This window comes from Bos mutus, chromosome 19 (assembly GCF_027580195.1).
Source record: "Bos mutus isolate GX-2022 chromosome 19, NWIPB_WYAK_1.1, whole genome shotgun sequence".
NCBI lineage: Eukaryota > Metazoa > Chordata > Mammalia > Artiodactyla > Bovidae > Bos > Bos mutus.
In genome coordinates, this window is record NC_091635.1 from 27251668 (window position 1) to 27304893 (window position 53226).

The 53226-nt window shown below is 44.6% G+C and overlaps 1 protein-coding gene across 1 annotated transcript; it reads left to right on the plus strand.

The window, feature by feature from the left end:
* The first annotated feature begins 13215 nt into the window (after positions 1-13215).
* Positions 13216-52999, plus strand: WIPF2 (WAS/WASL interacting protein family member 2). Its single transcript, XM_070389806.1, is given in 10 exon segments — positions 13216-13351; positions 17691-17920; positions 33731-33862; positions 37418-37550; positions 38243-38359; positions 38702-39043; positions 39046-39357; positions 47031-47237; positions 48709-48810; positions 49049-52999. Coding segments are annotated over 8 exon segments (1317 nt in total). The 5' UTR covers positions 13216-13351; positions 17691-17920; positions 33731-33799; the 3' UTR covers positions 49090-52999.
* Positions 53000-53226: the final 227 nt, after the last annotated feature.

Consider the following 53226-nt stretch of genomic DNA (forward strand, 5'->3'; position numbering starts at 1 on the left):
CAAGAGAAATATCAATATCCTCAGATATGCAGATGACACCCCCTTATGGCAGAAAGTGAAGAGGAACTAAACAGCCTCTTGATGAAAGTGAAAGGGGAGAGTGAAAAAGCTGACTTAAAATTCAACATTCAGAAAACTAAGATCATGGCATCCAGTTCCATCACTTCATGGCAAATAGAAGGGAAACAATGGAAACAGTGACAGACTTTATTTTCTTGGGTGCCAAGATCACTGCAGAGGATGACTGCAGCCATGAAATTAAAAGACCCTGGTTCCTTGGAAGAAAAGCTATGACAAACCTAGACAGCATATTAAAAACAGAAATGTCACTTTGCCATCAAAGGTCCACATAGTCAAAACTATAGGTTTTCCAGTAGTCATGTATGGATGTGAGAGTTGGACCGTAAAGAAAGCTGAGTGCCAAAGAATTGATGCTTTTGAACTGTGGTGTTGGAAAAGACTCTTGAGAGTCTTGTGCTGCAAGGAGAACAACCAGTCCATCCTAAAGAAAATCAGTCCTGAATATTCATCGGAAGGACTGATGCTGAAGCTGAAGCTGAAGCTCCAATACTTTGGCCACCTGACACAAAGAGCCAAGTCATTAGAAGAGACCCTGATGCGAGGAAAGATTGAATGCGGGAGAAGGGGGCAACAGAGGACGAGATGGTTGGATGGCATTGCCGATTCGATGGACACGAGTTTGAGCAAGCTCCAGGAGATGGTGGAGGACAGGGAAGCCTGGCGTGCTGGAGTCCATGGGGTTGCAAAGAGTCGGACACGACTGAGTGACTGAACAACAACAATAACCAGGGACTGAACCCCCCCCCGCCTACATTGGAAGAGTGGAGTCTTAACTGCTGGACCACCAGGGAGGTCCCTCAACTCTCCATTTTTATAAACACTTTCCTTGAGCTGACATGTCCATTCTAGCTACTTTCCCCCTTCACTTCTTGTTTCTTGTTCTAGGCCAAACTTCCTGAAGGAGGTAGATTGTCTCTACCTCCTCATGTCCCATTTTTTTTTAAAGAAAAACTTATTTACTTATTTAATTTGTTTGGCTACATTGGGTCTTATTTGTGGTACTTGAGACCTTTGTTGCATCATGGGGGATCTTTCATTGCGACAGGAAGTCTCTCTAGTTGTGGAGCGTGGGTTCATTTGCGGCGTGCAACTTTAGTTGCCTCGAAGCATGTCGGATCTTAGTTCCCTGACAAGAGATAGAACCCGAGTCCCCTGCATTGCAAGGAGGATTCTTTTTTTTAATAATTTTTATTTTATTTATTTTTATTTGTGGCTGTGATAGGTCTTCATTACTGTGCAGGCTTTTTCTCTAGTTGCAGTGTGAGCGCTTCTCATTTCAGTGGCTTCTCTTGTGGAGCATGGGCTTCAGAAGTTGCAGCACGTGGGCTCAGTTCTCAGGCCCTAGAGCACAGGGTCTGGAGAAGGCAATGGCACCCCACTCCAGTACTCTCGCCTGGAAAATCCCATGGACGGAGGAGCCTGGTAGGCTGCAGACCATGGGGTCTCAAAGAGTTGGATACAACTGAGCGACTTCACTTTCACTTTTCCCTTTCATGCATTGGAGAAGGAAATGGCAACCCACTCCAGTGTTCTTGCCTGGAGAATCCCAGGGACGGGGGAGCCTGGTGGGCCGCCGTCTATGGGGTCGCACAGAGTCGGACACGACTGAAGCGACTTAGCCACAGAGCACAGGGTCAACAGTTGTGGCGCATGGGCTTAGTTGCTCCGAGGCATGTGGGATCTTCCCGGACCAGGGACTGAACCCGTGTCTCCTGCATTAGCAGCCGGATTCTTTACCACTGAGCCACCAGGGAAGCATGCAAGGAGGATTCTTAACCAATGAACCACCAGGGAAGTCCCCATTCATTCCTATTTTATTTTGTCTTGTTTCTTCAACTTTTCATCAAGAAAGATTTCAGACACAGAAAAGTTGAATGATTAGTACAATGAACTTTCTAGACTCTATAATTAACATTTTGTTAAATTTGCTTTTGTTCTCTCTCTATGCACACGCGCACACACACACACTTTTTCTTTTGCCAAGCTACTTGAAAGTAAGTAGCAAATGTTAATATCACTTCATTCCTAAAAGCTTTAGTAAGAATCTTCTAAGAATAAGGACATTGCCTTACATGTCCACCACACCATTATCTCACCTAAGAAAATCAACAGTAGTTCCATGATATCAGCTAATATTCAGTCTATATTTTTTCCCAGGTTGTGTCAAAAATATCTTTAAGGGACTTCCGTGGTGGTCCAGTGGTTGAGTCCACCCGCCAATGCAGGGGACATGAGTTTGATCCCTGGTCTGGGAAGATTCCACTCGCTGCAAGGCAACTAAGCCTGCAAGCTGCAAATACTGAGTTCTTGTGCCAAAACTGCTGAGCCTGTGGGCCTAGAGTCTGTGCTCCCCAACAAGAGAAGCTACTGCAATGAGAAGCCCGTGCACAGCAATGAAGAGTAGCCCCGCTCACCACAACTAGTGAAAACCTGCAGGCAGCAACGAAGACCCGGCACAGCCAAACATAAATAAATAAATACATAAAAATTTATAAAAATAAATCTTTAAAAAAGTTTAGGGGAAAAAATCCTGATGTAATCAAGGTCCATGCATTGCATCTGGCTGTTAGATCTCATTAGCCTCTTAATCTAGAATGGCTTCTTTTTTAGATGACATTGACTTTTCAGTCTAGACAGATATCTTGTAAATGCATGAATTGTTTGATTGTTTCCCCAACGCTCTTGTTTACTTGTACCTTCATCCCCTCCGTAGAGTCTAAGCTACTGGTTCTGTCTAGAGAGGAGTGTCCAATACAAATATAATGTGAGCCATGTTGGTAATTAAAATTTTTCTAGTACTCACATTAAAGAAGTAAGAAGAAACAGATAAGTTAATTGTAATATTTTATTTAACTCACTGTATCCAAAATAATGTCATTTCAGCTTGTAATCAATATAAACGTATTAATGAGACATTTTACTTTCCTTTTTTTGTATTAAGTCTTTGAAACTTGGTGTGCAGTTTTACTTGCAACATATGTGGATTCAGACTAATCACTTTAAAATTTATTTTTAATTGAAGTATAGTTGATTTACAGTGTTGTGTCAATTTCTGCTGTACACCAAAGTGACTCAGTTATACGTATATATATACATTTTAAAAATATTCTTTTCCATTTTGGTTTATCCCAGAAGAGTGAATATAGTTCCCTGTGCTATATAGTAGGACTTTATTGCTTATCCATTCTCAATACAATAGTCTACTAACCCCAAACTCCCAGTCCATCCCTCCCTGACCCTAACCTCCCCTGGCAACCACAAGCCTGTTCTCTACGTCTGTGCAGACTAAATCACAATTTAATTGATCAACGCTACCAGTGACTATCGGCTCCTAGATTGGACCGTATAGTTCTAGTGGTTTTCTGGAGCTTAAATATTCTAGGGAAGAATACTTTATAGGTGATGTTGTTAATAGCATTATACCAGGAGGCAAATAGTGTCCATCTGGCCCCTGTTAGTGGTGGCTGAGGTTGACTCTGTGGTTAAAGAGACGCTGCCAGGTTTCTCCATTAAAAAGATACCGTTCCCCCACTGCCCCCGCTTTGCAGTTAGTATGCAGTGATTTTTGCATCTGGCAAATATCCTGGGTATCCCAACCATTCACTCTTGTTCAAAAGTTATTTTTAAATGTATTGTGTAACATTTCATTCATACAAAAAGTTTAAAGACAAATATAATGAACACCGGTCTCCACTCAGTTTAAGAAATGAAATCTTACCCTACACCTGAGATCCCTGGTACCCTACCCCAGTCACATCCTTTTCCTTTCTCCCCAGAGGCCACTACTTTTCTGAGCGTGGTATCATTTTCATGCATTTCTGTAAACTTTCATTACATATGTATACATCTCAAAACAGCATAGTGTTTTGCATTTAGGGGGAAGTAGCAGTTTCACTGAGATGTAATTCACAGCCACTATTTAAAGTATGTAGTTGTGCAACCATCACCACAATCAATTTTAGAACATTTTATTTTATGATTTTTTAAAATTTCATTTTGTATGGGAGTATAGTTAAAACATTTTCATCACCCCCAAAAGAAACTCTTTATATAAGAATGTTTATAGCAGCATTATTAGCAATAGTCAAAAAGTAGAAGCAACACAATTCCATCAGCTGATGAACGGGTAAACTAAAATGTGGTATATTCATAAAATGAAATGTTACTCGGCCATAAAAAAGGAATGACATGCTAACACATGCTGCACCATGGGTACCTTGAAAATGTGCTAAGTGAAAGAAGCCAGACACAAAAGGTCACATTCTCTGTGGTTCCATTGATATGAAATTTCCAGCATAGGCAGTTTCATAGAGACAGAGAGTGGATTAGTGGTTGCCAGGGGCTGGGAAGAGGGCGGGAGTGGGAGACACTGCTAACGTGTAGAGTTCCTTTTGGGGTGATGAAAATGTTCTGAAATTAGATGTTAGTGATGGGTGTACAACATTGTGATTACACTAAGCCCCACTCAAATGTACACTTTCAAGAGGTAACAATGGCTTCGTGTTGTGGGAACCTCATTCACTTGATTTGTAGACACATCACCCAAACTCTATTTCCATCTTCATATGGTATTCTCCCTGTGAGTGTCTCTGAACACTCTTCTTATAAGGACACCAGTCATTAGTTTTAGGGCCCACCCTAATCCAGGATGACTTCAATTAAAAAATTTTTTTTCAAGTATTTATTTTGACTTCATCTTAGCTGTGGCACATGGGCTTAGTTGCAGTATGTCAGATCTTAGTTCCCCAACCAGGAATTGAACCTGGCTCCCTGCACTGGGAGCTTGGAGTCTTATCCACTGGACCACTACGGATGTCCCTGGGACGACTTCATGTTAATCTAGCATGGCCTCAACTGATTCCATCTGCAAAGACTTTATTTCCAAAAAAGGTCAAATTCTGGGTAGTCGTGGATTGTGGCGGAATGCTAGTCATCAGCCTACTGCCAGGCCCTTTGCCCATTTTTTTTTTTAAGATTTTTGTTTTGATGTGGACAATTTTTAAAGTCTTTATTGAACTTGTTACAATATTGCTTCTGCTTTATGTTTTGATTTTTTGGCTGCCAATCATGTAGGATCTTAGCTCTCTGACCAGGGATAGAACTTGCACCCCCTGCATTGGAAGGTGAAGTATTAACCACTGGATCACCAGGGAAGTCCCTCCTTTGCCCATTTAAAAGTTGGGTTATTTGTCTTTTTATCAGTAAGTTTAAGAGTTTTTATATTAACATATTTTTAAACTTGATTTAAATACTGTCCTACCAGATACAATGTTCAGCAACTTTCTCCCCTCAGTGTTAAGCTTGTGAGATTCTCAGGTCAATGTGTGTGTAAATTCTAGTTTGGTTTTGTTGCTCTACGTGTCCTGGGCTTCCCGGTGGCACAGTGGTAAAGAAGCTGCCTGCCAGTGCAGGAAACACAAGAGGTGTGGGTTTGATCCCTGGGTGGGGAAGATCCCCTGGAGTACGAGATGGCAATCCACTCCAGTATTCTCACCTGGAAAATTCCACAGGCAGAGGAGCCTGGTGGACTATATAGTCCATGGGGTTAGATACGACTCAGTGACTAAACAACAATGTCCTTTTCTTCTTCAAAATGTGTCATTCTTCTACCCAGTACCTCTGACTTCTGCCCTCATTACTTACTGAAACTGTTCTTGTCAAGGTCACTGACTCCCATTTTACCAAATCCAAGTGATGCTTATCTTACCATCCTCTCCTGGCGTTCGATGTGTCTCATGGTCCTTCCCTCCTGAACACTCATTGCTACTTCTGGCCACTACACTCTCAGGATTTCCCTCTGTCCTATCCTTCTTAGCCTCCCTTGCTGGCTTTCTCCCTCAGCTGGGTCCTTGCATGAGGAGTTCCTTGGTTCTGTCCTAAGCCCTCTTCTCTCCCTTCCATACATCTGGGCTTAGACTTCATCAGTCTATCTCTGAGCATCTGCTGCTGCATAACACACTATTCCAAACTTAGTGGCTTATGAGACTTCCCTGGTGGTCCAGCAGCTAAGATTCTGAGCTCCCAATGTAGGAGGTTAGGTTCAATTCCTGGTTGAGGAACGAGATTCCACATGCTGCAACTAAAGATTTCACATGCTGGGGCTCCCCTGGTGGCTCACTCATTCAACTGCCAACGCAGGGGACATGGGTTCGGTCCCTGGTCTGGGAAGATCCCTTAAGCCACAGAGCAACTAAGCCCATGCACCACAACTACTGAGCCTGTGCTCTAGGGCCGGGGAGCCACAACCACTGAAGCCCGTGTGCCCTAGAGCTCATGCTCTGCAACAAGAGAAGCCACCGCAACGAGAAGTAGGCGCGCCGCGACTACAGACAGCCTCCGCTCACTGCATAGAGAAAACTCCAAGCAGCAGCAAAGACCCAGCACGGCCAAAACAAACAAATAAATAAAGTTTATTTTAAAAAAAGCTCCCTCATGCCACAGTGAAGATCAAAGATACTAAGTGCCATGACTAAAACCTGGCACAGCCAAATAAATAAATAAATGTTTTTTAAAAAACAAAAACTTAATGACTTAAAAGCCATTTTAAACTTATGACCCTCCAGTTAATGGAGACTCAGCTGGGTAGTTCTGCTGTCCCTCTTGGGGTGTCTCAGTCAGCTGCAGTCAGAAGGTGACTGGAGCTGGAATGTCCAAGATGGCTGGCTTACGCATCTCATACGCAGTGGGTACAGCTGGAAGGCTAGGATGGCTAGTCCTCTCTCTCCATGTGGAGGCCTCCCCCTCCGGGTGGTCTCTACAACAGAATAACTGATTTCTCACATGGGAGTGTTAGGGTGGACACACAAGACTGGAGGCTGCCAGGTCTTCCTAAAAGCTTAATTATGGGCCTGGTACAGCATTCCTTCTTCTGTATTAAAGGGAGTCACAGGCCAGCCCTGATTGAGTGAACACGTGGAGTCCTGGGTCATTAGGGGCTGTCCTGGAGACTAGCTAAACCAGTTTGTGAGTCCCAGCTTGCTAGGATTGCTCTTGTAAATTCCAGACATAAACATCCCGTGGCCTAAAGAACCTCTTTTCCCTCCCTCACCCACCTAGTCTCCCTAATCTTTTGTCCTTGCCCCAACCCCTCTTCTTCCTCCTCAACTCTCTGGCTAAGTATTGGCATCACTTGCACAAAAGAGCTCAAGCCAGGGACTTGGGAATCATCTTTGAGTTCTCCCCGTCTTCAACCATCACATTCCACTTCATAAATATCTCTAGAATTACATCTTACTATCTCTACCACTGATACCCTCATAGTGATCACAGGTACAGTTAGTGAGTGTTTCCAAGTGCAGACATGGTTCAGGAGCATTCCATTTAGTCTCACTCTCCACGATCACCACCCCCCCACCCCCCCAATCCCCAGTTTTTGTTGCAGCACACAGGAACTTCTTTTGTTGTGGAACATGGGCTCTAGAGCCCGAGGATTCAGTACTTGCAGCACGTAGGATCTCTAGTTGTGGTGAATTGGCTCACTTGCCCCACGGCATGTTCCCTAACCAGGGATCTAACCTGTGTCCCCTGCATTGGAAGGCAGATTCTTAACCACTGAACCACCAGGGAAGTCCCTTCATTTAGTCTTATCTCACTTTGTAGATGGGAAGCCTAAGGCTGGTAGAAGTTGAGTAACTTGTCCAAAGCCTCACCCTATTCAGTAGTGGGGAGAACTAAGATTCGAGGCCTTGAGCTCTGCAGACAAGCAGCCCTGTCTTCAAGGTCTTTGTGCCCAATTGTGTCCAGCTGCCACTCAATGCAGGCATCCATCGTCTCTCACTGAGACGTCTACAACATTCTTGCTTTTAGCCCGGCCCCCTCTAATTTATCCTTTACTATGCTGCAGTTCTCCAAAGCGTCCCTGGTGGCTCAGATGGTAAAGAATCCGCCTGCAACGTGGAAGACCTGGGTTTGATCCTTGGGTTGGGAAGATCCCCTGGAGGAGGGCATGGGAACCCACTCCAGTATTCTTGCCTTGAGAATCCCATGGACAGAGGAGCCTGGAGGACTGCAGTCCATGGGGTCGTAAAGAGTCAGACACGACTGAGCAACTAAGCACAGCACATGCTGCAGTTAGTCAGAGGGCTCTTTCTAGAAGGCAAAGTGGGTTATGGCACTGCTCAACTCAAACCTTGTAATGGTTTTCCTCTTGCCCTCGGGATAAAATCTAACTTTTCATGAGAGATAATAAAGTCCTTCACAAACTGGTCCCTGGCAACTTGACAGTGTAGCATAGAGCAGTGGTTCTCTATAGCAGCATCTTGGAAATCTTGGGTGGCTAATTTTTTGTTTGTTTTTGTTTGTTTGTTTTTTGCTGCACCACACAACTTGTGGGATCTTAGTTCTCTGCCTGGGGATAGAACCATGGCCCTGAACAGTGAGAACACAGAGTCCTAACCACTGAATCTCCAAGGAATTCCCTATGATGACTTTTTTTATCACAATGTTTGTGCTATGGTATTTGGTGAACAGGGTTAGGGATGCTAGATTTTGGCAATACAAGGAACCATTCTGCACAACCAAAAATTATCCATGTGATTTTCAATGTCCTACTGAACCTTCTATGCGAAAAATCTATTAATTATCATCTGAGCCTGGAATCTATCTTCATTAACCCTACACCAAGGGAGGAAGTGTGTGCTAAGTGGCTTCAGTTGTGTCTGACTCTTTGTGACCCCACAGACTGTAGCCCACCAGGCTTCTCTGTTCATTGAATTCTCCAAGCAAGAATAGTGAAGTGGAATATTGAAGAATACTTGCCATACCCTCCTCCAGGGGCTCTTCCCCACCCAGGGATCAAACCCGGGTCTCCTGCATTGCAGGCAGATTCTTTACCGTCTGAGCCTCCAGGGTAGCCCCTCAAGGGAGGAAGGGACAGGTTTATTTCTGGTTCACCTTAACTATGAGGATGTAGTCCTTTGGCATCCCATCTATATGAAGGATTGAAAGTGAAAGTGGCTCAGTCACGTCCGACTCTTTGTGACGCCATGGACTACACAGTCCATGGAATTCTCCAGGCCAGAATACTGGAGTGGGTAGCCTATCCTTCTCCAGCAAATCTTCCTGACCCAGGAATTGAACCGGGGTCTCCCGCCTTGCAGGTGGATTCTTTACCAACTGAGCTATCAGGGAGAATCTCCTGTTAAAATCCCTGCTGAAGAGTTCCTGGGATGCTCTCTTTCCCCACAAGACACTGACAAAAGCTCAAGCTCATGTAGTTAGGCAAGTGTCCCCTGACCAAGAACCTGCTTCAGTGTTCCTCTTACCTCTTTTCATGTCCCCTGCCTTCACTTTGGAGAAGGCAATGGCACCCCACTCCAGTACTCTTGCCTGGAAAAATCCCATGGACAGAGGAGCCTGGTAGGCTGCAGTCCATGGGGTCGCTAGGAGTCGGACACGACTGAGCGACTTCACTTTCACTTTTCACTTTCATGCACTGGAGAAGGAAATGGCAACCCACTCCAGTGTTCTTGCCTGGAGAATCCCAGGGATGGGGGAGCCTGGTGGGCTGCCGTCTATGGGGTCGCACAGAGTCAGACACAACTGAAGTGACTTAGCTTAGCTTAGCTTAGCCTTCACTTAGTTTGCTCCCCACATTCCTCAGTTTTTCATCAAAGCATTTAAGAGTTAAAAAATATTTTATCTAGGATTTTTAGTTGTTTTTAGGGAGAAGGTCTTCAAGGTACTCAGTCTGTCATATTGTCAGAACAGGACCTCCCAGGTGGCTCAGTGGTAAAGAATCCGCCTGCCAACGCACCAGTGCAGAAGCTGAAGGAGACTAGAGTTCAGTTCCTGGGTGGGGAAGATCCCCCAGAGGAGGAAATGGCAACCCACTTAAATATTCTTGCCTGGGAAATCTCACAGACAGTGGAGCCTGGCAGGCTGCAGTCCACGGGGTCTCAAAGAGTTGGACAGGACCGAAGTGAAGATTCCACATGCCGCAACTAAGAAATCTTACATGCTGCAATGAAAATCGAAGATACCACGTGCCATGACTGAGACCTGTCGAAGCTTAAGTAAGTAAACATAAAAGAGTATAACTACTCTGTTGTTTTGTGTTGTTCGGAACTTTAACAAGAGTTGTTCACTATTTGGGAAAATCACCTTGTAAATGGCAGCACTGTCCAACACAACACCCTTAGGTCAATCTGCATTTGTTGCTGTCACATTCTCAGTGATTCTAAATATCGGTGCAAGCATCTAACTACTTCACTATGCATCTTCCAGTGTTGTGATACGTGAGTGTTAACAGACTGAAATGCCTTCCTCTTATTTCTTTTTTATAGTCAGGGCTTTATATTGATTTTTTAAAAAGATTTATTTATTTTACTTTTGGTCTGTGCTGGGTCTTCCTTGCAGTAACTCGGGCTTTTCATTGCAGTGGCTTTTCTTGTGAGCACAGGCTCTAGGCATTCGAGCTTCAGTAGTTGCGGCTCATGGGCTCCATAATTGAAGCTCTCAGGCTCTAGAATGTGGGTTCAGTAGTTGTGGTACATAGGGTTAGCTGCCCAATGGCATGTAGAATCTTTCCGAATCCATGTGCCCTGCATTGGCAGGCAGATTCTTAACCACTGGACCACCTGGGAAGCCCTGATTTGTTTTTTGAAATCATGTTGTTTTTTTTTAAATCAGGTTAAATTGTTAATTTCACTTGAGGATAGTAAAGTTGAATTATATTTGTTATAATAAAAGGACACTGGGACCTGGGAGTGTGCGGGGTCATTTGGTATGCAGAGACTCTGGAGATACTTCTACTACTTTATAGGTATGCGTCTTCAGGCAAGACGGTTAACTTTCCTGTGTCTCAGTTTCTTTATCTGTAAAATGGAGGTAATAATACCTACCTCAGAAAGTTATCCTGAGGATAAATGAGTTACGACATGTGATGTTATAATTGACAGTGCCTGGCACATGGCAAGTATTGATAAATTCAGATGTTATGACTACTTTTTGGATCAAATTCCTTGCCTCTCCTATAAGTTCTAGCTCTAACTACCTGGAAATGCTTTCAGTTTTTTTAATGGGCCGTGCTTCTTGTTTTGTGTACATTCTTCCTGCGCCCTGAATGCTGTTCCCTTCTGTCTGCACCTGGCCAATTCCTACTTACCCATCGGGCATTACTTAGGTAAAAATTACTTTCTTTATGAAGCCTACACCTATTTCTCCAAGCCTAGTTGAGATGTTCCTGCATTGCACCCAGTGGCTGCTCTTATCATGGAGTGATGTACTAGAGAATGGTGGGCTTACATTAGCTGTGGTATACGGGCAAAGCCTGAAAAATGCAGAAAAGAGCAGAGATGAACAGAGGCCTTGAGGAAGCACCTGGTGCACTGCACTAGAAAGCAGGTCTGCACAGTGTGTAGTGAGCGGGGAGGGGACAGAGTAGGGATGAGGCTGAAGAGCTGGGAGTGTCAATCTACAATGTACCTTGCCCAGTCACTCCGCCTTCAGGCATACAGGATTACAAACCTTACGTAATCTTTATCTTTGCACCTACTGATCCCTATGACTGGAATGTGTTCCCTGCCTTCTCTGATTAGTAATAAAACTCTGCTCCTCCTCCAAGGCTGAATTCAAAACCATTTATGAAACCTTCTCCCATTCTCTAGCAGGGAGTAATCACTCCCTTGTCTGAGGTCCCTCTGCCCATATGTCCCCATGGCACTAATCATATGCCTACTTGTATCTCAGCCAGCTGTTTACACGCCAGTCTGCCCACCATCCAGTGAGTCCCCTGAGGGCAGAGGCGGTCTTAGTCACCTCTGTAGCCATCTTCTGCTGCCTAGCCCAGTGCCTGGCCCACATCAGGTACTCAGTGAATGTTGTGACATTTACTTGACTAGTGGGTGGTGCCCAGCACTTCTCATGGCAGAACAGAAGGAAAACAAAAATAATAACAACCTACAGTTCATCACGTGCTTTCTCATTCATCTCATTAGCTTTCCAACAACCCTATGAAACAGTTGGTGGTTTAGTCGCTAAGTTGTATCCAACTCTTGCGACCCATGGACAGTAGCCTGCCAGTCTCCTGTGTCCATGGGATTCTCCAGGCAAGAATACTGGAATGGGTTGCCATTTCCTTCTCCAGGGGCTCTTCCCGACCCAGGGATCCAACCTGGGTCTCCTGCATTGCAGGCAGATTCTTTACCAACAGAGCTACGAGGGAAGTCCCTGTGAAACAGTCGAGGCAGGAACTATTAGACCCATTTTACAGATAGCGTAGTTGAGGCCCAAGGGCACACGGTAAGAAATGAGAACTAAGTCCCAATTCTGTCTCCCTACTTCCGATTCAGCGTAAATAAAGGTGATGGAGAGACCCAAAGAACATTTTGAGGCAATGAGTTTGCAATGGAAAAGCATTTTTGTGGGTGGACTAGGGAGGAATACTTAGCTGGGACAGAGCTAACAGCAGGCAAGCCAGGGAGGGCACAGGATTCCTTTCCCCACTCCCCCGACCCCCCCTCCCTCCCCCGACCCAAACAGCAGGAAGTCTGCAGCACCAACCCCCAGCCATGGAAACTGGGGAAGCCCAAGCCCGGGAAAGTGAAGACGGATGTTCACAGGTGTTCGGGTTAAGCAGCTAAGATGACGGTAACGGGTGACTAGTTAGCAGGGCCTGCCTCCCCGTTGCCATGACAACCGGAGCTTGATTACTGAGCCCTTTCAAGGTTTGTCTGGGGCGGGTTCTTCGTTAACTCGAAATTAGGAAAGGACATTTATGGTGTGTGTGTGCGCGTGAGCACGCGGAAAAAAGATGAAAAAGATATTCGAAACTGTGTTCAGCTCAGTGATTCTTCAGCAACATGTTAGAATCACTGCGCAGTTTTAAAAGTTCCGATGCCTAGCCACACACAAGATCAATTAAATCAGAATCTCTGGGTGTGGAATTCAGGTATCACTATTTAGTCAACTCTTCCCAGGTTATTCTAATTGCAACCAAAGTGGCAAACCCTGCTCTTCAGCGGCTAAGCAACGTTCTTGCGACCTTCCCAAGATGGCGGCCACTGACAGCTTCCGCCTTTACGTAAACCGGCAAGGGGCGGGCTCTCCAGGTGCGCATGCGTGTAGCGTCTCTTCGCCCTCTGCTCCCTCCTCCTTTCTCCCCCTCCTCCATTTTGTTCGCGGACGCTGGGGACGGTGGGAGCAGATCCATTTCCGGGTTGGCAAAAGGGGCGGCGGCGGCGAGAAGGGGAGCTTGCCGCGGGGCAAGCAGGACTGGACGGAGCCAGAGCCGAGGTGGCGGAGGAGTAGCTCCTGGAGCCGCTGCGGCCAGGTCGGGAAGAGTGGGTCCAGGAAGGGTGGGTCCGTCGCTGAAATGACCTGCGGATCTGAATGGGAGGGCGAGCCGGGGGAGGGGGGACTGGGGCGGGGCTGTAAGGGAGAGAGGGGACTTTGGAGGAGGGGCCTGTGGGGAAGAGGGGTCCTGGGGGCGGGACCTAAGGGGAGGGGGATTGGAGGCTGGATCTAAAGAACCTGGAGAAGAGGGGGCGTGGGGAATCTAAGTAGGGAGGAGTGGTCGGGAATCGGTGTGGGGCGAGCGCTAACTGTGAGATGCGAAGGAAGGTTGTTGAGAGACAGGAAATAAGGGATCCTGAAGGGCTGGGTGAGGTGAGTAAGACGGCGACTGGGGTGAGGAACGAGGTAACCGTGCGCAAAAAGGGAGATGGGGAGGGAGGACCTGTTGGGAACAGGTAATTAACAGGATGCTCCGGATGAGGAGGCCGCTGTAATATTTGGGGATTGATGAGTGAAAACCACTGGTTATGGGGTAACTGAGGAAATCGCTTACATTAGAGGGAATCTGAGAACGTTAGTTGAGAAGAAAGCAGAATTGAGTTTAAGGTTGGATTGATAAATGTTGAAGTTCGCGAGGGAGCGCGATCTGCAGTTGAGGACTCAGGTTGGAATGATGTGAAGTCTTAATTCTGGCCTCCGCCACCTCCCTAGGATCCACCTTCCTTTTCACTCTGTTATCTTTGCCCTGTGTTTGTTTCTGAATGACTTACTGCATGTTTTGGGTGACTTTTTCTTTCTTCTACACATGACAGGAGAACCTCAGGGAATAAGGACGGTTCTAGTCCTGTGGATTTACTAAGTAACTTCGAGGCAGATCAGTTTTTGTCCTCCCCCCCCCCCCGCCCCCACACACCACCACCACATTGGAGATGTTGGTTTGATCCCTTTCTGCATCTAAAAGATTGTGTTAAGCAAATGGGATCTTTAAAGTGGTTGCAAAGAAGTGGTTCCTGAAAATAAGACTGAGATACTGATGTTTAGAAGATACGTCGCTCCCAGTTTCTTCCTCTCAACCTTGTCCATTTTTTTTGTGCCTTGTGCCTGGGAAGAGTTGGTTTGGATTTGATACATGTCCAATTTCTAAACTTTTCTTATTGTCAACTTTTAGTAGCCAGAAATTTCATATTGTTGTGTTACGCTGTATTGGCTGCCGTCAAGATGGGGATGGGGAAGTTAGAATTGGAAATGAAAGAGGTTGGTTGATGGAGAGAACTGATGGAGAATGCGGGAGAATGCAGTATTTTATTTTCTAGCTACCAGAGTATTTTACTCCTGACAAACACTTGCTTCGTGAACTCTTTGAGAATTCACTAAAAAATAGTTGTAGGTCATTGAGCCTTTTGCCATGGTTCAGTCACTTCGGCCCTTTTTGCCAGTTGCTGGGGACCAGTGTGCTCATGGACAATTTTGGCTTCTTCTTAATCCTTTAACATCTTGACTGTTCTAGGTTTTCCTTTGGGTGTAATACTCTAAACACTTGGTGCATAGGCGAACTTGTTTAGCTTAGACGTGTTCCTGAAAGTCTTGGCATTTCTGAAGTCTGACGTGGATTTGCTTAAGAGGGGGCAGTTTCTAACTCGGCTTCACACTTGGTATCAGAGTAGTGTTTATCTTAGTTGGTACTGATTAGTTAGGTGATGTTAGCACAGAGACGAAATGCAGGGGAAAGTGGAAGGTGTTGAGAACTGTGGGGTTTTCAGGTTTTACTGATGGCTTTTAAGAGGGAAGAGACGAGTTTTGTTCCTTTTGGTGGGTGTTCTTTCTTGATTTCTTAGGCTCTTTGATATATTATTTTTTTTTAATTGTGTATTATTTTATTTTTGGCTGCACATGGGTTTTCTGTAGGTGCTGCGAGCAGGGGCTGCTTTCGGTTGCGGAGCGAGGGCCTCTCGTTCTGGAGGCTCTTGCGGCGGGCTTTAAGGTCGTGTGGGCTTCGGCAGTTTCAGCTCTCCGCCTTAGTTTGGCGCGGGGTCTTAGTTGCCCTGTGGCATGTGAAATCTTCCCAGACCAGGGATTGAACCCGTGTTTCCTGCATTGCATGGTGGATTCTTTACCACTGTACCGCCAGGGAAGTCTGTCTTGGGCTCTTTGGGAGAGTAACCTGGTGTACTTGAATCTTTGTTCCTTTTGCTCTGAATTAATTCTGAAAATCATGGGCTGCTGGTTCAGGTTGTTTCAGCAACTCAACCCCAGGAAGGACTGCAAGGTATGAAGTACATAGGGATGGTCCCTATGTACTTAGAGTTTTCAACTTCACAGTGGTGTGTAAGGGATATGCATTCAGTAGAAGCTGTGCTTTGAATGTTTAATTTTGATCTTTTCCTGAGCTATCAGTATTTGGCTCTCATGATGCTGAGCAGAGGCAGACAGCCGCAGCTCGCAGTCAGGCGATATGCACTTATAACCATCCTGTGCCCATACAACTTTTCCGTTTTTCACTTTTAGTACAGTGTTCAGTAAATGACATGAGCTATTCAGTCAGTTCAGTTCAGTGGGTCAGTCGTGTCCAACTCTTTGCGACCCCATGGCCTGCAGCATGCCAGGCTTCCAGGTCCATCACCAGCTCCCGGAACTTGCTCAAACTCATGTCCATCCAGTCAGTGATGCCATCCAATCATCTCATCCTCTGTTGTCCCCTTCTCCTCCTGCCCTCAGTCTTTCCCAGCATCAGGGTCTTTTCTAATGAGTCAGTTCTTCCCATCAGGTGGCCAAAGTATTGGAGCTTCAGCATCAGTCCTTCCAATGAATATTCAGAATTGATTTCCTTTAGGATTGACTGGTTTGATCTCCTTGCAGTCCAAGGGACTCTCAAGAGTCTTCTCCAACACCACAATTCCAAAAGCATCAGTTCTTCGGCGCTCAGCTTTCTTTATGGTCCAACTCTCACATCCATACGTGATTACTGGAAAAACCAGGGCTATTTTGTATTTTATTGTAAAATAGGCTTTGTGTTAGATGATTTTGCCCAACTGTAGGCTAATGTACGTGTTCTGAGCATGTTTAAAGTAGGCTAGGCTAAGGTAAGCTATGATGTCCTGTAGGTTAGGTGTATTAAATGTATTTTCGACTTAATGGTATTTTCAGTTTATGATGGGCTTATCAGGATGTAACCTGTCTGTACACTTACTTGAGGGTTAAAAACTTGCTTAATATTTTGCTGTCATTTAAGCCTACAGTGTGTCTTTTTGGTTTGTTTTTAGGAAGGTTTGGAAATAAGCTGTGGAGGCTCTGGGCGGACTTTTAGTGTAGCCTGCTTCTTCCACATAATGGTTTTCCGTTTTTCCTATCCTGCCATGTGTTTCTGTTGCTCTGCTGGAACCAGTCCCAAGTGGAAAACAGCAAATTGCACATTTTTTCCCCCTCCTTTTTAGTCTCTGGTGGATGTCTTGTTTGTGTCACAGTTTGATACCACCAAATTGAAAGAATTCTTTACTGCTTCAGAGGGAGAGGGTGACAGAAGCTGAGCTGGGTTTCCTGGGCTAGAGAATGGACTCTGTCAAAGCAGAGAATAGTTGCAGAAACACAAACCGGGACCTTGAAGCTGTGACTAACATTTTGGCAACATGCTTCCCTGTGCCAAATAACTTCTTTTCTTCCTGAGTGTGATTGTTGATCTCCTTCTCAAAGTAGGCTCTTGTTGCTACTGTTCTGCACACAGCTCCCGAGCAGAAGTTGGCAGAGTTCCGGTTGACTGTCTCTTGGGGGATGTGGCCTGGATTAGAGTAGATGGGGTGTTCCATGTCAAAGTGAGGTTCATTGGCAGATCCTGAGAGCCTCTCTGCAAGGAAATGGAGGCGGTACTCTTTACTGAATGTTCTTACACTCCTTTATGTTTCTTCTAAATTCAAATCTGTTTCTTATTCATCTGGTGACTAAATGCAGAATCATTGCCTTTGCCTAGCTTTCAAAGTCCAAGGCGTTGAGGGGAAGAGAGTGTTTCCGACTTTTTGTCCCCTCACTCTCATTCCCAGGCCTTTGAGCCTAGGGAGCCACAGACTAAACTTATGAGCACTTTTTGGTATTATTATTAAAGGTATTTAAAAATACTGGATAGAGCTTTATGGAGAAAAGCAATGTTAGTAGGGAAAGAAGGCATTTGCTAATACCTGTGTCAGTCTTAGCTCTCTTAAGATTTTGGCTGATGCCTGTGGAGGCAAATAGGTTATCAAATAGGGAAGCCAGGAATTAGCTTCTCACTTGCCATTTAGGCTTGGCAAAGTTGTAACAATTTAGTATGACCATCCTAAATACTTAATTCTACTTGTAAATGCTCTTTTCAGTGTGTTCTGCTTAGTGGATGCACTTTTGTTTTTCAGGAGATGATTATTTGAAGATAACTGTGTTTCCATTAGGTCTTGGAATGGATTATGAAGATCATTTCTCGCAGTATATGGCAGTGGCCCCGTAACATTGCAGAGAACCTCAAGACAAGTTTTGGCGGCCCTGGATTCACCTTTCTCCTCCCTTCATTAGCCCAGAGGATTCTGTTCCTGATATGCAGGTTCAGATCCAGAGGTTTTGACCCTGGTCCAGGGCTTTGATTGTGGTAACAAATATGATTATTGGAGTTGTGTTTAATCTAGTCTCGAGTCTTTCTTTCCTGAAGAGTGTCTTGAAGTGAGGCAAATCTGTATAAACAAGGAACATGTGTAGATTTCCTCACCATTAAAAACAATTTTGCGGGGGGTCTGTGCTGGGTGTTTGTTGCTGCGCGCGGGCTTTCTTGACTTGCCGCAAGCAGGGGCTGCTCTTTGTTGGGGGCACAGGCTTCTCATTGCAGTGGCTTCTCTTGTTGTGGCGTGGGCTCTAGAGCGTGGGCTCAGCAGTTGCGGCTCCTGGGGGCTCTAGAGCACAGGCCCTATGGTTGTGGTGCACGGGCTGTTTCTGCAGCGTGGAATCTTCCCAGACCAGGGAGTTAATCCTTGTCCCCTCCATTGGTGGGCAGATTCCTATCCACTGTACCACCAGGGATGTCCTCCTCCCCATTTAATAATTGGTTTTCAAAAATTTTTTAGCTTCTTAAACTTCATGGATTTATATTAAGCTCCATTTAGATTGAGGCCCCTGAAAGTAATTTGTTTTTAGTTGGTATTTATGATAATATTTCCATACGAATTCATCAGCCTGCTCTCTGTGCTCATAGAAAGCCTGAATCAAGTAGTCTCTTTCTTTTTCCCCCCCAATAAACCCTCTGACTGTGAAACAGTCTCCATATGTCCATATTGGAACATTTGGTATTTTTTAAAAAAGGAATTTTCTAAAGGGGTACAGTGAATTATGGGACATGCTGTCTGAGACGTGTGGAGAGTGAGTTTTCCTTCTTTCCACTTCCACCTTCCCAGTGCTCAGATGTAGGCAGGGTGTTTGTCATTAAAGATCCAGGTATGAGATTAAACTCTTGCTGTCACTGTCTTACAAGGACAGGACTTTAAAGAAAATAATAATAAATCTCTATTTAAGAAAATAATAATAAAAAGATTATTTTCTTAAATAGATAATGTGCTCACATGGCCCAGAATGTGAAAGGTAAAAAAGGGTATGCATTGAGCAGTCTGCCCTCTACCCTTGTCTGCTCTTCGTTCTGGTTTGTCTTCCCAGAGTCAGCTAATAGTATCCATTTCTTGAGATCATTTTTTTCTTTTTTTAGTCTCATTTATTTATTTTTGGCTGCACCGGGTCTGTGCTGCACGTGGGCTTTTTCTTAGCTGCAGTGCTTGGGATTCATCTTCCAGTGGTTTCTTTTATTGGGGAGAATGGCCTCTAGGATGCTCAGGCTTCAGGAGTTGTGGCGCATGGGCTTAGTTGTCCAGAGGCATGTGGGATCTTCCCAGACCAGGGAAGGAGCCCATATCCCTTGCATTGGCAGGCAGATTCTTAACCCACTGGACCACCAGGTAAGTCCTCTTGACATCCTTTCCAGAGATAATGTGTACAAAGTAAATATATATGTGTCTTGCATTTTTTAAAATGAGTGTCACACACTAATTCTATGTACAGTTTTTAAAAAACTTACTTTGGCAATCAGTCATTCTATATGAACAGTAAAGAGAGTAACACCTGCCCTATCCAGGTAGATATTTAATGTTTCCAGTCTTTTGCTGTTACAAACTATGCTCCAGAAAAACTATATATATCTGGCCTTTTGCATGTGTGATTATATCTGTAGGGTATATTAGAATTGCTGAGGCTGCTTTTTTGGGGGCCCTGTTATTCATTTCCTTGACAATTTTCGAGTTCCTACTGTGTGCCAAGCACTGTGGTAGGTACTGGTGATGCAACAGTGAAAACAAAACTGATTCAGCCTTTGCACTCATGCGCTTATGGTCTAGTGGGGAAAACAGCCATTAAACGAGTAATGAATTACGGTTGCCGACAGCACAGTGAAGAGTGCAACTGACCGTAGTTCATTGAGAAGGTGGCCGGTCAGGGAAGGTTCCTGAGGAATTGACTTCTAAGGCTGAAACCTGAAGGATGAGGGGAGGAAATGGCAAAGGTGAAGGTCCTGAGGAGGGAAAGAACGTGGCTATGTGGAGAGCTGAAGGGAGTCCCAGTGTGTCTGGACCTTAGGGAGTGAGAAGCAGAGAGATAGGAGGCAGGACTTCAGAGAGTGTGAGTTCTTAAAAAATACAGGTAAATGGCGTAGTTCATTTTAAGTTCAACCTTTCCAGTAGAGATTTCTTTCTGTCAGTTCTCTCCACTGGCAGTAGTTTACCACTGTTGATGCTGAAATCATCAGTATCATAAAGAACAGGAATTCTGTACAGCGGAACATGTTTCCAGAAAAATTTCCTGGATAAAGCCTGTTCTTTTAGTCTTGATTTCTTTTAGCTCCTGCCCATTAAACTCTTGTGGCTGGATTAGAACTTAAAATGTGGGGCTCTTGAGAACTGGTTTGGAGATTGTTGGGGCGCTGTTCTTAGATCATGGGGGATGATGGACTTGTTAGTTTGCCAGACCTGGTTATTTAAGAAACAAAACCTCTTCACCTCTGGGGATTATTGACTGTTTTTTTGGTAAGCTTCATGGGCTGGAGAGAGAACACAGATGTTCTTCTTGTGAACTACTGAAAGTAATTTGTCATCTAGGCCGTATGTCTTAACACGGTGCATGCATCTTACTGGACATGCAAATGGATCAGTAGCTCAGGGCCATTATAACTCTGAATATATGAAACCATTTTTATCTGCTCTATCTGCAGTATATTTTATATTGACTTTTGTTCAGGAATCACAGTACTCTTCCTCAAAGCCCAGATGGTCCCGTTTTGATTTAGTACTTACTTGTGTAATTGGATCAGCTTGCCCTGTTTTCATACTTCAAAGTAGACTCCTGATTTTGCAGACCATCACTAGTGATCTCAGAATGAAAATGTGCAGATTTTTCTAGCATTTCAGCAAGGAGCATCTGTGTATCTGATGGCTTAAGGGTATTAGAGTGAGAGTAGAAACTCTTCTGCAGTGAAAGTCACAGCTTTGTTAATAGACTTTCTGTGGTGAGTTGGGACTTAATATATTATCTTTGAAATGAGGCATGACACTTCTCTCCATGTGAAGTCTGGATCAACGTTTTATGGAGCATCTGCTTAAATTTTCTTTCAGGCCTTTTCTTAATGGAGACTGTCATCACTGATTTTCCTTCCTCTGACTGTTCTCTGTATGTTTTCTACTTTTATATTTGTGCTGTGCAAATGATGGAATACACATAGAAGCCAAGTGCTAGTCTTATGAGATGGCCAGCCTCAAGTGAGAAGAGCTGGTTTTTGTCATCAGTGACTAGATTTCAGCCTACCTGCTAAGTCTTTTAATTTCATTAACAGTTTCTTAGAACTTGTAAAGATATTTTGATAGCAGATGTTGGTTATTTTTGTTTTTTAGTTAGTTGCATTAAATGGAGAACAAGACCTGAAAAGGGGGCTAAGTAATTGGTTTTAAGATTTATCCCTCTATTTTTGTGCTTACCTTTGCAATTAAATTTTGCTTATGCGTTCTTACAGTGGCCTGGAAGTTCCGCACGTATTTGACTTGAGATGGTGTGAGCGCTGGGTGGTGAACCTTGTTTGGTTACACCCAGGCGGTGGCACAGATTCAGGTCACATTAGGCAGCCTGCTTCATTGCATTTGAGCCTGAGACATGAGTTATTTTGGTTTGTTTGGGGTTTTCTACTTTCTTTAACTGTGTTGGTAGCAGATCCAATGTTGACCTTTCTTGGGAAATTTTGGTAGTCTGAAGCTTGGTTTTGTTGTACAGTGTTAGATTTTTTGGTTTTAGTAGTTAAATTTAAAATGAAAATAGTAAGAATATATAAAGAGTCAAATAGTACTGTAAGTCTCGTAGTACTTAAGAGCTGCTCCATTTCTCCTTACTTATCCTCTGAATGCTTTTAATATTTTTAATAATTAATAATACTTGTAATATTTTTTGTGATGTATATTCATGTTTCTACATAGTATTCTTACACTGTTATGTCTTGATTTTTCCATTCTTAGATATTATCTATTGAGTTTCTGCTGTGGACACTTGAGTTTTGCATTCTTATGCTGCTATTCATGCACAACCCTTCCTGCTCTCTGCATTATATATATATATATCTATATCTATATATATATATCTATATCACTGTCTTGATTAAATCAATATTCTATATGTTTTGGTATTATATATCATGATTATATATCACTGTAGCCTATCAGGCTGTTCAGTCCCTGGGATTTTCCAGGCAAGAGTGCTGGAGTGGATTGCCATTTCCTTCTCCAGGAGATCTTCCCCCACCCAGGAATCGAACCCAGGTCTCCCGCATTGCAGGCAGACGCTTTACCGTCTGAGCCACCAGGGAAGCATTATATATCATGATTCAAGTAGAAAAACCAACCATTCTTGGTATTTCACAGATTATCAAATCATGAAAGGCCAGGGGAGCATAGGTCAGGGAAAGCCACTTGCAGGGCTTGAAAGAAACTGCAGTCATTAATAATCCTGACTGCCTTAAAGACCAAAGCAGCCAATTTACAGAATATTGAAAACTGCTGCAAACCACATGTCTGTCATCTGTCAGAGGCTACACACCTGCTCATTGTTCCTGGAAGATCAATAATGGCATCTACCTTCCTTCTATCTTCTAGATCTTGAGTGAATGCTATGTGTTGGTGGGATTTAAACCACAACCCAGTGACAGGGGATTCTAGGAAAAGTAGTTCCCAGACCTCCAGCCTCCCTCCTCTCCTGTGAGTCCAGAGGGGAGTAGAGGTGAGTGTTACCAAAAGAAGAGAAAAAAGTAGCATCCAATATAATGACTGTGTACTATGATTATATTTCCTTTTTTATATATATATTTTTTCCCTTAAGTATTATATTTGCCTTTTTTTCCTGTCTTATTTCCTTTTTTTGCTTGATTTACTAAGTATCAGTCTTTAATTCATCCCTAACCTTGGATGGAAGTATCTCTTCTCAGCACATTTAAACACGTTGGTGGAGTCTCTTCCAGAGACTTTATGAGAAAGATCTATAGGATGGGTGCACTTTTTGAGGGTTTGCCTGTCTGAATCATCTCTTTTCTACCTTCATGCTGGTTGATAGTTTGACTAGATATAAAATACTTTGTTGGGGATCATATTTCTTTGGAAATTTTAAACCTTGCTTTGTGGGTTTTCTAACTTTCAGTAATAATATTATGAAATTTGGTGCTATTCAATTCTAGATTCTTTGTATAGGATCTGTTTTTTCCTCTGAAAGATTTTAGGGTCTTGTCTTTACCTGCCTCCTGCTTTGGAGGGTGGATTCTTAACCTCTGGACCACCAGACTAGTCCCATTTAGGGTCTTGTCCTTATCCTTGGTATTCTGAAATGCAGTGATGTGCCTTGGGGTGGATATTAGAATTCATCATGCTAGGTGGTCCAGTGGTTAGGACTCTGTGTTTCTGCTAGTGGGGGCCCAGGTTTGATGCCTGGTTGGGGAACTAATAAGATCCCACAAGCTGTACAGTATGGCCAGGGGGAAAAAAAATTCATCATGCTTGAGATTCAGTGGGCCATTTCAGTCTGCAGCTTATTTCCATTTCCTTCCCTGGTGTCTCAGATGGTAAAGAATCTACTTGCAGTGTGGGAAACCTGGGTTTGATCCCTGGAGTCTCTGGGATGATCCCCTGGAGAAGGGAATGGCAGCCGACTCCAGCATTCTTACCTGGAGAATTGCATGGACAGAGGAGCCTGGCAGGCCATAGTCTGTGGGTCGCAGAGAGTCAGACCTGACTGAGCGACTTAACACTTTCACCCTTTCCATCTGTCAAGTTTTCCTGTATTATCATCTCTTATAATGTATTCTCTCTCTGATAATTATTTCTCTCCTCCCTATTTCTCAGAACCCATGTTATCCAGATGGTGAAACTCCTAGACTAGCCCTCAATTTTTTTCCCCTGTGAATTTTTTCCCCTCATTCAGTTTTCAGACAGCCTTAGTTTTTTCTTCCAGCTCTTGTATTTTAAATATTTACCATCAATTTTTTTTAGTTTCCAAGAAATTTTCTCCAAATTTTTAAAAATTTATTTTTAATTGGAGGATAATTGCTTTACAATATTGTGTTGGTGTCTGCCATACATCAACATGAGTCAGCCATAGGTATACATATCTCAGAATTTTATGTATAAATAGTTTTGCCTGTTGTCAGGAATTCTGTTTTGCTTATTTACTTTGCTTCCTGTCTTTCATGTGAGAGGTTTTCTTGAAACGTCTAATAATTCTTGGCTATCTGTTCATTTTTAAGGATGAGGCACTAAAAAGCTGAGTGCAGATCCCTGGCTCATCAAGTGGCAGGCACCATTTTAGGGTGGATTGGCACTGGTCACTTTGCTCAGAGAGAACTGCTCCGGTTTTCTGCCTGGAGAGTATTAGCCCAGCAGCAGGTGTTTTTGGAACGGAGTGGGAGAAGAGAGCCGGGGATGGGGAGAGGTCTCATTATTGAAGACAAGTTAGGCTCGCTTGATCCCCTTTTGTTCTCAGTATGGCTCAGCTGCCCTTAGCTATCACTGGTCCCTTGGTTCAGAGACCCTCTGGTTCAGCTTCTCTCATCTCCTGCCAGGCAGTGTAGGGGCGGGGACAGAGGGGATAAAAGAATCTTATTTCTTACACAGACTTTTTGTCTTTGCTTTGTTTTTCTTTTCTTTTTTTTTTAATTGGAGGACAGTTGCTCTACAATATTGTGTTGGCCCCTGCCACACATCAGCGTGAATTAGCCACAGGTATGTTACACAGACTTTCAACCAGTTCTCTTTTAGCCCCTCCTACACCCCTTTCTCCAGACGTACTGGATGCCTCCAGTTTCTGAGCCTTTTCTGAGATTCTGTGGTAGAAATCTGCTTGCTTCTTTCCACTGCAGGCATTTGGTTTTTTCCTTTCTGTGAAGTTATTTATCATTAGTGCATCTGCTGTCCAGCTTCCAAAATTTTGTTGATACCTCTCTTTATGTTGTCTCGTTTCCCATTTTCTCTTTTTTTAAAAATTTATGCCTTAAACTTTTTTTTTCCTGATTTTAGTAGGTCTGGATTAGGGCCCAGAAATCTTTGTGTGTGTGTTTGTTAAACATGCCCTAGGATGTGTTTTTTCTTCAGGCAAGTTTGGAAACTCTGTTTTAGAAGGACCTTCTAAACCATTTATTGCTATCCTGAGTTGCTTTTGTATTCTGGCTGTGTTTTAGTCTGTCTAGCTTTGGTCTGGATTTCTAAATTAGAATGTGTCCTTCATCTGATTAACTCCTCTCTTCTGTAAGTTAAATACTGGCAAATGGTAATAACTTTGGCCTCGTGTGACTGCATTTTTTTTAGCCACCATTTCTAAACCCTCCGGTTCCTGGGATGTGTGGGTGGGGAGGAAACATTAGTTATGAGCATTGAGCTGCTCTGCATCATTTCACTGTCCAAGTCCAGGAATCTGGTTTTTGTTGTTGTTTGAAATGGAGAATTGACTCAGGCTTTAAAAACAGATTTACTAGTAATCTGCCTTAGATTTATGCAGTGTCATTTTCGGAGATGTTAAAGTACTGTGGTTTGAAGTTTGTTTTTAATTTTGACAGTATGAGAGGGCACTTTCTCTTCTTTTTGTGTTCTAGATCGTTAGGCCTTACAATGGAGAAGGAAATGGCAACCCACTCCAGTGTTCTTGCCTGGAGAATCCCAGGTACAGAGGAGCCTAGTGAGCTGCCGTCTATGGGGTCGCACAGAGTCAGACACGACTGAAGCGACTTAGCAGCAGCCATCTTTTTAATGAAGCCATTCTTCACAACTGGTTATTTAATTGAACACAAGAGTAGACTTCTCATTGATTTGTGTTCCTTTTAGATGAGAGGACTTGGTTGCCGTGTTGCCCTGTATCTGGGAATCGTACATAACCTTTGGAACCTGGTATTTGCCACATCAAGTAGTCTATGCATATGTAGGCTTCTGAGTTTATGTTTTTCAGGCTTTTGAAAAATAACTTGGGACAAGAGGAAAGAGTCTTATTAGGGGGAAAAGCTGAATTCTGGGATATATAATTTTATTCTTATTAGAAAAATTATGTTTGAAAGATTATCATCATAAAGTTATATATTTTTCTTCTGCCTTCCTGGTGGCTCAGTGGGTGAAGAATCTGTCCGAAATGCAGGAGACACAGGAGACACAGGTTTGATCCCTGAGTTGGAAAGATCCCTTGGAGGAGGAAATGGCAACCCATCCAGTATTCTTGCCTGAAAAATCCTGTGGACAGAGGAGCCTGGCAGGCTATAGCCCATGGAGTCTCAAAGACTTGGACACGACTAGGCGACTAAACACACACGCGCGCGCTCACACTTCTGCCTCCATCCTTTTTTCTTCCAGGATTGTGTGCTGCTTGTAACAGTGAAAAATCATGGAAGTAAAGAGGTTTTTTTTTTTAATTACTTGTTGTATCAATCAGGTTTGCTGCATAGTTAAATTTCCTCGATGGAAAATGCCTGTCATTGGAAAGATGATTTTTTTTATCCTTCATGGAGTAACTTTGGAATTTTAATTACTTCCATGGCCATACATGATAGAAATCTGTTTCACCAGAGGTTTGACTGAAATGAATTTCAAGGGAGAGGGAGCACCTTTTTCCCTGAGAGAAGAGGGCTGTAGATTACTTTTAGATTATATAAAGCTTTCGGAGGAGGGGAGGGTGGTAAAAGACGTAGAACAAGAAAGTTACTCTAGTCTGTTGCCTTGTGTTTTAGAGAAACCAAAATTACTTTAGTGGAAACTCTACGGTATTCTGTCATAGAACACATGGAGGCGTGTTCATAGTTCGCTGCTGATGTCAGTTCTTGCGTAATTCGAGGAACCTGTTTGACTCCTGCTGTTAGTCTCTGGCAGTGGTATGTGAATCCTCTCAGAGAGCTCCTGGCTCTTCTCCCATGTGGGGTTCTGCGGCTTGGGAACTGGATGCCTTTGTGCCACTGTGGTGATGAGCTCATGCTTCCCTAGACTGCTGCTTTTCAGGTGCAAGGTTGAAGGGTAGGTGGACGGGTAAGCAAATTCCCAGCAGGGAACTTTTAACCCTGGAAGGCTTTTGGTTAGTACCTAGGTCCCTAGCTGTGCTCAAGCCAAAGAGAGGTGAGGTACAGTCTGTGGGGTTAATGCATGAGATAACTGGTGGAACTTGTTTACTTTGGATGTGAAGCTATTGGTTTGTTTAGACTTCTTTGGTATAATAGGCATATTGGATGGAGGAGGATACTACTTTTAAAATTTTTATTTATTTGTTTTGGTTGAGCTAGGTCTTCATTGCTTTCTCTGGTTGCGGCGAGCAGAAGTTACTCTCCAGTTGTGGTGTGTGAGCTTTTCCTTGCGGTGGCTTCTCTTGTTGTGGAGCACAGGCTCGAGGTGCGTGGGCTTGGTAGTTGTGGCTCGTGGGCTTAGTTGCCCCGTGGCATGTGGGATCTTCCCAGATCAGGGATTGAACTTGTGTCCCCCGCATTGGCAGGTAGAGTCCCATCCGTTGTACACCAGGGAAGTCCAGAGAAGGATACTACTATTGGACTTGGAGGATGGCTTCTTCTTTATTTATTTTTAATTGGAGGATATGGAGCATGGCTGATAAAGGCCTCAGGTTTCATCTCCTCCCATTCTTCTTACCCTGTTCTAGTTACCTTGGCGTTCAGTTCTCTAACACATCAAACTCATTTCCATCTCCTTGATGTTTGTTAATTCTTTTCGGAAGATGCTTTCCCCAGATGTTCCTAGGGCTTGGCTGCTCATGGAGAGGCTTCTGAGAGCCAGGCCCCCAGCCCGTGCCCTTCCCCATCTAACAACACCGTCCCCTGCTCCTAACTCCCCTTTATGATTCTCATTTTTCCATTCTTTTTATCACTGATGTATGAGATTATATTTGTTTCCTTCCTCTAGAATGTAAGGTCCAAGATTGTAAAAAATTGTCTTGTTAAGCCACTGGAACAGAGTTTATCAGTCTCAGCATTATTCACATTTCTAGACCGGATAATTCTTTGTTGTGGGTGGCTTAGTTGCTCCGTGGCACATGGGATCTTCCTGGACCAGAGATCGAACCTGTGTCCCCTGCATTGGCAGGCAGATTCTTTACCACAGAGCCAGCAAGGGAGCCCTTAATAGGATATTAAAGAATCAAACACTTGTTTAAGAAGGGTGAGACAGGGACTTCCCCGTGGTCCAGTGGTTAAGACTTTGTGCTTCCAGTGAAGAGAGCACAGTGTCAGTCCCTGGTCAGGGAGTGACGATTCTACATGCTGTGCAGTGTGGCCAAAAAATATTTTTTCTTGTTAACATCTTAAATTCCTATCCATATGACTGAGTCTTGTAAGGTGAAACTAAGGCCCTTGAGTCTTTCCTGAGGGAGATAGCCTACTTAAAAAATATTGAGGGTCATTTTTTTCTCCCCACTGGGGAATTTTTTTCAGTACTTTGGTACAAAAACTGTAATTTACTGTGTAATCAAAGTTGAGATCAAAGGAAAGTACTGTTACTTGAGGTCTCTCAGCATGAAAGTGGATGGCATTAAGATTTAGATTTTTAAAAATTATTTTTTCTTTTTAAAATAACTTGTAAACAAAACCTCAGTTTTATAACAGTAGAATACCATTTGAATAAAGGCCTCAAATTATAGTGGTAACTACAATATCCTTAGATCATTTTAAATATATGAAAAAAGCAGCTAAATTGGATTCTTCATTTATCAAATTAAAAGGCAGCATCATTGTCTTGTCCTCAGGAGGGTTCCTGCTCCTAAAATGTATGAATATTTGAGAATTGGATAGAAAAATAAGTTTTGTCTTTTGAGGAGTAGAAGAAAGCACTTTTTAAAAGTGCATTGCTTGAGTTTTATAGAGACTTATCTCTGAATTCTAAGATAAAGTTGACATTAAGAAGACTTAAAATAATGCTCTCTGCTCTTTATTTCAAAGAAACTGTCTCCTGAGGATGTATAAAGCTTATTTTATCATGGTTTTTAAGATGGAAGGGATTAAGAAAGGAATGAGAATTTTTCTGAAAATCAGGGACTCTGAAAAACAGAGATGGTGAGGTGTGTAGTTTGAATTTAATAGATCAGAAAGGAAAGACTTAATTCTGTGATGAACTTTTTTTCTTTTTTGTTTAATTTCACGAGTGTTAGATTCTTAAAAATGCAATAGACAGTGATTCCAGAAGGCCTGGATTTGTCCTCTGATTAAATGTTAATCACTAAAGTTTGTCTTTCTGTTATAAAGCTTTATGAATTGTTTTTGCTTCATTTGTTCTTAACTGAAAGCACTTCTCAAAGCAGACCCTCTGCATTGGGTTAGTGCTTGTAGTATCCATCTTGAGTTGGTTTGAATAACACTTCTTTGGGGAATCTTCAGGGAAAGGAAAGTTGGGTTAATTTAAATTTGTATAAATTGGTCTGGTCTGGGAAAATGTAGAGATCTGGTTGTATTCTATCACTAAGATCGGAATTTCGAGTGAGTTAAGTTTTTATTTAGGAAAAATAATGGAAAATTGCTAAACCCAACCAGCTTGCAGTCGAGATTTGTTTCATAGTGATGAGTGAGGTAGAAAGGGACAAGGAGACCTGAGTTTGAGTCCTTACTCTGCAGTTTCCTCCTGAGTGATCATGGGAATTGCCCTTAGCTCAGTCGGTCTGCCTCTTACAGTAGTGTGTAGACAGACTCCTGCTCCTCGAACTTCAGAGTTCTCACCTGTAAAATGGGAGTGATAATACTTTACTGTACAGGGCATCACTGTATACTCCGTGTCCCTGACAGGAGAGTGACATGCTTGCAGTCTTTGTGAAGGCAGCAGGGAGGCTGAGAGCCACTGCTGGTAGTCAGCGCTAAAGACAGTCACTTGATCAAAGTGTGTGCGCACACACACACACTCCACAGCTTGCAGGACCTCAGTTTCCTAACCAGAGACTGAACCCGGGTCATGGCAGTGAAAGCCCAGAATCCTAACCACTAGGCCATCAGGGAACTCCCAAAAGTGATTTTTTTGAGGGATCTATTTTGAAATTGGAGTTTGAATTGAGCCTATTTTAAAAAGGTATCTTTAACTGTGTAATGTATTAGTGGTCTTTTGCAGTGGGTGACTTTAAAAAAAGGTTTGCCTTGCTAGAGAATTACTGCTTTGCCTAATAAGTGACACTCACTATCAGATTTAAGGTTTCCTTCAGGTTATTTCTTATTTCGTAGCACGTAGGTTGGTGGGTCTGGGAAGAATTAGGGACTTGTCTGAACCTCTTTTCCAGGTCATTCTAGAAGACAGTTTCAGCCGTGGCAATGGCCAAAGTAGGTAAAACGGGAACCCCAGAAAAGGCAGAAACTGAGGTGACTGGAATTGACAATGTTTGTTTCTGAATGGACTATAATTTTCCCTATTGTTAGGCTGCTGGCTATATGCCAGCTATGGAGACCTGAGTGGAATGGTCATAGTGATCCCAGAGAATTGAATAGAAGAAAGTTTATTTCTTCTTCTCCATATGTTTCTTTCATTTTAACACCCGCCACACTCTGTGATAGATGTTCTGCTTATTAGCATTTACTATTTTGACCAGTTCCTCAAGCCTAGTATGTTAGATTCCTGGGAAAGGAAAACTAGACTTAGTTTTGAAACCAGAAATGAGGAGGTAGTTCCCTTAGAGGAGAGTCAGCTGCTTGTTCTTTGAAGTGAATTCAGACACTTCTCCCTGTGGGAGCCACCCAGCCAGAGTAGTGTCCAGGTTTTTGTGGTTGGAGCAAAAAGTTCTGTTGGGCATACAACCTTTAGAGGCATTACACTGGGAGGAGTTGGGATTTTGAAGACATTCACAGTAATGTTTTTAATTAAATTTTACTTACCTACAAATGTTCTTGGTTTTATAGAAACTGAAATATTTGCTGTTTTATCATTCTCCGGGCATTGAGAGAAGTTTTTAAGTGTTCTTTATTCACAGAAAGATTTTGTTCACTCCTATAAAGAGTTTAGAACGAAACCTCTGCAGTTATTTGGCTTTTGACTTTTAGGGGTTCAAGAAGTGGGATTTCCTTAGGGTGACTTTTTGGAGGTATTGTTCTTGAGTTTTGGTTTTGGCTTTGCCCCCTACTTCAGTGTCTTAGGGTAAGAGTCCCCTGGCTTTAGTTTCATTTGTGAAATGAGGAACACTTAGAAACTCTTAATAGGGAGACAGCCATATAGTTTCTGAGTTTTAAGTGTTCAGCCACTGATGATGGGTTAAATTTGCACATAGTACTTATGCCCTTATCAGATTCCAGTCATGTGACTATATCAGGGGTCAGTAAAGTTTGGCCCACGAGTCAGATCTGGTCCATGATCTGTTTTGTATGGTACAATGACTAAGAACGTTTTTTTACATTTTCAAAATGTAAAGATCAAGAGAATGAAAAGACAAGCCACGGAATAAGAGAAAATATTTGCAAAAGGTACAACTGATAAAAGACCATTAGCTAAAATGTATAAAGAACTCTTAAAACTCAACAATAAGAAAACAGCCCAATTAAAAAGTGGGCAAAAGACCTGAACAGGCACATCATCAAAGAAGAAATATAGATGCCAAGTCAGCACTTGAGAAGAGCCCAACATCACGTGTCACTTGGGAATTGCAAATTAGAACAACAGGACTGCACACCTATTAGAATGCCCAAAATTCAGAATTCTCGCAAAGATATGGAACAGTAGGAACTCTTACCTGTTGCTTGTGAGAATTGCAGATTGATACAGCCACTGCAGAAGATATTCTGGCAGTTTATTACAAAACATACTCTTACCATATGATCCATCAGTCATCAGATCAGTCGCTTGGTTGTGTCCGACTCTTTGCGACCCCATGAATTGCATTATGCCAGGCCTCCCTGTCCTTCACCAACTCCCAGAGTTCACTCAGACTCACGTCCATTGAGTCAGTGATGCCATCCAGCCATCTCATCCTCTGTCGTCCCCTTCTCCTCTTGCCCCCAATCCCTCCCAGCATCAGAGTCTTTTCTAATGAGTCAACTCTTCGCATGAGGTGGCCAAAGTACTGGAGTTTCAGCTTTAGCATCATTCCTTCCAAAGAAATCCTAGGGCTGATCTCCTTCAGAATGGACTGGTTGGATCTCCTTGCAGTCCAAGGGACTCTCAAGAGTCTTCTCCAACACCACAGTTCAAAAGCATCAATTCTTACTCCTTGATATTTACCCAAATGAGTCAAAAACTTATGTCCTCACAAAAGCCTGCACAAGGATGTTTATATCAGCATTATTCATAATTGCTCTAAGACTTGGAAGCAACTCAGATGTCCTTTAGGAGGTGAATGGATAAAACAAACTGGTACATCCAGATAGTGGAATGTTATCCAGCGCTAAAAAGAAATGAGTTTTTAAGCCATGAAAAGACATGGAGGAAACTGAAATGCATATTATCAAGTGAAAGAAGCCAATCTGAGAAAGGTACATGCTGTATGATCCCAACAGTGTGACAGTTGTGGAAAAGGCAAAACTATGGAGACATTAAAAAGCTCAGTGGTTGCCAGGGGTTCAAAGGACGGGGGCAGGGAGGGATGAATAGGCAGAGCATAAAAGAATTTTTAGCAAAGTGAGATGATTCTGTATGGTATGACATTGGTGTTTACGTGCGTGCTGTGTAACTCAGTCATGTCCAGCTCTTTGCAACCCCATGGACTGTAGCCCGCTAGGCTCCCCTGTCCATGGAATTCCCCAGGCAAGAATACTGGAGTGGGTTGCCATGCCCTCCTCCAGAGGATCTTCCCGATTCAGGGATCAAACCCGTGTCTCTTACATTTCCTGCATTGGTAGGTGGGTTCTTTACCACCAGCACCACCTGGAGAGCCGACTACATTATTGGACAGTTGTCATTATTTGTTGTTCAGTCACTAAGCTGTGTTCAACTCAGCGACCCCATGAGCTGTGGAGTGCCAGGCTTCCCTGGCCTTCCCTATATCCTGGAGCTTGCTCAAACTCATGTCCATTGAATCGGTGATGCTATCCAACCGACTCATCCGCTGTCACCCCCGGGTCCTCCTGCCCCCAGTCTTCCCAGCATCAGGGTCTTTTCCATTATATATTTGTCCAAACCCATGAAATGTACAACTGCGTGAGTGAACCCTAGGGCTTCCAGTAGTCCAGTGGTTAAGAGTCCACCTTGCAATGCAGGAGACACGGGTTGACTCCCGGGTCCAGGAACATCCCACATGCCTTTGGAGCAACTAAGCCCATGCACCACAACTACTGAGCCCGTGCTCTAGATGCAAGCCGCAGACTACTGAAACCTGCGTGTCCTGGAACCTGTGCTTGGCCGTAAGAGAAGCCACGTCTGTGAGAAGCCTGAGCGCTGCAACTAGAGAAAGCCCACCTGAAACAACGAAGACGCAGAGCAAAGCCAAAAAGAACGAAATGATTTAGTTCAATTAAAAAAAGAGAGTGAACCCCAGTGTAAACTGTGGGCTTTGGGCGATTATGAGGTATCAGTGTAGCTTCATCAGTTATAACAAATGCAGCACAGCAGGATGCAGATAGTGGGGTACTGTATGTTTGGCTGGGGGGACAGAGGTTTTAAGGGAACTCAGTACTTTCTGCTCTTTTGCTGTGAACCTAAAACCGCGGTTAAAAATGAAATTTAGTAATGTAAAAGGCTGTCAAAGCAAAATAAAAGAATAATGTGCAACAGAGACCATAGACAGTTTACAGAGCCTAAAGTATTGTTTTTATCTGGCCTTTAACGGAGATTTACCGAGCCCAGGACTGGATCACGGTGCGCCTAGGAGATGAGTGCCTAGTTTCTCTGGTGTCGTGCCCGGGCCTCTGGTTCTTCTGGTACTCAGTGTCTCTCAGGGCAGAGTTGTTCTCTTGAATTTGTTTCTGCTTAACTTGCAGGTATATGAGTGACCTAAAGCTGCAGATTAAAACGGAGAGAGAGCAGTGCCAACTGCACGCAGGGCAAGGATGCCAATTCCTCCTCCTCCTCCTCCACCCCCCGGTCCTCCTCCTCCTCCCACTTTTCATCAGGTAGGTTGTCCTTCCACTCAGCTATCTCAAAACCTGAATGCATACTTAGGGCTTCCTGGTGTAAGACATATGGTGTGGGAAGATGGAGACTGAATAAAAGTCTGTCTTCCTCAATTAGTTCTGATTCCTGAGAAGTCCTCTTGGGACCATATGGCTTGTCTTGGCTTTCCTCTCCTGGTTCAGTCTAAGTGGAGCTTTGAGCAGGTGGCATCAGTGTCTCTTCCCTGTTAAACTATTTGTGACATAAAGGTCGGTGTATCCTTTCTCTGTGCCCCAAAAGAGACTTACCTAGCTAGTTTGTTTCAGTACTAGGACTAGAACTCAGACCTGCCAACTTGTGTTTTTTTTTCCTTCTAAGTTTTGGGTTTTAGACATTTTGTTTGAGAATATGTATGAATCCCCTTTTAAAACCTTATTTATTTTTGGCTGTGCTGGCTCTTCATTGCTGTGGGGGCTTTTCTCTAGTTGTGGTGAGCAGGGTCTCCTCTCTAATTGCGGTGCTCGGGCTTCTCATTGAGGTGGCTTCTCTGGGGAGCATGATCTCTAGGCGTGAGGGCTCAGTAGTTGCGGCACGTGAGCTCAGTGGTTGTGACTCTTGGGCTCTAGAGCACTGGCAACGATAATTATGGCGCCCAGGCTTCGTTGCTTAGAGGCATGTGGGATCTTTCTGGATCAGGGATTGAACCCATGTCTCCTGCCTTGGCAGGCAGATTCTTTGCTACTGAGCCACCAGGGAATCCCTGGATTCCCTTTTCAGTTGAAATTTTATGTGGAAGACCAATAAGTAAAGTAGGTAAAAGCAGAACTGCTCTTGATAGAGTAGAGTTCAAAGATCCACAGTTAATCCTTGGATCCCTGTAGCCTTTAGGTTACTGCGCTGCATTGTTCTTAGTCATTCCCTCATAGCCTTTTCACTGGGGGCTTACTATGTGTCAGAGACTTGGCTGACTACAATTTCGAAAAGCCATATAATTTTACTCTATACTTTAATTTTCTCTATACTTTATAATTTTCATTTTTTAAAAACATTTTTTATTGTTTTTGGCTGTACCACTTGACTTATGGGATCTTAGTTCCTTGCTCAGGGATTGAACCTGTGCCCTCAGTGAAAGTGCAAGAGTCCTAACCATGGGACTGCCAGGGAATTCCCATGTAAGAGCTTATATATTGCTTGACTCTCCACATGAATTTATTTAAAAATTAAAAGGGGAAATATGCAGATAAGCAAAAAGAAGCAGATAAAAATCATCTGTGATCTTGACAACCTGAAATGAAGCAGATTCTGCTTTTAAGGGCTCCCAGTATAATGAGTGAGACAGGTAAGTCAACAGACAAAATCCATGCTATGCAGAGATATATGGGGCCATAAAAAGGGCACCTCACCAGTGGTCGAAGGAGAGGAGGTAGCCATAAGAGAAGCTTCTGGCGAGAGATGATGCTGAGCTGAATCTTGAAAGATGAGTAGAGTTTAGCCAGAAAAGGGTGAAGGTAGGCACTTGAAGTTGCTTAACTGGCATCCTCCTCGTTGTTCTTTTTGATTGACCTTTTAGATTACTTTCAGCTTTATGCTATTATAAACTGTTTTTTTCCTGTTATTATCTTTGTGCACTGCTCCAATTATTTTCTTCAAGTTAATTTCTGGAAGTAGAACTCTTGTGCTAGACTTTTGTGCTATTTTTTGTCTGTGCCTCATGGCATGTAGGCTTCCTAGGTGGCTCAGTGGGTAAAGAATCCACCTGCAGCGCAGGGGACGCAGGAGGTTCGATCCCTGGGTTGAGAAGATCCCCTGGAGGAGGGTGTGGCAACCCACTCCAGTGCTCTTGCTGGGAAAAATCCCATCGACAGAGGAGCCTGGAGGGCTACAGTGCATGGGGTCACAAAGAGTTGGACATGACTGAAGCGACTGAGCACGCACGCACGCTCGCACACGTGGCATGCAGGATCTTAGTTCTGTGACCAGGGATCAGACCTGTGCCTCCTGAAGTGAAAGCACGGAGTCTTAACTGCTGGACCACCAGGGAAGTCCTGTGCTAGACTTGCCTGAATCTTGTGACCACCACAGGGCAGGTTTTTGTTCTGTACGTTTTTTTAACATCTTCAGTGTGCCAGGCACTACGCAGGCAGTGCCTTGACAAAGCTAACAAACTCCTTTTGTAATTTTAACCTTAACCAATATCATAGGTAGATAATAATACTGTTTTACACTATGTATTTTTTTTATTGTTGAAGGTTTTTTTTTTTTCTTTTCATATTTGCTGGCTCTTTTGACTTTCTTCACCCTGTATTGTTCATGTGTGTGCACTAAGTCGCTTCAGTCGTCTGACTCTTTGTGATCCTATCTGTGGACTGTAGCCTGCCAGGCTCCTCTGTCCATGGGATTCTCCAGGCATGCATACTGGAGTGGGTTGCCATTTCCTTCTCCAGGGGATCTTCCTGACCCAGGGATCAAACTCAAGTCTCCTGCATTTCCTGCTTTGCAGGCAGATTCTTTACCTGCTGAGCCACCTGGGAAACCTCAGTACTGTTTATATAATCTTTCTTGCTTATTATCCTATTGATTTCTGAGTCATCTTGTTTGTTAATGCTATATAGATTTAGAACACTACCTTTGTTTCTATCATATGTTACGTTTGTCACTGATAATTTCTCCTTCCAGTGTGTTATCTGCATATTATATTCCTAAGTGAATAATCTATAATAAAGAGATCTGTTGGTCTTTTCCTGTATTTTGGTTGTCTTGATAAGAAGTCCTTCCCCTTACCTATTTTTTTCCATATAGTACTTCTGTGGGTTTATTTTTTTACACTTGAAATTTTTAATTCAGCCAGAGTAAAGCCCTAAGGTAGGTATTTAACTTTATAATTTTTTTCTGAAAATTAACCACTTGTTGGACTTCTTTGGCATCCCAGTGGTTAGGACTCTGAGCTTTCACTCCAGGGGGCTCAGGTTTGAGCCCTAGCCAGGGAACTAAGATCCTACATGCCCCATGGTGCATCCCCCAGAAAATTAACCACTAGTTTTTAACACCGTGTATTTAATGACCTATCCTTTCTGCACTGATGAACTATACTTTTATTTTTTCTTCTATAGATCTGGGCCTGCTTATGGAGTGTCTGTTTGTTCCATTAATCTAGGTGTCTGTCCTTGTGTTCTTGTTATAGTTGGTCATAGGACTGTTTCAAGATTTGAATGAGATAATGAAAGTAATGTGCTTATTATTATTAGCACAATGCTTCTGGTATAGTAGGGACTCCGTAAATGTTTGCATTGATGATGGTGATACAATACAGATAAAGCGTCTGACACAAGCCTAGCACATAGGTACTCTGTTAGATTGGTGCAGGCCTCCTATCAGAAGCCTCTAAACAGGAGGGAGAGCTGTCCCTTCACCGAAGGGACAGCATGAGCAAAGGGTGTGAGAAGGGTGTTTTTTGGCACATGTACCTTATCAGGCTAGACAGGCATTGCATGGAATCCAGTTTGCTGAAGACATTTATCCTGAACTTGTGATGAAGAGGATATTGAGGGTGAACTTTTGTTTCCCTCTTCCTTCAGGCAAACACCGAGCCACCTAAGCTGAGTAGAGATGAGCAGCGGGGTCGAGGCGCCCTCTTACAGGACATCTGCAAGGGCACTAAGCTGAAGAAGGTGACCAACGTTAACGATCGGAGCGCTCCCATCCTCGAGAGTGAGTCTGAGCTGCATCGCCTTGCGAACCGCCAGGACCCCAGGGTTGGCCTGGAGACTCGGCCTGGCTGTCATTTTTACTGTTGGATCTTGGGTGGGAGTTTTGTGTTAGGGTATTCTGTGACTGTCTTCTCATCTGTACTTTTGAATGCCTTAGAAATTTCTTTTTGACCTTTGAGAAACATTCTTGGGGTCTTAAGCCTCCCGTCTCCTCCTATGCCTCGTGCTTGTTAGGGCACATCCTTGGCTTTTCTGTGAGGGAACCACCACAGTCCTGAAAACTGATAAGCTGAAGCCAGTAATGATTTTTTAATTGCTGCAAGTGTTCTTGCTGGAGGGCCTCTGGGGAGCTGGCTCACACCTGGGTCCCAGAGCCATCAGCCCCTGATCATCTGGGACTTGGAGAGGAGAGCTTAGAGAACTCTCTTCATCCTGGTTACCCCTGTGCCCTAAATAAAGGAAGACTGGCTTCTCGTTCCTTTCGTTCTCTCTCATCACAGCCCAAAGTTTCATCCCCATGCCCACTTGAAGCTGTGGAGCAGAGAGGCTCACTTTCTATTTCAGTGGAAGGACAAAAGCAGTGGCGGTTTGCAAATTAAAGCCCAGGGAGAAGGACGGGTTTCTCCTCAGGATTGACTTGGTCACCAGCTCAGAGCACGCATGAAATGACAATCCTAATGGTGTGCTTTCCAGAGCCCAAAGGGAGCAGTGGAGGTTACGGTTCTGGAGCAGCTGCCCTGCAGGCCAAGGGAGGCCTCTTCCAAGGAGGAGTGCCAAAGCTGCGCCCTGTGGGAGCCAAGGACAGTTCAGGTATGTGGTAAGGACTTCCTTAGGGTATTTCTCAAATGTGTTCATTTTGGACTGATCCCAAGCGGGACCTCTGGAGATCAGGAGCACGGTAGAGGTGCGACAAAGAGGGGAGCAGGGGAGGAGTGACAGAGCAGAATAAAGCGGGAGCTGAGGCATTCGATGAAAGTGCGTTCGACTTGTAGCAGTAGTATTTGCTAATGGACCCTGAGCCTGAAACCAGGTTAAAACCCAGCACCGTACCTGCTGCCATGCAGGTTGCACAGAGGAGGCGGGGTGACACGGAGATAACTCACCACTGTGCACCTGGCTCTGTTGACCTGGTGCTGTCTGCTGTATTTGTAGAGAACCTGGCTGGTAAGCCAGCGCTCCAAGTCCCCAGTTCCCGAGCTGCTGCCCCGAGGCCTCCAGGGACCACAGCCAGCGGGCGTCCTCAAGATGACACAGACAGCAGCCGGGCCTCACTCCCAGAGCTGCCCCGGACGCAGAGACCCTCGTTACCGGACCTCTCTCGGCCCAATCCCACCAGCAGTACCGGGATGAAGCACAGCTCCTCTGCCCCTCCTCCACCTCCCCCGGGGAGGCGTGCCAACGCCCCGCCCACGCCCCTGCCTATGCACAGCAACAAAGCCGCGGCCTACAACAGAGAGAAACCCCTGCCGCCCACGCCTGGACAGAGGCTTCACCCGGTCGAGAGGGACCTTCTGCTCCACCCCCAGTCAAGCCGCCTCCTTCCCCTGTGAATGTCAGATCGGGACCAAGTGGCCAGTCTCTGGCTCCTCCTCCGCCGCCTTACCGCCAGCCTCCTGGGGTCCCCAACGGACCCTCCAGCCCCACGAATGAGTCAGCCCCCGAGCTGCCACAGAGACACAATTCTTTGCATAGGAAGACTCCAGGGCCTGCCAGAGGCCTGGCGCCTCCTCCGCCCACCTCAGCCTCCCCCTCTTCACAGAGTAATAGGCCACCTCCCCCAACCCGTGACCCTCCCAGCCGGGGAGCAGGTAAGTGCCTGGAAGTACCTTGTGTTTCCCCTCATACTCAGACTGAGTCTCTCTTCCTTTTCACCCTTCTCACCAAAGCTCTTCTTCAGTGACTGAAGTGAATACTCATTGGACAGGTTTATTAGTGCCTTTTTACATGTCAGATTCTCTTGTTAGGGAAACAGCAATAAATAAAAAAAAGGCAAAAAATCCTGTTCTGAACACTGAGGAAAATAAGTTAATAGAAAAAAATATATATGTGTGTGTATGTATAAAGAAAACAAGCAAAAAATATATATATAAAACACATAGTATATAGATGCTTTAGAGAAATACGAAGCAGAGAAAGGGGATGGGGTGTACTGGGGTGGGGATGAGGAAATACTTAAATTGCAGGGATGAGGGTAAAAGTAGGGTCAGAGAAGGCCTTACTGATAAAGCGACAGTTTGGCAAAGACCTGAAGAAACTGAGGGAATGCACTAAGCAGGCATTGAGAGCAGCAGATGCTAAGGCCCTGAGATTGGGGACAGCAGGGAGACCGCTGTGGCAAGACCAGGATATGCGATGGGACAAGCGACAGGACATGGAGGTCAGGAAGCTGGATTCCATGAAAGAGTAGCCAAGGACTTTGTGAAGGCTTCAGGTTTTAGTCCGTGTGAGATGAGGAGCCACTGGGTTGCGGGGAGGATGGGAACATGGAAGTAGCATTGATCTACCTTTTGAAAAGGTCACTGGACCCTGTGTTGAGAAAGACCACAGGAAGACAGAGGGGCCAAGGGAGAGCACTTGGGAGGCTAGGGCAGTGAACTGGGTGTATGGTGTATGCGTGGGTCACAGCAGCTTTGGGGAAAGATCAGTGTTCCATCGATCTTGTTTTTTTGTTTTGCTTTTAAATATCTATCTGTTCGGCTGCTTCCAGTCTTAGTTGCAATGCGTGGGCTTCTCTCTAGCTGTAGCTCGAGGGCTTTCTTGCCCCACACCATGTGGGATCTTAGTTCCCTGAACAGGGATCGAGTCCCCTACATTGGAAGGTGGATTCTTAACCACTGAACCACAAGGGAAGTTGTAGGTGTTCAGTTTTGAATGTCAAGTTTGAGACCTGAGGGTAAATCATGGATTGGCGATTGGCTCTGAGACTCTGCACTTCAGGGGGATGGTGTGGGCTAGAGAGGGGAATTTGAAGAATTTTGAGAACTACATGCTGGGGTGAAACCACCTGGGGAGTGAGTTCATTAAAGGAGAGGAGAAGTCTGGGGCGTGAGTCCTTCCTATAGCAGAGGCCAGAGCATTGAGAGTACTAAGGCAGAGGAAGCTGAGAAAAGGCCTGGAGTGAGGGAGAAAGGAGGAACGCGGAGAGAGTAATGGGAAAAGTCCGAGATAGTCAGTGAGCACCTGGGGCCTGTGCTGCAGGTGGGTCAGCTAAGCTGAAGGCTGAGAATGACACTGGTCTCAGCAACACGAAGAGTCATTTTGAGGATCCACAAACTACCCTTCTGAGTAGTTTTAGTGGAGTGCGGAGGAGAGGGTGACGCGAAAGTCTGATTGGATTGGGTTCAAGCATGCGGGAATAGGAGAGGCCTTGATGAAGACAGCGGTAGACATCTAGGGAGTTTGCTGTAAGGGGAGAGGGCTGCAGCTATGCGGAACGGTTGCTGGAGGAGGATATGAGATTGAGGGCTGATCCCCCTGCCCCATGCTCCAAGATGGGAGAGATTTCAACATCTGTTTGTATGCTGATGGAATGATCCTGTAGAGAAGGGAGATTGCCTGGATAATCCTCAGGGAGGCAGAAAGGAATGAAATCTGATCCACAGGTCAAGGGTTGATCTTAGGTAAGAATTCAGATAGTTCTTCTGGGTAGCAGGAGGGATGACTGAGCATATAGGCAAAGAAGCAAGTGAGTAGGTGGGTGTAGTGATGGGAGCGTGTGGAAAGTTTCTTCTGTTTTTTTGTTTTTGTGGTTCTATTTTCTTGGTGAGTTTGAAAGCAAGGACATCTGCTGTGAATGTGGGTAAGGAGTTAGAGGGAGATTTGAGGACAGAAGAGGGCATGAATTGGCCATCTGGGCGCACGGGTGAGTGAGTGAAAGAGGGAAGTGTGCTGCGATGACCAGTGACACAGAAGGCTCACTCCAGCTTAGGGGCCACATGTTTCAAGTGAGATTCATCAGCTCGACGTGTATTCAGCTGCGTCTCTGCCAGTCCTGAGTCGGGGCAGAGTTTAATTACCCAGGTTAGCGTTTTGTAGGCATGTGTGACCATGAGGGAGAGTCAGGCAAGGGAGGTAAGGGGGTGTGTAAGGGAGTGGTTATCACAAGGGACCCTGCTGCTAAACTGGGTGAGGAAAAGATTCAGGAACCTTTGAAAAGGTGGAAGAGAGGAGTTCTACAGTGTGACGGTGAGCTCTCTGGACTCTGAATCAAGCGAAGAAGTTGTGTCATCTTTCAAAATAGGTGAAAGTAGAGAGTGAATGAGACTCTGACAGCTCTCTGGGGCCTTCTTAGTGTTCTATAGTGTTAGTCGCGTCCAACTGTTTGCAATTCCATGGACCGTAACCTGCCAGAATCCTCTGTCCATGGAATTCTCCAGGCAAGAATATTGGCGTGGTTTGCCGTTCCCTTCTCCAGGGGATCTTCCCGACCCAGGGATTGAACCTGGGTCTCCTGTACTGAAGGCAGATTCTTTACCATCTGAGCCACCAAGGAAGCCCTTCTTAGGCCCAGGAATTTTGGCTCCCATATTCTGTTGTATAAGCTCTCCTGGTGGCTCAGTGGTAAGCAGTCTGTTTGTCAGACATCCAGGTCCCAATCCCAGGGTTGGGAAGATCCCCTGGAGGACGAAATGGCAACCCACTCTAGTATTCTTGCCTGGGAAATCCGATGGACAGAGGTGCCTAGCAGGCTACAGTCCATGGGGTCACAGAAGAGTCAGACACGACTTAGAGACTAAATAGCGACAATTCTTTTTTATCACTGGGCTTTGAGCGGCACCCTCCACAAATGGCTGTTGAACTTTGGCTTTAGACACCCCACGTGTATAGGTGAAATCATCGAATAGGGAGGTTTGTCACCAGGAAGCGTGTATTAAAGGCCCATTAGCCTGCACGCTGCTTGACTAAGTACAGAGATGTCAGTTCTGGGAGCTGGCCATGGCATCAGGTGGTCACATAGGAGCCTAGTACATGGCCAACCCTGTATCTCTCTGGCTTTAGCTGGAAGGATATAGTCCCAACATGACCTTTGATTTTACAAAGTTTTGGTTAAAAAAATTTTTTTAACTAAAGAATGTTTTTTAAATGACCCTTTAACTGAGCCAGAGCACATATCTTTCTAAACCCAACCAGGAATAGAAGCAGGGGAAAATGTAATTTCCGTGGGTTGAATTGAGTCGTTTTAAATGTCTGTAAACTTCTTGCTTCCCACTTCTCAGTTCTTTCTTTGTGATTTCTTTAGAATATTGTGAAGTTATAAGTCTTATTCTTCTATTAGCCATCACCAACTTTGAAGCCTGCCATTGGCCTCGGCCTACTTTCTGCATCAGTAACCAGAGCTGCTGCTGCGTCGCTTCAGTCGTGTCTGACTCTGTGCGACCCCATAGACGGCAGCCCACCAGGCTCCCCCGTCCTTGGGATTCTCCAGGCAAGAGCACTGGAGTGGGTTGCCATTTCCTTTTCCAATGCATGAAAGTGAAAAGTGAAAGGGAAGTCGCTCAGTTGTGTCTGACTCTTAGCAACCCCATGGACTGCAGCCCACCAGGCTCCTCCATCCATGGGATTTTCCAGGCAAGAGTACTGGAGTAGGGTGCCATTGCCTTCTCTGTTAGTAACCAGAACAACAGTTCTTAAAAATGATACTCTGAAAAAAAAAAAAATTGAGATATTTTAGTCAGAGATCTTGTGAGTATTGGCTCCATTTGTTTATGAGATTGGGCCTATCGCTCTGATTTCTGAGTTTGTTTCCTGATCTGTAAAATGATCTGTAAAATGATATTCATAGTAAATGAAAAAATGCATAGAAGTGCTTTTTAAACTGTGGTGTGCTGGTGAGCTTAGTGGATTTATGCAAAGGGCTTCTGGGTAGTTTTCGTGGACTTATTTCTATTAATTAATCATACTATGATAATGATAACATGTTATAATGTACTTTTGTTTCTTTATGAATGATTTACATTTGAAAGAATATGTAAAAAGGCAAAAGAATATGTAAAACAGGCAAAAGGAGTCTTTTGCCGTGCCCAGGGTGCTTAGAGACCAAAAATATCCCTTCTTATTGGTCCATAAAGTTTCTTTTTGAATTTTTTCTCTGTAGAGTAAAACACTATTTTAAAGGGCATTTTTTTCTTTTGAAAAGAATCAAGGATAGAGTGGGAGGTTGGGTTTAGTAGATGTAAGTGCAACATTGTAAATCAGCTATGTCTGTGTGCTCAGTCCTGTCCAGCTCTTTGCCACCCCATGGACTATAGTTTGCCAGGCTCTTATGTCCATGGAATTGTCCAGGCAAGAATATTGGAGCAGGTTCCATTCCCTACGCCAGGGGATCTTCCCAACTCATGGTTCGAACCTGGGTCTCTCACAATGCAAGCAGATTCTTTGCCATCTGAGCCACCAGGGAAGCCCTGCTTCAGTTTAAAACAAAAGAATCAATAACATCACGCTTTACTCAAAATTGGGTTTATCTTGGATTACAAAAGTTGATCTTCCCACCCTGAGGTTTCTTTTACACACTGCTTGTCTCTTGGGGTCATTGGGTTCCAGCTCTGTCACTTGAAGTAGTCTTAAAACTGGATGTGACAAACAGTAGAACCTGGTCAGGATTTCCATCCCTGAGCTAAGGAAGCCAAGCAGGTGGTTCTTCGTCCTGCTCCATTTTGCCTGTCCAGGTTGGCTCTCATCACTGCCACCTGCTCACAGCCTCACTGGTGTCCTTTTGAGCCTGGCTGATGCTGTCTACTTTAATTGCCCTATCCCCACCAGGGAGTCTGGGTAGACACAGATTTCCAGGACCCTACGAAATCTGACTGTGAAGAAGGCTGAGCACGAAGAATTGATGCTTTTGAACTGTGGTGTTGGAGAAGACTCTTGAGAGTCCCTTGGACTGCAAGGAGATCCAACCAGTCCATTCTGAAGATCAGCCCTGGGATTTCTTTGGACGGAATGATGCTGAAGCTGAAACTCCAGTACTTTGGCCACCTCATGCGAAAAGTTGACTCATTGGAAAAGACTCAGATGCTGGGAGGGATTGGGGGCAGGAGGAGAAGGGGACGACAGAGGATGAGATGGCTGGATGGCATCACTGACTCAATGGACATGAGTCTGAGTGAACTCCGGGAGTTTGTGATGGGCAGGGAGGCCTGGCGTGCTGTGATTCATGGGGTTGCAAAGAGTTGGACACGACTGAGCGACTGAACTGAACTGAAGAAATCTGACCATGAGGGAAATATTTTGAGGATGACCTGAAAGAGCTTTGGTTTGAACAGATTTGGTATGAAAACAGGGTTCAGAGATCTGCTGGGAGGTGTTAAGGAGGTTTCTCTTTAATTATTACTTCTAATGGACACTGTCCATGCTTACACAGACCTTGGAGATTGAGGGAGAGTTTACGTTCTGAATGTGTTTTGTGGGAAGCTAAAACTGACATTTACTGGGCCTAAGGTGCCAGACTCCTTGTCTATAAGCATCAACCCATTACTGTTTCATGCTTAACTACGGTTACTCTATAGAAATTCTGACAGTAATTCAGGAGGAATAATATATACTCTAATTATTAAGACAGTGTTGTTTGTTAAGCACAGTAGTATCTCTATGTACTGTGTAAGGAACAACTTCTTATTGGGCATAGCCTAGGTACCAAAAGACATACCTCCATCTCACTGGGTTATACATTTGTTGGGGAGGTAATTAATACTTGTGGTAATTATGAAAAGCAGTATGTAGCAGTTTTCTTACTGTGAAAGAGTAGGCTTGTTCTGGGTCTGTTAGATCTGTGACCTTAGATAAATAGCCAGAGTGCCCGTTTCCTCATTTATGCAATGCCACGGGGATAGTGCCACATACTTGTACGGGGCTGGCTATAAGAAGTTTTAAAGATTTAGTACACCGGCTCAGTAGTTGTGGTGTGTGGGCTTAGTTGCTCTGCAGCATGTGGGATCTTCCTGGACCAGGGATCGAACCTGTGTTCCCTGCACTGGCAGACACATCTTAACCACTGGACCACCAGGGAAGTCCAATGTCCAGCATGCTTTTGGTATTATCTAATACTTGATGGCAGATTGTCTTTTAAGGGTGAATTTGATATTTGGAAATGGCCAAAAGTCAGAGTCAGACATAGTTAAGATATAGTTAAGAATATTTTTGTTGGTGGTGCAACCTCAGAAAATGGGAAATGACCATCATATAATAATAATTATGGATCTGTCTGACTGGGTTTGGAGACAATTCTTAAGAGGCTTTTCCGATTTTTTTTGAGCAATGAGTCTGTCACTGGAAATATGTAACTTCTGTCAATGAAACTATTATACATAATTTGAAAGGCACACATTTTAGGCTGTGCTGCTGAGTGCTGGAATAAGTGACATAGTCTCTAAATGCTGCCAGGGAACAAAGGAGGAAATCAGAATAGAGTGGATTGCTTTGAGAAAGCCTTGAGAAGATGGGAATTGAGTTAAACCTTCAAGGATAGGTAGGATTTGATAGTAAGGACTGGTCACAGGAGGAAAGCATAGGTAATTCAGGTTATTTAGCAAATATTGATTAAATTCCTACCATTTGCTATACATCTGGCTGAGCTTGGGAACTCAGATGAATGGACACTGCTCTGACTTTAAGGAATGTACAGTATACTGGGAAAGAAGCACATATAATGAATAATTATAGCATAGTAGAGTAGTAGAGAGAGACAGAGGTAACAGTGGGAGTGTGGGTGGAATGGTGCCAGTTCGACCTAGGAGGCAGGCAAGGATGGAAAGAACGAAGGCAAGATCAGGTCACCTACGTGGTAGATTACGTGTAAGCAAGGAATATCGTGGGGTGATACTTGTGGAAGCTAAGGATTTGAAACTTTATGAGGTAGGAAATGCAAAGTGCTTGGAAAAGTTTGAGCTAGTATTTGAGGGAGATTAGTGAGTTGGTATGCAGAATGGATGGGAAGGCTAAAAGATCAGAAGCAAGGAAAACAATGGCGAGGCTTTTTGCAGTAGAACCAGCTAAAAGTGAGAAAGCCCTGACTTTGAATTGTGGAGGCAGGCGTGGAAAAGCCAAGAAGGAATCATCACGAATAAGTAGAGTTCTTGCCTGACTTGTCATGGGAAATGAAAAAGGGTCATCTGTTCATTCTGAACTTTGTCTCTGGAAGAATGTGATGTTGCTAAAGAAACAGGAGGACTTCTGGCGATCTGAGAGGTTGGGACTCTGCTTTCAGTGCAGGGGGCACGAGTTTGACCCCTAATCAGGGAAACTTAAGATCTCACATACTGCATCAGCACAGCCAAATAAATAACGTAAAATAAAGAAAGTAAAAATTTTGAAAAAGAAACAGGGATGAGAGGAGGGGGTGTGACATCAACATGCTGCCCAGAGGCTCCCAGAGGCTGGCTCTTCGGGAAGGTGCCGAGGTGCTCTTTTGACCCGTGCCTTTCACATCCCTCTGCCCATCACTGTCTCTGCATCCAAGCCTAACTGCTTTCGATTCTAATTGCAGCTCCTCCACCCCCACCACCAATGATCCGAAATGGTGCCAGGGATGCCCCCCCTCCCCCACCACCATACCGAGTGCACGGGTCAGAACCCCTGAGCCGAGGAAAGCCCCCACCTCCGCCCTCAAGAACGCCAGCCGGGCCTCCTCCACCACCGCCGCCCCTGAGGAATGGCCACAGAGATTCCATCACCACTGTCCGATCTTTCTTGGGTGAGTAGCTAGCGGTATTAGTCTTGTAGCTCCTAAGGGACTTCACTGACTCCAGTGGCCACTGCACAGTGGGCATGGCCAGTTGGTACCCTCTTCACTGCAGTTCCTTTCCTGATTTCCCTTCAGACTTCTGTTCCTATCCACGTACATTACTTTCCTTAGGTGAATTCTCAGCTCAATTGCTTTGGAAGAGATTAAAAGTAAAATGAGCAAGTGTTTTGTTAACTCTGATAGGAAGTGTTTTGCTAACTCTCTTGCTCCTCAAGGCTCATTATGTGTGGTTAGCTTTTAGGTCCGAGACTGTATCCTCTTCAGGATTATTGAGACAGGAATTTCATATTCTCTGAGGAAGAAAGGCTCCTTTCTGGACCTTTGAAAACAGAACATTCTATGCACAGCATTTATCTGATAATCCAAAGCCACTGACTAGCTCTGTTACTTTGAAGAAGTCACTTCATTTTTCTGGACCTCACTTCCCTTATCTGTGAAACAAGGAGATTGACTAAGTGGACTAGAGTTATCAGGTCCACTTTTCCAAGGTTATAAATGAATCTTGGGCTCCACCTGAGGGAATCTGATTCATTAGGTCTGTGATGAAGCACCAAGTAAAGACTGTCCAGCAGGTATTGTTAGACCCTCTGTTGAGGGACAGGGAGGCCTGGTGTGCATCAGTCCATGAGGTTGTGAAGTGTTGGACACGACTGGGCAACGGAACAACAACTGTTGAGGAAGTCTGGAAAGATCTGCATGGTCCGTTTTAGCCTGCGCACTGTCGACTCTTTAGTGATTACCTCTTCCCTGCCCCTGCTCTGGTTTCTTCCTATTAAGTGGACTAGGGTTTTTGCTTAGAAGATATGCCTTGTGGAATGGTAATCAAGTCACCCCCATAGGAAACTTGAGCTTTCATGTAGAGGAGCCGTGGGAGGGAGGAGCAGAGGCCATGCCATGGCTCTCCCAGCTGTGTTACAGAATTCCCTGAGGGGAGCCCAGACTGAGAAGGAATTAACCTGGTCAAAATCTCTCAGTAGCTGGTGACAGATATTCCCAGGTTAGCTTAATTTCTACCAGTTTGTGGATTCAGTTCAGTTGGTTTCCCGTGGTGATAGTCTTTAAGATGACTATGTTACTAAAACAGAATTATATTTCTTTCCCCTCCCAGGCAAACAGCTGGGCTCCTTTACTGGGATGTGCCTGGTTTGGAAACATCCAAACCAAAAGTTGTAAAGAGCCAGTTTGTGGAAAGAAGTAAAGAACCATTTCAAAGACTCATTCCTTAGTGTAAAGAGCCTTTGAACACACTCTGCATACCAGGCATGGAGAGCTGTTGCCGTCCTCATGGGTTTACTGAGCAAGGCAGGCCCTCACAGTGCATCAGGAAGGGTTAGGAGTAGCGGCGAGGCGTGTGGGAGCCGAGGCAGACTTAGGGATTAATTAGGCGGTGATAGGAATTAATGCTCCATTCCTTTTGCAGATGATTTTGAGTCAAAGTATTCTTTCCATCCAGTCGAAGACTTTCCTGCTCCGGAAGAGTATAAACACTTTCAGAGAATATATCCCAGCAAAACAAACCGAGGTAAGAAGAGAATCAAGAAAGTTCCTCCATAATTATGCAGGCTATAGAATTGATGTGTGTTTTTCTTAGGTTAACATTTGCTTCTTCTTGTCTGCATTTTCTTAAAAAGACAAAACCTCATCCCAGGTTTTAAAGGATAGCTCAAAGAGCCTGTCTGTCTCTTGTTTTAGGAATGTTTGGGTGATTCTGGGTCTGGTGAGTGACCTTATGTATGTGGTTTTTATTTATTTTTTTTTAGCTGCCCGTGGAGCCCCACCTCAGCCCCCCATTCTCAGGTGAAGCCTGGCTTGGTCCTGCTCCTCAGGAAAAGGATGGACCCTCTCCTCTTCTCAGATGGTCCCTTCCATTCCCCTGAAATCTGCATGACAGCTCCTGATGTGTTTCTCCAGTGCAACCAACCTCTAGACTCCAAGCGTCCTCCCAACTCACCTCCATCTGTGTATGCATCTCATCTCTGGACTTGGTGACGGACTGTCTGTATTGACAGTAGGGCCTCAAACCCTGCATCCATCCCTCTAGCAAGCCCTGCTGGCCAAATGAGGAAGCAGCTTCCATGTCTCCTGCTTTCCTCTGGGGAAAGGTGCCTTGTTGTGATGAATGAACTCATTGTCGGGGTAGGGTGGGAATGGTCCTCCCACCTTCTCCTACCCACTGTAGTGGGGTGGGGAGAGAGGAACTTGATGGCTACATTATATTTCTTCATTTTAGGAAGCTGGTATGGCCAGGACTTCCAGGAGTGGGCATTTTTAGTGAAACAGGAAAGGAGTTTGCAGAGAAATGATCTGTTTTAAAGGTCACGTTTGGAGCATAGGCAAGGAAATGGATCTGCTCTATTTTTAGGGGTATTTTGGTTTTGCTGTAACCCCACCCCACACCCATACCCAGAAATAGGCTGGATATAAACACTAAATACTAACCAGTTGAACTAAACATCAGTGAAAAGAGAAGGTGAAATAAACTGGGCATCCTTTCAGAGCTAGTCAGTTCCTCTGCAGCACAGGGACCAGGGGCCATGGTGGGAGCACTCTGGGACTCCCTGCTCCACTTCCGCAGGTGCTGAGGCTGAGGGATGTTGTCGTTCTCTCACCACCTTATCCCCTCAAGAGAAAAGTCCCTTTCATTCATTCATTATGGATTCTCAAATCCCTAAAACCTCTAGTGAGAGATAGGAAAATAGGGCCTTGGCCTTAACCTTGACCTTGACCTTGAGGCTGCCTCAGTCTTTTACTGCCTGGCTCCAGAAGCCCCTGGCCCTTTCAGTCCTGTTCAGAAACTGCAGCCCCCAGGATGACAAAGGAGGGAAGGGTGAAGCACCTTGTGGAAAGGTCCAGCTCTCTGGGCTGTGAAGACTTTGAACTAAGGCCCACCGGCTCTGAAATTCATAGCCCAGCTGACTGAGCAGGCTCTTCCCATTCCCTTCCCCATTTTGCCGCAAGCCTGCATAGGTTAACATTTCTGAGTAGAGACAGGTGAGGAAGCTTCTGGGGGAGTCAAAGATTCCTCTGTGCCAAGAAGCACCATGACTTTGGTGAGGTGTGCTTCGATCCAGTTGATCTTCTATGGCAGCCAGCAGTGTTGTTTCATCTTCCAAGTCCTAGTTGAAGAGCCCAGAGAAAATGGAGGTTCCCAATCTAGGTAGGACCTGAGCTTGGATCATGGTACAGGGACTTGCCCTTCTCCGACAGCAGAATGGAGCTCCACATCCAGCTGGTGTGGTTTGCTTAAGCTCTTGAGTGCAGAGGCTGCTCAGAGCTTAGAGTGAGAGCAGAGGAACCATGCTATTGTTTGGAACAAATGGGGAAAAGTCCACGAAGACTTTTCACCAGGTACGTCACAGGCTTAAACTGTCCTAGGGACTTTCCAATCTATTGAATCACAAACTAAGGGTCTTTTCATGGTGCCCAGTGAAACCCAGGTCTTCCCACTGCTAGATGAGAGAGCTTGTAACTTGGGTTACTTGTCTGGGGTCTGCTATCCTTTGCCATCCCCTGGACCATACTGACTGTTGAGGCAAACCGCAACACACTTTTTCTAATCGTTCTTTTATTTATAATTCTTATTTTCACATCTGTTAGCAGTTACCTCTCAGCAGTATCCCTGGCATCCTGAAGCCAGGGGAGCTGAGAGAGGGGATGCTAGTGGAGGGCAAAGGAGAAAGTGCAAGACTTGACACTGCAGCAGAGTTCCAGGGTAGACACTGACCGGTTACTGCACTCGGACTGTGAAGTCTTCCCATTTGTTTTTGAAATGGGAGTTGATGCCTTTTGTATAATGTTATCAAAGTGTTACCTTCCCCCACTACCCCCACTACTCAAACACAGAGCATTGAAATAAGCGTTACACGTAAAAGCCAAACCCCAGGTTTTCATTGGGGCTTCTTCGTCCTCCCCTGTGCCCTGCTGCCCCCCATATTCCCCAGAATTTGGACTGTGTCATGTGGGTATGGATTGTACTTTCAGTTTCTTGGCCTCATGGGAAAAGGCCTGGGACTAGATCTAGTCAGCTGGATTTTCTTCCGCAGAGCATGTTGATGACACAGTACCTATTTAAATGTCTTTGCCTTATACCTTATTTGGTTCCTTTGTTAATAACAGATTTATTATCATGTATATTTACTATTGAAGAATGGGAATGTGAGCCTCATAGTTACTGATCTATTTTGTACGCTGTAAAAAGCTTGTAATATAGGTTTGAGGTGGGCTGGCTATAAGAGCACTAAAACTTCTCACCTTTTAAACTGCTCTTTTTATCTGCTTGTGGGAATGTCGTCTCTTCAGTGGAAGATTGGGTGGTCTCATGTTGAGGCTGTTGCCCAGTCCCATTAACTCCCTTATTCCTTCCTGGAAGGAAGAGACATTGCCCAGCTAAGCATCAGGAAGCTGTGCTAAAAGCCCTCATGTGGGTTTGGTTTTATGCTGTTTTTCTCAAGTGGGAAAAACTTAATAGTTGTTTCTTACCGCCCTTTCTGGGAAACAGGCCAGTGGCCTCCAGGTTTTTCAATGAGCTCGATGTCCCCGTGTCCCTCATCTCTGGTCCCCAGACCTGGATCACAGCACTTTAATATTCCAGGTTTTCTCTCTGGTGGGGCTTTCCTCCAGCCACAGCGCCCCCAGTAGTTTCACCGCCTGGGCCTGCTGAGCGAGAGCACTTCAGGTTTTCCCACCAACAGATGGGAGGCTCCGGCCTCCAGAAAGTATACCAGCTCTCTCAGCTGGTGGAGGCGAGGAGACTGGCCACTGCACTGGGGGCATCCCCTCACCCCACAGCTTCCCAGCTTGAAACCCAGACTCACCTCCAGGGAGAGGTGAGAGAAAATTGTAAATAGACTTGCTACAGAGCAACTCAGGGTTGGGGTGTGTTTTAATTCTCCTGATCACTTGAAATAATCTGTAGGCTGCATGCTTATGGGAGTGGGGGAGGAGTGTGACTCCAGGGTCCTTCCCTTCTGCAAAGCTCTGGGGGTGGAGTAAAGGGCGGCTGAGGCCCTTTGATGGCACTACACTGAGCTGTCTGTTCTTCTGGAAACCCAACCTACAATGAACTACAGATCAGATTCCTGACATTCCAGTTGTAGGCTTTCTTTCCCTGTTGAATCTCAGTCCCCAGCTCCACGTGGTCATGGTGGTTCTCTGGGCGCCACCCTAACTTAGGGAATGGGAGGCATTACGACTCTGCCTTCAGGACTCATCTCTTAAAAGCAGAATAAAGCAAAACGACAACCACCTTCAAAACACTTACAAAAACAAAATAAAGGATAACTAACCGAAGGAAGGGTTTGGTTCCATTCAACTCCACATTCATTGTGCCTTTACTTGTGTTAGATTTCTGTGCTTTCTTCCTCTGTCCCTCTTTGAAGCAATTAAATCTTCCTTGATAAACTGCTGTTTCCTTCTTTCTACTCTTGTTTCTGACAAGTGAGTGGGTTCCCTCTCTTAACTGTCTTGAACCTCATTCCACTGGTGGCAGAGAGGCTGAGCCTTCTCTTCTCGTGTCTAACCTTTGTCTTTTCCCATGGCAACCAGCACGGGAGCCCTCATCAACACTGAATACAAGACTAGAGTGACGTGTGTGAAGAGTGTGTGTATGTATGTGCGTGTCCATCTTGGCATGTTGATCAGTTTCTCTCTTTTTAAAAAATAATTTATTGTATGATTTATTTTGGCGGCGTTTCTGATTACAGTACTCCCTCCCCCCACTTAGCATTGATTCCACTCCCCCCCCAAATGTGTAATCTGGTCTCAGGTTGGATTCTTTGGTACATTTCTTTCTTCTGGATGCCGTGCAGTTTAATTAAACCTTGCTTAAAAACAAACACAAAAAACCTGCAAACTGTGTACTCTTGTCTGGGATACTTACTGCCACAAGTGGTGGCAGAGAGTGGGAAGAAGTCTGCTGCTTTGGGGGTGTCGTGGTTTG